At 36.9% G+C, this 72089-nt stretch overlaps 5 protein-coding genes and 1 long non-coding RNA gene across 14 annotated transcripts; 4 read left to right on the top strand and 2 right to left on the bottom strand.

The window, feature by feature from the left end:
• Positions 1-5473: 5473 nt before the first annotated feature.
• Positions 5474-9482, top strand: them6 (thioesterase superfamily member 6). The gene is made up of 3 exons (XM_081373466.1): positions 5474-5616; positions 7204-7708; positions 9231-9482. Coding segments are annotated over exons 1-3 (618 nt in total). The 5' UTR covers positions 5474-5614; the 3' UTR covers positions 9342-9482.
• Positions 9483-10617: 1135 nt separating this feature from the next.
• Positions 10618-14001, top strand: LOC308695349 (protein THEM6). The gene is made up of 3 exons (XM_081373467.1): positions 10618-10638; positions 11086-11590; positions 13059-14001. Exons 2-3 carry the CDS (start codon positions 11090-11092, stop codon positions 13164-13166), a joined length of 609 nt encoding a protein of 202 aa, XP_081229593.1. The 5' UTR covers positions 10618-10638; positions 11086-11089; the 3' UTR covers positions 13167-14001.
• A 1132-nt stretch (positions 14002-15133) lies between these two features.
• Positions 15134-25970, top strand: ftr67 (finTRIM family, member 67). Of its 2 annotated transcripts, none has more exons than XM_081375387.1 (7): positions 15134-15756; positions 15837-15932; positions 19948-20181; positions 22265-22418; positions 22542-22601; positions 23516-23602; positions 23742-25970. In XM_081375387.1, exons 1-7 carry the CDS (start codon positions 15160-15162, stop codon positions 23795-23797), a joined length of 1284 nt encoding a protein of 427 aa, XP_081231513.1. In that variant the 5' UTR covers positions 15134-15159; the 3' UTR covers positions 23798-25970. The 2 variants fall into 2 exon arrangements, with proteins under 2 accessions (XP_081231513.1, XP_081231514.1); XM_081375388.1 differs by having other exon boundaries at positions 22289-22418.
• Positions 25971-28190: 2220 nt separating this feature from the next.
• ftr87 (finTRIM family, member 87) lies at positions 28191-33296 on the top strand (the record flags this gene model as incomplete). The annotated part of the gene is made up of 7 exons (XM_081375386.1): positions 28191-28766; positions 28854-28940; positions 30631-30864; positions 31060-31219; positions 31336-31395; positions 31512-31565; positions 32746-33296. The coding sequence occupies 7 exons, from the start codon at positions 28191-28193 to the stop codon at positions 33294-33296; spliced, it is 1722 nt and encodes a 573-aa protein (XP_081231512.1).
• Positions 33297-33619: 323 nt separating this feature from the next.
• eef1da (eukaryotic translation elongation factor 1 delta a (guanine nucleotide exchange protein)) lies at positions 33620-47584 on the bottom strand. 8 transcript variants are annotated; one of them, XM_081374767.1, is made up of 10 exons: positions 47253-47353; positions 43937-44442; positions 42798-42918; positions 42376-42447; positions 36129-36194; positions 35597-35684; positions 35228-35328; positions 34919-35116; positions 34625-34819; positions 33620-33747 (listed from the first exon to the last, which is right to left on the bottom strand). In XM_081374767.1, the coding sequence occupies exons 2-10, from the start codon at positions 44437-44439 to the stop codon at positions 33709-33711; spliced, it is 1383 nt and encodes a 460-aa protein (XP_081230893.1). In that variant the 5' UTR covers positions 44440-44442; positions 47253-47353; the 3' UTR covers positions 33620-33708. The 8 variants fall into 8 exon arrangements, with proteins under 8 accessions (XP_081230893.1, XP_081230894.1, XP_081230895.1 ...); XM_081374768.1 differs by having other exon boundaries at positions 43937-44446; positions 47253-47314; XM_081374769.1 differs by having other exon boundaries at positions 43937-44486; positions 47253-47302.
• A 22261-nt stretch (positions 47585-69845) lies between these two features.
• LOC308696189 lies at positions 69846-71739 on the bottom strand. The gene is made up of 4 exons (XR_014030794.1): positions 71692-71739; positions 71189-71245; positions 70591-70665; positions 69846-70500 (listed from the first exon to the last, which is right to left on the bottom strand). It is a non-coding gene; the product is annotated as an uncharacterized lncRNA (long non-coding RNA).
• Between the last annotated feature and the right edge of the window lie 350 nt (positions 71740-72089).

Below are 72089 nucleotides of genomic sequence, written 5' to 3' on the forward strand. Positions count from 1 at the left end.
TCAGGCATAAATGGAGCGGCGCGCTGACGAGGGGCCTGCTGGCGCCCCGGCAGGTACCATTCATCGAGGCGGCTTCTGGCGGGCTCAGCTGGAGAAAGCCAATCGAGTCCCAACTCGTCAACAGCGCGAGACATGACACGGAGAAGTTCGGCGTCAATGCTCGCTCGAGTATCAGAAAACTCTAGCTGAGAGGGGGGGGCGGGGTCCGCGGAGCCCGACCAATCCTCGCTCTCAGATGCCGCCATAGAAAGTGCGTCATCGACGTCATCCGGAGATGCGCCGAAAGAGACGAGTCCAGCCGCTTCAGACGAGGGGCGCTGCTCGCTCCGAGAGAACAAGACAGGCGAAGAAGGCGTGGGCGAGGCACGAGGAGAAAGGCCCGGCGTGCACTCGCTAAACTCACCGCGCTCAGGACGCCTCTGATCGCGCCGCTTCTTCCTACGGGGCTCGTGGGGCGCCGAAGACGGAAGGTGGGCGGAATCGGTCACCGTCGAAGACAGCCTTGAACGGAGAACGGAGACAGGCATCCCGTCGCAGAATTGGCAGCCGCCTTTCATGAGCGCTGCCTCGGCGTGCTCAGGGCCGAGGCAGGCCGCACACAGGGTGTGTCCGTCGGATGCATGCAGGGAGACCCCGCAGCTCTCACAGATGGAGAGAGGCATTATGCCGCGCTGTGAAAACAGCGGTTTGCTCTTTTAGATAAATATGCAATGAAAAGGATATAATTTTTCGTCGGATGCCACAGGGAAACGCTCAGCTGGCGAGATGCCGGGATGCGAAGCTGTTCCGCTGGACGGCTTTTCCACGACGAGGGCTTCTTACGACCGGAGAAAATCAGCGACGAGGTGAGTCGAGCTGAAGGAGATTAAATCTGTCAAATGGCGGATTCTATCTGTATTTATATGTTATGGTCACGTGTAGTTTCGCGCGCTTGACAGTGACAGAGCGCCAAGCGCCCTGATTGGCTCGCGCGCTTCTGTCTATCCGCCATTGGTTCGTGCAGTTGCCCACAGCACAGCCTATCAGCTCACTCACGTGGGTCTGATGCTCTCGCCTGTGCTGTAGCAAATGCGTTTTAAAATAAAGGCTTCAATATTCTCGAGAAAAGGAGTTTTCCCATAGCGTTTGCAACGCAGTACGAGAGAACGTTCTCGTAAGGGAACGAACAAGTCACTATAATTTACAGTGAAAAAAATGTAAATTGACATTCCCACAATTCCCTGCGTGACACTTCACATTTGATGATTTTTTTTTAAATAACTGTTTCTTCATAGTTTTCTTAGTTTTTTTTAATAATCAGTTATGTACATTAGGGTTTTATGTTACATTTAATGTTGTTAAATTAATGTTTATTGCATTTTTAAAATGTCATGTGTGTTACCATGATGGTGACACTGCACAGCTTCTATATATTAGTATTTACTTTCTCGTGAAAGGACTTTTTTGGTTGATCATGTGACTCTCATTACTTCTGTGATAGATCATGTGACTCTCATTACTGCTGTGATTGGTGGTTGTCAGTGTATTACAATGGTACAAAACAGATATTAATACTTCAATAGATCGGTAAATTAACATTATACCAGATAATGAAATACGGTTTATTACTGTAAATTTTAAGTTAAGTCTGTTAAACCTAAAATGTTGCTACTGTATTTTTTACGGTAAATTTCTGGCAACCACAGATGCCAGTTTTTTTACCATAAATTTAATGGAATAGTTTTTACAGTGCACGCAAACACTCACAGCCCATCAACACCGTCGTCTGTAAATACTCCTCAATGCTTTTCAGCAGCTACCCCTCAATATGCTCATTACGATTTCAGAAACACATTGCAGCACAATCGATACATTTCCATTAACGTGATGGACGACTGTTTTTCAAATGCTCTCCTGTCTCAACAGAATCACAGGATGCCGTTTATGAGACAGAAGTGTCATGACTAATGTTCGCTCCTCAGACAACGTCTGTCTTCCTGGAATTTCAGCCCATTTAACTTCAACCGATTATTCACATTCAGACACACTGCAGAGCTATTATTTTCACGTTAAAGCTTTGATGAATTCATGTAGTAATGCCTTATGCGGAAGGAGAATAAGGGAAAATGGCTACAGTAATTTTCCGTTTCTTTCAGACGTTCCGAAGGCCTGTTCATCCCTCTCCGTCACTGACAATGCCAGACTCAATCTCTTATAATTCATCATTCATATTGACTTACAGGACTTCACAGAGGACACAAACTGCAGCCAAAGCAGGAATGAATCCAGCAGATATGAATACCTGAATTCATAAAATGACAAGGAACCTTAAAAACATGCAAATTTATGCATCCCACATGCTCATTCATTTAAAAAAAATGAAAACACATTAGCAGCCTGGATGTGATTTAGTTTTTAAATAAGTCATTCATAACATGAATTGTGTGAGAATTTTCTCAAAACAAATGCAAATCTGCTCATGCTACGATTTCTTTAGTCAGTGCATCCAAATTTGAGCTTCTGAGAGTCATAGCCTACTTAATGTAATGTAAGGAGTAAAACAGTACGGTTGTATTAGTTACAGCATAGGCATACTGCTACTACTCACACACACACTGTATGCAAATGTTCTGTAAGAATGGAAAACCTACAACATTTGCCAAAATGTGGCCTACATTATAAACAGCATCCCACAATGCAACGCGCTTGACAAGAATGTTGATGATGGAACCACAATAAATACCACAATCTCTTTGATTCATTATCTGAAAAGGCGTTTATACACAATATTAGAATAACAATAGACTTAATTATTTCTGAGACTGAAAATATCTACTCTTATAAATACATTGAAAAAGTAACTGAATTATTATAAGCAATAACAATTCAGATCATTTCTACCATTATTTTTTTTATAAATAAATCTATTACAGATTTAAAGAAAAGAAAAGAAAATACATAATACAGTTAAATTAAATTATTATTATTTTAATTAATGCTTGAATAACAATAACATAAGAATGTTGCCAATGGAATACACACACACACACACACACACACACACACACACACACACACACACACACACACACACACACACACACACACACACACACACACACACACACACTCTCACACACACACACACACACACACACACACACACACACACACACACACACACACACACACACACACACACACACACACACACACACACACACACACACACACACACACACAATAAATAAATTCTTTCTACATGATTAACACATGACCAAACACATCTTACAACAAATTGAAAATAATTACAATTTAGCCTAATATCAAATAAGTAAATAAAATAAAAATCTAAAAGTTATACAAACAACATAACCAAAACGTTGCAAAACAACATGACAGGGACACAGACACTACAACTGTATTAATACATACAGACACTGATACAAAGCTTCTAAATACATGGATTTTCTTTAAATATTTCTTCATAATATTTAAGAAATCTTAGGGGGTTTAAGGAGATTTAAGAAGTGAGTTTAATTCGGTTTCAAAGTGGGTATAAGGATGGAATACCATTTGCAAACTTCTGCTTATGAATGAAGAATTTGGCATCTAAACTAAATATATATATATATATATATATATATATATATATATATATATATATATATATATATATATATATATATATATATATATATATATATATATATATATATATATTCTCCAGGGGTCTATTTTTATTATTATCATTGTGTCTTTTAAACTGAGACAGAGTGTAACATTGGCAGAATCAAATATGTGAGAACCAAAATTGTTTTGATATAGGGCAACCAAAAAACACATGTGCAAATGTCTCCTCTGGTTCTGTCCAAATATTTAAATAGAATTATTAGGCCTAAAATTGATAGGGTGTATTTTATGTACAATTTTGAAATGTATTACCTTTTCCTTATTGGAAATACAATATGTCCCAGGCAGAGCCGGATTAACGCAAAGGCAAACTAGGCACGTGCCTAGGGCCCGATTGGCGGGATGGGGCCCAGACAGAGGGACAAAAAAAAAAAAAAAAAAAGTACAAATGTCCTATCTACAATTTATTTCAATATTTATTAATTCACTATAAATAGTGACGATGTTTATCTTAACCATAGACTGTTACATTACTGCAGTTAAACCAATTAATGTGTGCCGGCTTCTGAAAGTATGTGTAACGAACGCATCCATCAGATGCTGCGAGGCTAAAGCCTAATAAGCACACAAAGAAGCACAGCTCATAATGCAGGTGTGAGAGTTGTCGTCATCTATTTTGGAGTGATTGCAATGTATTCTAAATATAAACTTGTACTGTAGATCAGCGTCATTTCTGGAAAAATCATTCACCGCTTTATTACGAGTTTAAAAGAGCGCGAGCGTCATTAACGTGCCCAGACGCGACGCTTTGAATTTGCGCGTACAATGAATAACATCGCGTCGGGAGCTGACTAGTAAAAAAGCTACAAAATTAAAAGACAAGACGTCTGTATTCTAAGTTAAAAAGCCAACACACTACAACATTTTGAAATGTTTCAAATAGTCTAAAGGATCTCATATATATGGGTCTATCTTCTAAATTCTGCTGATGATTAGATTCCTGACATTACGCCAATAATTTCACTTTATATATTTTTTTTCTGCTCAGTAGCGATCGTGTCTTTCTCTTCCACTTGATTTGTGTATAGCATATTTAAGGTAGCAATGCAATATAAAAGCACTTATGCTCATCTACTGAAGTGGGATTCTGGAACTGTGAATAAATTGAATAAAACAGCAAAATAACAACAACAACAATAACATCTTCATTAAACAAAAAAGAGATTACCGTAGATAAAGTTTGATTAATATGTACAGTACCGGTAAAAGTCTGGACCCATTACTATTTTTAATGTTTTTGAAAGAAGTTTATTATTATGCTCTACAAGCCTGCATTTATTTGATCAAAAATACAGAAAAAAATATATATGTGTTAAATATATAAAAAGTGATAGTGAAGACTTTTTTAAAACAACTCTTTAATAATCAAAAATCCTGAAAAAAAGTATCACAGGTTATAAAATAAATATTAAGCACCATTTCTAACATTTGATAATAAATCAGAATGATCACGTGGCACTAAATTCAGCTTTGCATCACAGAAATATAAAGTATAGTAAAATAGAAAACCATTATTTTAAATTTTAATAATATTTCACTTTATTATTTTTCTGTTTTTTTGATCAAATAAATCCAGGCTTGATGAGCATAAGAGACTTCTTTCAAAAACATTAAAAATAGTAATGTGTCCAAACTTATGTACTGTGTAAGTAAAAATATACTGCTTTTAAAATTAAATGTTGTATAAATAAAAAGGTTAGGAATCATATTTGTTTCAAGTGTTTTTTTATTGGGGGTGGGGGGCCTCCAACATGAATTTTGCCTAGGGCCTCCTAATGTCTAGAACCGGCTCTGGTCCCAGGTAAAAGCCAGGCACTTTTCCAATCTTCTGCCAAACTCCTTCCGAACAGTTTCACGTTACGTCATATTTAGGGGGCGTGGCATCGTGCGTTCAGTGGAGACGTACAGAACGTAAAGCAGCAGCTGTGGGAACAGCGTGGACATGTAAGTGCTGTGTTTGACACTTTCACTACTGTTAATTTATTTCCAACGAGTAGTTTTATCGTTGTAAATCTGTAATCGATTTCGCAAAGGTTTACGCAGTGCACAAAGTTAACAGTTTCTGTTCAAATGACAACTCTGATCCTTCAACGTTGTAAATAATGTGAACGTGCTGCATAGTAAAGCTAGTCCATACAATAAAATAGTTAACCCTAGTTAATGCATGAAATACAATGAGCAATATGTGTTACGGTATTCATTAACCTTTGTTAACGTTAGTTATAAAAATAGAGGTGTTCTTTGTTAATTCATGTTAGCTCAGGTCTATGTTAACAGATACAACTTTTGATCTTAACTAAGACATTACCTAAGATTAATAATCACTTTAGAGCTAGGTTTTATTGTTAGTTCATGTTATCTAAATGTAATGGCTTATTGTAAAATGTTACCACAAAAGAACAAGTATTCTGGCAAGTAAATAGTTGTAGTTTTCTCTCAAACAAAACACCTATGTTAAAGTGTTAGGGTTAGATTTAAATTAAAGTGGCAATTTGGATTTTAATCAGTTTCTCTCACCAATGCATTAATCAAAAACATTACTCAATATATATATATATATATATATATATATATATATATATATATATATATATATATATATATATATTATTTTTTACGACAAATACATTGTCTGGTGTCTGATACTGGAAATACGTTTAAAAAATTCTCGTTAAAACGTGTTCACAAACCAGCCTAACTAGTTCATCTTGAATGAAGCTTGTAGCAAAAACCTAAAAATCTCAGAATCTTAAAGGGATAGTTCACAGAAAAATGAAAATTCTGTCATCGTTCTGTTGCCTTGTCTTTTAGCTTGCTTATTTGGGGACATTTAATATTCAACAATATTATCTGCCTTAGGGTGGACGATGACGCAATTTTCTTATAGAAACAAACTTTGTTGTATTAATGTCTTGTTATCACTGTGAAGCTGCTTTGATACAATCTGTATTGTAAAAATCGCTGTATAAATAAAGGTGACTTGACTTGACATTTACTCACTCTCAGGTTGTTCCAAACCTGTATAAATTTATTTTTTCTTTTGAACACAAAAGATGATATTTTGAAGAATGTTGGTATTAACCAGACCGTTGACGGGAGCCATTGACTTCCATTGTGTTTTTGTTTTTCCTACTATGGAAGTCAGTGGCTACCGTCAACTGGTTACCAACATTCTTCAAGTTAGAAATATCATCTTTTGAAAGATACTCGTACAGGTTTGGAACAACTTGAGGGTGAGTAAATGATGACAGAATTTAAATTTTTGGCTGCACTATCCCTTTAAGATGAGTGCAAACAGTCTTTCATGCAGCATAGAAAGAAATGTACTGACATCTCAGTGAGATGCTGACAAATAACATGCAACTTTTTAATAACAAAATAGAATTGTAACAATAAAATAGAATATTTTTAATGCTAAAATGAATTAAAATTGTTGTTTAAAATAGATTAAATCACTGATATGGCATGTCAGTTGCCCATGCATTTGTCTCTTGTGTATTCTGGTCTCAATTTGACTTCTGTCTATGGCAGGGAGGACACACTGCTGTGGATTCTGGGTGTGTTGCTACTCCTGTTCTGCAGTGTGGATGTGTGGTATTATATACGGGCAGTGGTTGTGGTGGTCAGGGCCTGGTTCCTCTCTCCTGTATTTGACATCACAGGAGAGCAGACCGCTGGCGGACGAGTCCTTCTCCATGACGTTGACCTTTGCCATATGAACAACGCCCGCTACCTACGTGAGTGTGACTTTGCCCGTTTGTCTTTATACACCCGAAATGGGGTGTTCAAGGCATTGAGAGCTCTAGGGGCCACCATGGTTGTTGGGGCGAGTACCATCCGCTACAGACGCCCGCTGTGTGTCGGTGAGGCGTTTGAGCTGCGCAGTCGAATCATCACCTGGGACGACAAGTCATTTTACCTGGAGCAGCGCTTTGTGTCTTGTAAAGATGGGATGGTCTCAGCTGTTATGTTCTGCAAACAGAATGTCCTGCGCAGCAGCCCGGACAAGATCCTGCAGTACCTGTGCAAAAGAAAGGTGAGCAGCTTTAATAGATTAATTAAACATTTTAACCCTCTGTTGGTCATCGGTGAATGTGATTTCACCAAGTACATCATGTTCTTGGATCAACATTTCAATCATCCAATCAGGACAGGTTTACTGTTTATGTCAAGTTTAGACTAATAACCAGGTTTTGGTGCTTCTACATCAGTGTTGTTGTCCACCTATCATTTCCCTCTGATGTTAGCGATAAGTTATGGGTAGGGATAGGGTTCGCAGAGGCGGACTTAACCATCAGGCAAAGGTAGGCGGCCCCCAAAAACCAAAGGCCCCCTGACATGCTTTTTATATACGAGATGCGTGTTCATCCACTTTGACCGTGCTTCTTGTGTATCCTGCTTGTAGCAAATGAAAATATCATGCATCTGAATCTAAATACTGAGCAACATTGCGTATTATATTTTTATTGAAAAAATGACACACTCGTTTGTGTGAAGGACCCAAGTAGAGGATGCATGCGCAGTTTCTTTGCACAACTCTTGACATTTGTCCTTCATTTTTGGTTGAAATAATCCTTAAGTGTGTAAATGTATAATTTCCTTTTCATTTTTTTTTTTCAGTTTCATTTAAATTTGTAGTTAAAAAATAAATAAATGTGTTTTAAAGATTAGAATTACAATGAAAATGACCCCAAAGCACCACCTAGTGTCCAACCTACTTTAATACTGGTTTTACCTGTTTTAACATGAATACTTTTCACTGGGGTGAATATTATAGGGCCCCATTCCTATATTTTTTTTTCTGGGTCCCCCAAATCACTATATCTGCCCCTGAGGGTTAGAACTACATTTTTGGACAGGAATGTTGTTCCTTAGACAGGAACATGTCTTTCTTGGGAAAATCACGGTGAATGGTGGTCTTCTGTCATTTTAGACTAAATGATTTCATGCTTTATATATTTTTTTACTTCACTGGGATCATTTAAAACTTTTTGACTTTTGTGGCACTTGCTACTGTATATAAACACACAAAAAAATTGATTAGAAAACGTAAATGGTCTTAAAAAATACGGAGCAATTTTTGAGGTACAATCTACAAATCAGCCTTGATGAAATAGTCTTTGTTAATGTCTAAATATATGCAAAACTTAATAGAAATAAGTAATTATGTCTGCAAATACTCTTATAAGCAACTAATGAATACACAGCCTTATATATACTGTACATTGTATTAATTGAATATATGAACTGTTTTTATATAGAAATAAATGGTGCATTATTAGAGGTGAATATTATCTAGTACCATAAAACCACCCCAAAAAAAACCCTAAATATTAAGTAATAAATATTATTGAAAAATAAAGTACAAAAAACAAAAAAAGTACATTAATTTTATTAAAAAAGATACGCTTCTATCTGGTTTGAGTGTGACTCACCCCTAATTGAGGAATACCAGACTGAGAGTTAAAGGAAGTGTTTACTTCATGTTGTTCCAATCGAATATGAATTCCTGCATTTTGAAAACATTGCAGCCTGACATTTATAATCTGACTTTCTAGGTTGAAGTGCCAGAATTTCCTGAAGACCTGCAGCACTGGATCAATTTCATCTCAGCCAGCAGTAAAGCCCTCAGGGGAGAAAGTCAGCTCGATAATAAAAAGAAGGAATGATGGCTCACTGCCTTAAATGAACTCTTACTCAATGGTTTACAAAAATGAAAGATGTTCTTATGCACATACATTAAAGTCTCAGGTGTTTGGATACTCCTATGCAAAATAAAAATGTGAGTTCTGCTCTACTCTAAAAGCCTCATTTGTGCCACATTTTGTCTCATGCAAGCCGGAAGATTGTGAATATCTAAAAATAAGTTCTTAAAAACAATGGATGAATAATATTTTCTGGTGTATTTCACGGTTTATGAACGCCACCAACTGGACTGGAGTGGAAACAAAATAATATTTAAGGTGAGACTACTGACAAAAACCCAGTTTTTTTTTTCCGTGCATCTGTTAATTTTGAGGTTTTGGGCTTTTTAGCATTTAAAAAAATAAAAATAATTTTTTTTAAGATTAGTGGAAAGAAAACATCGAAAATACACTATTAAGTGTATATTTTATAACACTTTTATCTATTTGCGTCTGTAGTTTTCAATTACAGTTTCAATAATAGCTGTTTTTTTTACTTACATACACCAAACTTTAGTTTTATTCCTATCTATATCCCGAAGGTTTTTACATAGGGGGTTGTTCATATATAATTTGCCTGATTTTATACATTTTATTCCTAAAAACAAAATGGTGAAAATTACAATAAAAATTTAAAAAATAATTTTAAAATTAAAAAAATAAAAAATTCTGTCGATAGACGGTATTTTCTGATCTATGGAGTGATAAAAAGAGAAATCCAAAATCCCCTTTGTAAAAACCTTTAACTCTAACACTAATATGATGAATTTTGAACCGGACTTCATCCAATGTTTAGATTTTTGTTCTAGAAATGTATGCAAATTATTGCATATTTAATTAGATAATGCCTCATTTGCCTATTTAAACAACTTTTTAGAAATCGTGTAATATAAAACATGTTTGCAATTCTTAATGTATTCAATCAACTAGGGAAGTGCGGTGATAAGTATTTTTTTTTACCTGGGATGTCTATCCTTAAAAATAATTAAAATGTAATAAATAAAAACAACTATAATTTCATGAATATGTTATAATCCTAATACACATTTACACGTCTTAATACACATGTCAGAGTGAAACTATTTAAATTATCTCAAAATTTCTGTAACCACCATTCAAAATATTTTTGTTTTGTCTTGGAAACCTGTTTTATAGTGGGATATAGAAATCTGGCGTCATGTAGTGCGGCCTACTGCGTAGTCACGTGATCCCATTAAGCCAATCAGAGCGCAGTATCTGTCATTGCGGAAGTGCGTGTAGCCGGTTTTTGGGTGTCCATCGCGTGAGTATCAAGAATATCATCTTTTATCATCAAGATTATGCGTATAAACATTGATAAATGCACCGAATTAATCAATTTATATGTATTTAAACGCAAACCAGTAGACCTGGGATAGGTTTCGTTGCACTATTGTCAATGTTCTGTATGTGCGTTTTGATATTTAATCTAAATGTAGCTTTTTCATTCATTTCCGAAATGAATGAGTGAATGTTACATATATTCTAACAGCAACTCTTACATTAACATTTAAAAAATGACCTAATAATGTCTTGCGTCGTATTTTGTAGCATCTGAAGCCTGTCAGCATCGCTTTTTTCTGTACTATCAGAGTAGCTAAATGTAAAAAAAAAAAAAAAAAAAAAACCAATTAACCCAGTTCTGTATCTCCATCTGGCGTTCGTGAATTCTTCATGATGTGAATAATTAATACTCTTCACTGTGTAACAGAATCATGCTGCTGTGGATTCTGTCCGGGTCTCTGGTTCTGTTCGGCAGTTTTGACGTGTGGTACTTCCTGAGAGGCTCGTGGATGGCGATCAAGTGCTGGTTCCAGGGTCCGGTTCGAGATGTTCTGGCCGAGCAGGTCGTTCACGGACGGGTTCTGCCCCACGACCTGGACTTCATGTGTCACATGAATAACGCCCGCTATCTGCGCGAGTGCGACTTCGCCCGCTTTGCGCACTGCACCCGGAACGGGCTCTTCGGGGCCGCGCGCGCGCTCAACGCCACCATGGTGGTCGGGGCCACAACCATCCGCTACAGACGCTCGCTGGCCCTCGGCGAGGCGTTCGAGCTGCGCACCCGCATCGTGTCGTGGGACGAGAAGTCCTTCTACATAGAGCAGAGATTCGTGTCTAAGACAGACGGGTTCATCTCTGCTGTCATGCTGTGCCGACAGAACGTGATTCGCGGAAATCCACAGAATATCTTGGATTTCCTTTGCAAGAGGGGGGTATGCATTTTTCTAACATTTTTTTGTGCATTAAAGCAGTTGTTTTTTATCTTTTAAAAGACACTGGACCCGTCCTCGTGTTAGTGACCCCATCCTTCCATTTAAAAAGCATTTATATGTTTTGATGTATAAAGACCCAATTTATAGCCTACCTAGAATAACATTATTGTTACACTTTATTTGGTAGCACTTTAGTTTAGGGTCGAATTCTCACTATTAACTAGTTGCTTATTAGCATAGGATATTGGCTGTTTATTAGTACTTATAACGCACATATTAATGCCTTATTCTGCATGACCAAATTCTGCATCCCTTAATTCTACCCAAAACTTAAACTTTACTATCTTACTAACTATTAATAAGCAGTAATTAGGAGTTTATTGAGGCAAAAGTCATAGTTAATAGTTTGTTAATAGTGAGAATTGGACCCTAATCTAAAGTTGTACTTAAATAGCCTACTGAGTAATATTATTAAACTACATGTACTTACTATAGAATTAAGGTTTGGTTTAGGGTTAGTTACTTGTAATAATGCATAATATATGCAAAACTTACTCGTATAGTAAGTAGTAACGTGCAACAACGTCACCTTAAAATAAAGTGTTACCTAAATGCTCATAAATATTGTTACAAAAATTACGTTACCTTTACGTTACAATATAAAACCCCATGCTAGAAAAAAATTTAATAAAAAAAATAAAATAATTATATATATATATATATATATATATATATATATATATATATATATATATATATATATATATATATATATATACTTATAAAATATTTAGCTTCCATTTTGCTACATTACATATTTTAAGTATTATATTTTTTAAGTTTCTATTATGTTTTTCTGGTAACACTTTACAGTAAGGTTCATTAGTTAACTACCTTATTTAACATGAACTAAGAATGAACAATACTTCTTCAGCATTTATTAATCTTAGTTAAAATGAATTTTAAACATTTACTAATACCTTATTAAAATCAAATGTTGTATTTGTTAACATTTGTTAATGCACTGTGAACTAACATAAACAAACAATGAACAGCTGTATTTTTATTAACTAATATTAACAAAGATTAATAATACTGTAACAAAAGTATTGCTTATTGTAAAGTGTTACCGTTTTTCCTTATCCCTATAGTACTGTACTGTTGTTTGTTTATTTAAAATGAATTTTTTTTTTTTTACTTTATTATGATTTGTAAAAAATAATAATCATATTTTTGTTTATTTAGTTTCTATAAAATTTATATTATTTTATTTTAATAAAATGTTTTATTTCTCAAAACTTTTTCACGGATCCCCTCGCACTCCCTTGCGGCCCCCTGGGGGTCCCGGTCCCAGTTTGAAATTAGATCATGCCATATCGTTGGACATATACAGTACCATGGTAATACCATGGTAATTGTCTTTGAAGTATGTTCCTGTTTGACTAACCTGTATGTCTCTAATTTGAAGGTGGACTGCCCTGACATTTCAGAGGATCTTCAGCACTGGATTAGATTCATCTCTGCCAGCAGTCAGGCCCTCAGAGCAGAGAGTGGACTAGACGAGAAGACCAAATGATCATATCTAAAACTCTTACCGTAAGCCTTCCTTGTGCATGTAAGTTTCCCGTGATGCTAACCTTGAATCATGTAGCTTATCTCTAAATGTCAGTTTTAAAATTACAAAAGGGTTTTCTGGTCCAGAACCTGTGTTGGAAGCTTCAGTGTTTACTCTTATCATACCAGCCCTTTGTAGAGTTTATTTTAGTTCAGAAGTATTGCACTCTCATTATTGTATTTACAAAATCCACTCCAGAAGCTGCAAGGAATGAAACTGACAAAACGCAGAGCATGTTTCTCTGTTGACAAAGAGAACGCATGAACGAATGTTGAAAAAACTTGAATGCTTGGAGCTTTTGAACGCTCCCATGACCAAATACGCACATGAACGTAACGAAAATCACTTTAAAAGGATTTGCACTGAATATTTTAATAGTCGAAATGGTAAATGAGATCTGAGCGTGTTGTTTTATCATATCACCTCATGGATTTGTTGTGCCGGTCAGATGTGTTAATATAGTTTACCTATTTAAAACTGAAATGGTTTATTATTATTATTTGTGAAAAGGGAACATGTATTTATTCCAGGAAAAAAATCTGAGATTTGCATTATTTATTTTAGAAGAGTCTTTATGTAAAGTTATTTAACCACCTGTATTTAAACCTGAAGACTTGCATTATGAAATAAAGTACTGCATCATAAATATTGTTTGTATATGTTTCTAAGTTATTAGAAGCATTTGCTTATAAACACTGTTCATGTCTCTGTATCAAGTGAAAGCAGCACTGCTGCCATCTAGTGTCGTGTTACACTCTCAAAGTGGAAAGTTGAATTAAAAATGTACATGAATTTCAGAATGTCTCAGCATTTGTGTTTTTCACCTATTTTGAATGAATGGCAGCAGCACTGGAGCTAACATGAATAAAACCTGATGATCATGTTCTCCAGCATGATGTTCCAGAGAGCATCTTATGCTTAAGTGTAAGCTAGAAAATCTGGCAAATTATGTATAAGGCAAATTATGTTTTTCTAATCAGTGTTTCTTATTTAGACTGTGAGAGAACTCTGAACAATCGGAAATATTTTGTATTAGTTTTACGATGTAATGTTTCTTTGTTACGATATGATGTTTCTTTGTTTTACTTCAGCATTTTTAATAATTTAGTTTATTTCCAAATTTAAATTAGATTGTTTTCTTTGTGGACCTTGCAGTGTATATTAAATAAAAATATAAGATATTAAAGTTTAATATATGATCCTAAAAGCAAGCTTTTAAAAATTTTTTTTTAAATGTTTTTATACCTTTTTATTTATTTATTTTACATTCTGTTCCTCTTTTATATAATAGAATAATTATATTTAATTGAATTAATTTACATTTTAAATTAATTTTTGGTGGTAATTACATTTTTTACCTTTTTCTCTTTTATTTATATATATAAGAGAAAAAGAAGGTAAAATAAATAGAAAGGTGTAAAACATTTTATACATTTTATTTATATTTATTTATATAATCATATTTTATATATATATATATATATATATAATTTTTAGTTTGTATTGTTATAAATAAATTTATATCTGAATATAAAATATATATTATTAAATATAATTAAGATATATAAATTAAATAAATGTATTTAATTATTGTTTTAACTATATATATATTTATATTTATATAAATATTTTATATTCAGATGTAAATGTGTGTGTGTATGTGTGTGTATATATATATATATATATATATATATATATATATATATACACCCACATATATATATGTATATATATATATATATATATATATTTTTTTTTTTTTTGTAAGATTCACCTTCTAATTCGTAACAGAGCTGAACTCTGTGTTTTCTGACATGCTCAGTTGTTGTGAGAGCAGCTGTTCCGCCCCTCCCCCTCCTGCCAGACTCTGGTCACATGACTCACTTCCTGCATAAACAAAGCTTGCCTGGGCTTCATTCTGCTACTGGGGCTGGACGGCAAGAATCCTTTCAAAATGGCGCAAGCTGGGGTTTTCCTGGAGCATGACCAGTTCAACTGTTCTATATGCCTGGATGTCTTAAAGGACCCTGTGACTATTCCATGTGGACACAGCTATTGTAAAGGCTGCATTAAAGGCTACTGGGACCAGGACGACTATCTGGGGATTTATGGCTGTCCTCAATGCAGGCAGAGCTTCGCTCCCAGACCTGTGCTGGGCAGGAACACAATGCTGGCTGATGTGGTGGAGAAACTGAAGAAGACAGGACTGCATGCTGGGCCGACCCCGTCCGATCCCACCCAAGCTGTACCTGGAGATGTTGAGTGTGATGTGTGTTCTGGGAAGAAAAACAAAGCCTTTAAATCCTGCCTGGTCTGTCTGGCGTCTTACTGCGAGACTCACCTTCAACCTCACTTCGAGTCTCCTGCCTTCCAGAAACACAAGCTGGTTTCTCCTTCAAAGAAGATACAAGAACAGCTCTGCTCTCGGCACGATAAACTACTAGAGGTGTTTTGCCGCACAGATCAGCAATGTATTTGTTACCTTTGTTTGACGGATGAACACAAAGGACATGACACTGTTCTAGCTACAGCAGAGATGAATGAGAAAAAGGTAAAATTGTAGAGCATTTCAAGAGTGTGATTTTTACGAGTCAGAACAAACTATTATGTAACCTGTGTTTTTCTTCCCAGAATGCTCTGGCGGAGATGCAGATGATTTCCCAGCAGAGGATTCAGGAGAGAGAGAAGGAGCTGGCAGACCTGAGACAGGCAACACAGACGCTCACTGTGAGTGCTTTATGTTTTCCCACCACAAACTTCACTGAAGGAGCTCAATCCGTGGAAACCGCTAGCTTTTTAATTATAGTTTATTCATTGGGGGCAAAAACACAGCTGTCTAGTTTATTTTATAAAATAAATGTTCATTGTGAGAGGAAAGTCTAATGTATTTTATAGTTTTATGTACACTACCGTTTGGGATCAGTGAGATTCTTTTTTTTTAAGAAATGAATACAGCAAGGATGCATTAAATTTATCAAAAATGACAATGTTACAAAAGATTTCTAGTTCAAATAAATGCTGTTCTTTTGAACTTCCTATTCATCAAGGAATCCTGGAAAAAAAAATCCCAATTTCAACAAAAATATAAAGCAGCACAACTCTCAACAGCACAAGTTTTCAATATTGATAATAATCAGAAATGTTTTTTGAGCAGCAAATCAGCATATTAGAGTGATTTCTGTAGGATCATGTGACACTGAAGACTGGAGTAATAATGCTGAAAATACACCAGTTATATTTAAAATATATACAAATGTTCATAATATAAAGTTATTTTAAATTGTAACAATATTTGCTGAATTTTTGGTAAGACATATATTACTGCTCAAGTACAGAAACCTATATCGAGGCAAAATCAAACAAAATGATTATTACTTTTCACAAAAAGTGGACACAATTTGTTTTATACTTTATTCTTTTAAAGCTCTTACCAATAATTTAAATCACAATAATGTAATGAAAGAACAAATGAAAATAAGATGAAAATATTTATCTTGAGCTTTGTCATGGAAACTAGCACATATGAACCTTAATCAATTAAAAAGGAATTTATGCTGTGGCCACATTGGACAAGCGGTTTGGAAAATGGATGGATGGATGTTTCAGTTGCAGGCGCCATCTTCTGGTCAGATGCGGGAATTCACTCAGCACTCCACTCTCACAGTGCATTATGGGTATTCTCTAGCTGTTGAGAGTATATTGGTTGTACTCGTTATTGCGGTGCATTATGGGATTGAATGAGTGTACTCAATAATGTCCACTATGGTGTCAGAGACCACTGCAAATTGCTGTCCCCTCACATAGTGCCCTATTTAAAGGTATGGGGGCGATTTCAGACACAGCCCTAAACTAGACTAAACTAAAAGATTCAGATCCAGAGGAAACCCCTTTAAGCCGCAGATCCAGACCAAGACCCATTGGTCCATGAACCAGGCAGTCCATGATGTATTTCAATATTCATTTAAAACACTCAAATTGTTTTCAACTTGTTTTTATGTTTTTTTTCAAAAAAATATCAATACACTCTGTTACATCTTTGACTAAAACACAGGCCTCAGTTATATGGTCTCAAATCCAAGGCCGGATAAAGATGAATAAAGATTTCTGAATGAGTTTTAGCTCTTAAAGGGATAGTTCACTCAAAAATGAAAATTAGCCCATGATTTACTCACCCTCAAGTCATTCTAGGTGTATATGATATGACATTATTCTTTCAGACAAATACAATCTGAGTTATATAAAAAAATGTTCTGGCTCTTCCAAGCTTTATAATGGCAGTGAATGGCTGTATATTTTTTGAAGTCCATAAAAGTGCATCTATTCATGATAAAAGTGCATCTATCCATGATAAAAGTGCATCTAGTCATGATAAAAGTGCATCTATTCATGGTAAAAGTGCATCTATCCATGATAAAAGTGCATCTATCCATGATAAGTGCATCTATCCATGATAAGTGCATCTATCCATGATAAGTGCATCTATCCATGATAAAAGTGCATCTATCCATGATAAAAGTGTATCTATTCATGATAAAAGTGCATCTATCCATGATAAAAGTGCATCTATTCTTGATGAAAGTGCATCTATCCATGATAAAAGTGCATCTATTCATGATAAAAGTGCATCTATTCTTGATAAAAGTGCATCTATCCATGATAAAAGTGCATCTATTCATGATAAAAGTGCATCTATCCATGATAAAAGTGCATCTATCCATGATAAAAGTGCATCTATCCATGATAAGTGCATCTATCCATGATAAAAGTGCATCTATCCATGATAAAAGTGTATCTATTCATGATAAAAGTGCATCTATCCATGATAAAAGTGCATCTATTCTTGATGAAAGTGCATCTATCCATGATAAAAGTGCATCTATTCATGATAAAAGTGCATCTATTCTTGATAAAAGTGCATCTATTCTTGATAAAAGTGCATGTATTCTTGATAAAAGTGCATCTATTCATGATAAAAGTGCATCTATTCATGATTAAAGTGCATCTATCCATGATAAAAGTGCATCTATTCATGATAAAAGTGCATCTATTCTTGATAAAAGTGCATCTATCCATGATAAAAGTGCATCTATCCATGATAAAAGTGCATCTATTCATGATTAAAGTGCATCTATTCTTGATAAAAGTGCATCTATTCATGATAAAAGTGCATCTATCCATGATAAAAGTGCATCTATTCTTGATAAAAGTGCATCTATTCATGATAAAAGTGCATCTATTCATGATAAAAGTGCATCTATTCATGATTAAAGTGCATCTATCCATGATAAAAGTGCATCTATTCATGATAAAAGTGCATCTATTCTTGATAAAAGTGCATCTATCCATGATAAAAGTGCATCTATCCATGATAAAAGTGCATCTATTCTTGATAAAAGTGCATATATTCATGATTAAAGTGCATCTATTCATGATTAAAGTGCATCTATTCTTGATAAAAGTGCATCTATTCTTGATAAAAGTGCATCTATTCTTGATAAAAGTGCATATATTCATGATAAAAGTGCATCTATCCATGATAAAAGTGCATCTATTCTTGATAAAAGTGCATATATTCATGATAAAAGTGCATCTATTCATGATTAAAGTGCATCTATTCTTGATAAAAGTGCATCTATTCTTGATAAAAGTGTATATATTCATGATAAAAGTGCATCTATTCATGATTAAAGTGCATCTATTCTTGATAAAAGTGCATCTATTCATGATTAAAGTGCATCTATTCTTGATAAAAGTGCATCTATTCATGATAAAAGTGCATCTATTCATGATTAAAGTGCATATATTCATGATAAAAGTGCATCTATTCATGATTAAAGTGCATCTATTCTTGATAAAAGTGCATCTATCCATGATAAAAGTGCATCTATTCTTGATAAAAGTGCATCTATTCTTGATAAAAGTCCATCTATCCATGATAAAAGTGCATCTATCCATGATTAAAGTGCATCTATCCATGATAAAAGTGCTCCACACAGTTCCGGGGGGTTAATCAAGGCCGATGTGCTGCGATGCGAACACTAAAGCTAAGCGTTAGTGTAAGAAAAATATTAATATTTAACGCGTTACAAAGTAAAATTCTAGCATTCGGCCAAACAAACATACGCAGGTGTATTTACGCCTAAAGCGCAACTTACGATGTCAGAAGTAGCGTAGTACGTCATGTAGCGTAAATATCAGCAGTACGTCTCATTACTCGCATAAGTTGTGCTTTAGACTTGAGTGAAATCCATATGTTCATTTGGCCAGAAGCTAGTTATTTTACTTTATAAAGTTTTAAATATGGATATTATACACAAACGCATCGCTTCACTTCAGAAGGCCTTTATTAACCCGCCACTGTCGTGTGGAGCACTTTAATCATGGATGGATGCACTTTGATGGACTTCAAAACAGAAACAGCCATTCACTGCCATTATAAAGCTTGGAAGAGCCAGGACATTTTTTAATATAACTCCGATTGTATTCGTCTGAAAGAAGAATGTCATATACACTAAGGATGACTTGAGGGTGAGTAAATCATGGACTAATTTTAATTTTTGGGTGAACTATCCCTTTAAGTTTCAGTGAATGTTCTGTTTGGAAGGAGTTCTGAAAGTTACAGTATGTCTACATAGTACATCAAACTCTCACTTCAAAAAGAGCAATAAAAATCCTGTTTCCACGGCGTGACCCCTTTAAAGTCGAAGTCATGCGTTCTGATTTCGCTTTTGTCTCCCCTCAGCTCTCCGCACAGTCAGCCCTTGAGGAGAGCGAGCGTATCTTCACAGAGCTGGTGTGCTCTATAGAGCGACGGCGTGCTGAAGTGAAGGAGCTGATCCGGGGTCAGGAGAGGGCGGCAGTGAGCCAGGCTGAAGCACTTCTTCAACAACTGGAGCAGGAGATAACAGAGCTGAAGAAAAGACACAGTGAATTAGGAGAGCTCTCGCAAACAGAGGACCATATCGCCTTCCTTCAGGTAGTGCTGCTGGTTATTCACAAATTGCTTTCTTATCCAAAAGTTAAGTGCCTTATCCAAGCACACAATGGTGGTTAGTTCATGTAGCACATTTTCAAACCTAATCAGTGTCTTTAACCACTAAGCAACACTCACTTACTCCATAGTGAAGTTTTATTGTTTGGATTTGATTTTTCAGGTACAGAGTTTTCACGTTCGTATGAATAGTTCACCAAAAGATGAAAATTATTTCTTCACCTTCATGTTGTTTCAAACTTGTGTGAGTTGATGCAACAAAAGAAGATATTTGGCAGAATATCTGAGCTGCTTTTTCCTTATAATGAAAGCATATAGCAGCCGGAAGTTTTTTAAAGTCAAAAAGGCACCATAAAAGTAGGCTGTGCGACTCATTTTGTGTTCAATAAAAATCTGTAGCTCCTAAATCTATATTGTATGGGAGCCTGTTTCCGCCTCAGAATAAAAACATAATAAAGGTAATTGTGACTTTTTTATTTTCAGATTTCAGACTTTTTTTCTCTCACAGTTTTCTCAATTTTGATTTAACATTTTGCAATTCAGACTTTTTTTTTTTTTAGAGGAAGAAAAAAAAATCTGAATTGCAAGATGTTTACTCAGAGTTGGGTTTTTATTTCTCACAAAAAACTGTTAAGATGTTACCCTTGCATTTGCGATGTATAAACTCATATATGTGTAGTATTTGTGTTGTGATATATAAACTCATAATTCTGAATTGTGAGATTTTTATTCAGAATTGCAAGATATAAACTCGGAATTGTGAAAAATAAAGTCAGAATTGTAAGATGAAAAGTCGCAATTAGCTTTTTTAAAAAACTTTTATTATTCTGTGGCAAGAACAAGCTTCCATACTTTTGCACTTCCGAATACTGTGTTTTTTTAAGGATTAAAGTTGGCATGAAACAGAAGTTGCAATTAGTCTTTTCTTCCTTTTTGTGACCCAGGGCCAGATTGACCTTGTATTATGACATAGGCAAAAAAACAAAAAAATACATTTTTACCAAATAAAAAGTCCCAAAATGTACACAATATAAAAGAAAAATCACATAATATAAATAAGTTGTCACAGAATAAGAACATGTGAATAACTTATTCAGACTACCAGTTCTTTATTTACCCTTGCAATGCAAACGGCACTTCATTCACTTTAGAGGGGGGTGGAGTTATGAGGTTTGACTGACAGTTAGAGGAGATTGTACAAAACATTGTATGGGTCAAAATTATAGATTTTTCTTTTATGCCAAAAATCATTAGGATATTAAGTAAAGATCATGTTCCATGAAGATATTTTGTAAATTTCCCACCTTAAATATATAAAACATTTATTTTTGTGAATGGATGCAGCACTATCGGCAATAGAAATGGACAACTTTAAAGGCGATTTTCTCAATATTTCGATTTTTCTGTACCCTCAGATTCCAGATTTTCAAATAGTTGTATCTCGACCAAATATTGTCCTATCCTAGCAAACCATACATCAATGGAAAGATTATGTATTCAGCTTTCAGATGATGTATAAATCTCAATACAAAAAAAAAAAATGACACATAAGACTGGTTTTGTGGTCCAGGGTCACATATATGAAAAACACAAAAAAAAAAAAAAAAAAAAAAGGTGTGCACGGATGTGTAATTTAAAATAAGCACTGCAACATACTGTAAAAATAATAATAATAATAATAATTGGCCATTTTGATTTCATGATGACATTAAAAATGTGTTACTTTTGGGTGAAATGTGAGCATAAAGAATTGTCCTTTGGACTGTTTGGTATTCCTGGTTTTCACTGAGTTTCACATGGTGAACCTTTATTGAAAACTTCAAAGGACTCAAAGAGAGACACAGAATTGAGATTGCATCAGTCTGTGCTTTAATCTGTCATTGTGTGCTGAGATGAAAACTGGCCTTTGTGAACTGAAACCAGTATCAGAAATTGGATTTGGGTTGCATACAGTTTTTGATTCACTCAAGCTTAAAGTCAAACCGCTGCCTATGGCTAACATAGGTGCAATCATTTTTGTTTTCTTTTTTTCATTGTTCTTATTCAGAACTGCAAGTCTCTTATTCAGAACTGCAAGTCTCTGTGTGCTCAGCCTGTTCCTGTTGACTTGCCAAACATTACCTGTGACCCAAACTTTGGAACAGTGATGGCGGTGGTGACAGAGTTTCAGGCTCTCCTCGAGGACGTCTGTCAGGGGGGATTTGTCAATATCTCAGAGAAAGGTAAACAGCCTTGCATTGTGTTTTAAATGCCACATTTCAAGCCATTTAGAACTAAATCAATATTCCATTGCATTGTGAAATTACCCGTAATGCTCAATCTAACACTCCTGTTCCGGTTTGCAGTGAATGATGTTACTATTATTCAGAGCACTAAACCAAAGACAGATTCAGAGTCAAATGAAGGTAAGAGTCCATACAATTAAAAAAACCTTAAATTCTGCTTATAGAATCTGTTCTAAAACCTAGTAAGCTCCTTCGACGCCTGCTGTCTACACACTTAGTGTGAAGAATATTTGTCCACTATGAAGAAGGTTTTCATGGATGTTAAGGGTTCCTGAAACATCAATGCCAATAAAGAGCATTTATTTTTATATAAAGAACTCGCTATTGATTCCAACAGAATCTGGCATTAGCTTGTTGTTAAACTACTAATGCATATTTTGTATATTTTAATTAGATTTTACTATTGTTATCTGTACTTTTTAGATTTCAATTAAATAAAAATAGAACAGTAAAAACAGTAATATTGTAAAATATAATTTATTCCTGTGATGCAAAGCTGAATTTTCAGCATCATTACTCCAGTCTTCAGTGTCACATGATCCTTCAGAAACCATTCTAATATGCTGATTTGCAGCTCAAGAAACATTTCTTAAAATTATCAATGTTGACATTTTTTTTGGACATGTTGAAACATTTTTTTGGGAAACTGTGATGCATATTTAAGGATATTTTGATAAATAAATAAAAAGTTCAGAAGAACAAAATTTGAAAAATATAATTTTTTGTTACATTGTAACTGTCATTTTTTATCCGTTTAATGCATCTTTGCTTTAAAAAAGTATCATTGTTTCTTTAAAAAAAAAAAAAAAACTTTATTGATGCCATCCTTGGTAGTGTAGTAGATTATGACTTAAAATGCTGTCTAGGTAGGCAGCTCACTAGGTTTTGGAACAGAGCTTAATAATTAAAAACTTAAGAGGATGTTTCATTTTAATATAATAAAATATTGTTAATACCTCATTAATTTCATGTGTCAACTCAACTACATGTGAAAAAGCTTACAGTGCTAACAGGATCATTTTTTTATTTCACAGCTTCAGCACCGTTGTTTGCCCAGCCTGTCCAGATCCCCTTTACCGTCAGCGTCCCGACAATTGGTGTGTTTCCATTCTCGTCATTTGGTGAGTATCAGGAAAAGATTGCATTTATAGTGTTGACCTCAGACATGAAGAGATTAAGCTGTGACCATGGTATCATCTTTGACCTCTTAGTTTCTGTGTAGGTTAATCATTGTCTTCTCATCTTCTCTTTCCTCTTCAGGATCGAGAACACAAGGTCCTCGTCAGAGACTGCAGCCACGTCGGAGACGAAGGTAGCCTGAAGTGCGGCCTGAGAAACGCCTGAGTATAATTCATTGAAGAGGCCAAAGTCGGTTTGTCTTAGTGGTTTGGAATATGTACATTTTAATGTTAAAAAAATGTAAAGCTATATTAACCACAAACTCTTATTACTAAATAAGACGGAAATGTAAATGCAGATGCGTTTCAGTGTCTGCTGTCCAAGTCTCAATGGTATAAACTTTAAACTTACAGAATGTTTAACTGTATATCTTATAATTACAGATGTGCTTGGAGTGAAAGTTAGAATATTGTGTGTTCCAAACTTTTATAGAGGCCATATTATGCTCTTTTGCGAAGTCTTGATTTTGACGTTTTCATAAGCTTGAATATATAAAAAAATTAATTTTCACAAATTAGATTTTGTTGCTGCTCCTCTCTTCCCAGTCTGTCAGTAACGCTCTGTTTAGTTCCTGTCTCTATGAAGCCCCTCCTTCTGAAATGCACTCTGTGCTCTGATTGGTCGGCTTGACAAGTGTGTTGTTGTGATTGGTCGAGCGTTTCGAGCGTGTTTCGGAAATGTCCCGCCCCTTACCAAAACCGAGTTTTAAAGGAGACATATCATGCTTTTAAATTTTTCCTTTTTACATATAAATCATACATTTGTGGTCAATATAAAGCGGAACTGCAATGCTTGGGTCTGAATTCCTCATTATTATAGCTCCACAGGCCCCTTTTTTGCCCCTTTTCTGATGTGCTTCTGAGAGCAACTCGTTTTGGTGCGGTCTCTTTAAATAATATTGAGACACTTCATACCCCGCCCCCTCTCCAGGATGCAGAGGTTCAACTCCACCCCGTTCGGCCATTTTTGTAGTCTGATAGCAGAGATACGATTATCTGGTGGCACAGAAACGTTTTATTCACACGTTATTAACAAAATGTCAACAACGGAAGACTTGTCCAGTCAGCCTTACATGTTCGAGCCAGAGTCGGAGCCGGAGCGAAGACGACGAACCTGTAGAACAACGTCTTCATAATGTATCGCAATGGTGTGTTATTTACACATGAAACTTTGGTCTTCCGATCTTTTACCACCGTGTCGGTTTATTTTGATTAATATGTGCGAGGGAGAGAGAGCAAGACAGCGTCTAGTTTGGAGACGGTGATGTCTTGTTTACACATTCGCCTGGCTCTGAAGAGAGAGAGAGAGAGAGCGCGCGCGCGACCAGGTCTCTCTCTCTCTGCTCGTTCTTTCAGTTAAACATGCGTCCTGACACAAGCGCGGCAGTTCATCTACATTAGACGGTGTAATCAAGTGTGTGGGTTACTACATCCAACAACCAAACATTTTAACTTACCCTCTCGTAACTTCGGCATCCTTTATCTTGGACTACAAAATTGCAGCGAGAAATAATAATGGCGGATGGCTCGAAGTGTTGGGCCGGAAGTCAATGCCCTTAGTTGGCAGTTCCGCTGCAAATACTGTGACGTGATAGTTAAAAAAATGTCATAGATAACAGAAAAATCGGAACAGGTTGAAAAATATGACCAAAACAGAATATAAAGATATCAACGAAGCACCTGAAGAGAATAATTTCATCTTTTCTGTACTTCTAAACACTCCAAATATACAACAAAATGCATTTAAGGGCTAAAAAAGTGCATTTAGCATGATATGTCCCCTTTAACACACTAATAACTAACTCGATGAGTTATTCTGTGTATGTCTTGGGTGGGAATTATTTAAATGAGAAATATAGTGACATGTTTGTGTCCTGGAGGCGTTTCAATGAGTTCAGAAACAGTGACACTGATATAGAGAATAACGCCCACTGGAGGGACATTATAGATCGAAGAAAATGAACATGTAAAAAAGCATAATAGGTCCACTTTAAACTAATTACCTGTTGACTAAGCTATGATTATAGTATTTTCTTATGTATTAATCATACACATTATTTAGAGTGCTATATTGGTGTAATTTATCAGTGTTTATCAACTGATGCCGTCTATATTCATAGAAGTGTTATTTTAGCTTCATATGTCTGAACTGTATTTGTGTGTATTAAACATTTGTTTAATTGCAAGTATTTTTAAAATTATGGTTAAAAAAATCATTAAAAATAAAGTTTATTACAAGTAGTTTGATGGCTCTGGGATTTTACTGTGGAACCAATTGAATTTCACAAAATTAATGCATGGAAGCGTTCTATGATGCAATGCGCTTGACTTGAGCTTTCATTTCCTGTGACGACTGAACCAGAGACAGCCACCGTTTTTAATCTCTCTCTCTCTCTCTCTCTCTCTCTCTCTCTCTCTCTCTCTCTCTCTCTCTCTCTCTCTCTCTCTCTCTCTCTCTCTCTCTCTCTCTCTCTCTCTCTCTCTCTCTCTCTCTCTCTCTCTCTCTCTCTCTCTCTCTCTCTCTCTCTCTCTCATTTGATCACTAAAAAAAAGAATTGAGGAAACAATTATCTGAACATCTGGATCTGAACAGATTTGCAAACAGTGTTGCAAAATCTGCATTAAAGGGAAGATAAATCTGCTCGTGAAAAATAAACTGTGCCTGTAATTATGAAGGTGGATTTTATAATCTGGGTCTGTCACATGAGCTTTACATTTGCTTCTTTGTAAATAAACTTGTTTTACATGTAAAACATAGTCATCTCTATTGATGATACGTGTAATTAACACATTATCTTAAATATCTTTTAAACATAATACTTATTTTTAAATGCTTAAAATTAATTTTGGGGACAAATATAAAATTGTGAAGATGGCCTTTATGCATATATTTCTTTTTCTTTTTTTTAACATTAAAATTGTTATTGTCTCTCCAAAAAGTAGTTTCCTTTTACAACTAATGTAAAGATGGAAAATGAAGTTAATTTGTTAAATTAATTTTCTCTAACACCTTATGCAAATCAGTTGTGTATAGCTTGAAGGCATTCATTTAATGCTTAAGTAGAACAGTCCAGGTTAGCAAAGAGAAATGGCAGTATATTTTCAAATATTTCATGTTGCAAAAGAGTTATGATGAAAAGGTTTATTAATATTAGTATATTTATCACCATCCTCAGAAGTTAGAGCACCTCATATAGAGACAAAATATAGTGTCCAAAAGCGTTGTCCAGCAAGAAATTTGTTTTTAATGACCGTACAAGTTCATTTAAACCATCAAAATATGAGGAAAATATTGGAGAGGAGAACAAAACACTAAACTTGTTTAGGGTTCTGACAAAATTATTTTGGCATTGCAAAAAAAAAAAAAAAAAAAAAGAAAAAAAAATGCATAGAAAAACAAAAAGCTCACAGGAAAAGCATACATTGACTACAACATAATACGTTATTAATATTTAATTGGTTCTCTCTTATTTTTGCATGTGTTCATTATTTCTTTGTATGTCAGCCTGGCAAAAAAATATGCCGGCACAATTTGGCAAGTTTCAGTGCAATATCAAATAAAACAATTGACTCCAAGCACAACTGCGCATTATGCTTACAAAATTAACACATTTGTAATAATATTTAAATAAAGGATGATGTCAATTTTCCTAGGCTGGACATCACTTTTCACCACCAATGTACCTCATCATGAGTTGCCGTGCAGTTTGACCTTGTAGTCTCAATCACGAAAAAAAAAAAAAAAACACTCTTAATGAATCATTGAAAAAAACTCACAAACTCAGTTACCATTTTGAATCAATCTAATGAGTTCTTTACTGTATGAACTCATTGAATCCATCAGAGCCGCTACTGAATCAACATATGACTCATTTACTGAACTGTAATTTCCATGTAATATGCATCATTATCTAATAAAGAAATAAGGAAGCAAAAGAAAGCAAAATATATTCTCTTTTTGTCTGCAGATTATGTCTCACACTCATGTTTTTATTCATGTTTCCAATAATAATACTAAAACTATGCCAAATGTGAACTAAAAAAGAACAAATGCACATATTATATTCTAAAATGTTTTTAGTTGGTCTTCGCATGAAAATGTTTGGGAACCCCTGTTCAATGAAACGAGATTGAAGAATATATGTTTAGAAATTGATGGATACTTTCTCAAAAATGTGTTTTATGACAACCACTATTTAAATAATAAGAAACAATACTTATATCAGTAGAAAGCAGGGACTTTTTTTCAGCAGATCACAAAATATAATGTATGTATGCTGCATGTAAAGCAAGTTTACCCACCTGGAACTTCAATTTGCATAAAAGCAAAGAAGTGACCCTTTGCTGTTCTTGTGTGTGATTGGCGGCTTCAGGCTGTTTCGGACTGAAACCTGATAAGCTTCTACTGTACCTGCATTATGTTCACGCCCAGTTTATACACAAACAATCATTGTTTCGTCCTCTCTGTCCTTGGCGACCAGTTTACTGCCTTTCATTTCACTCTCCTCTGACTGTACACATGTAGGGGAAAATGGCAGGAACAAATATCTCTGTCGATAAGGACCAGTTCTGTTGCTCAGTGTGCTTGGAAGTGCTGTGGGAGCCGGTCACCATTCCCTGCGGACATAGTTACTGTATGGAGTGTATTAAAGGTTACTGGAGGAAATGCGAGTTAAAAGAGGAATGCAGCTGCCCTCAGTGTCGACGCACCTTTAGCCCCAGACCTGCGCTGTCGAAAAACACCATGCTGGCTGATGTAGTGGAAAAACTGAGGAGAACCGGCGTTCAAGATCCTGGTGCGAAGGCAGAGGATGTGGACTGTGACGTTTGCACCGGGAAGAAACACCGAGCTGTTAAGTTCTGTGTGAAATGTCAGACGTTATACTGCGAAATTCACTTGAAGATTCACAATGAAAGGAATCGCAGTAGAATGCATCCACTTATTGAAGTTACGAAACAAGCGCAGAAAAGAATCTGTTCACGGCACAATAAATTGCGGGACGTTTACTGTCGCACAGACCAACAATGCATTTGTAGTTTGTGCTTAAAAGACGGGCATAAGGGGCACAGCGTGGTGTCGGTGATGGAGGAGAGGACAGAAAAACAGGTAACAAAACTGTAAAGAAAATCTTTGAATTGCACAAAACAGAGTTTGAAGATGGCATAAATGTTCACGTGCATGGGTTTCAAACAGAAACATCTCGAGGAAGCGTGGAAGAAGTCAAAGCAGAGGTGCAAGGAACGAGAAAAGGAACTCAGAGACATTGTGAAATACGTCAAGGTAGGTCTACTGCTGAAAATTTCAGATAATGACAGATTGCTTATTTTTGTGTGGAACACATCTGTGCTTTTGCTTTATTAACCCTTCGTCCTGTTCGAGGAAATAAAAAATAAACTACTTCAGAGGAATGGAACAAAACTTGTCAGTCTGCCAAATGCATAAATGTAAAATGTAAATGAATACCATATGAATGAGAAATATGTTTGTGGGATTCAAACTTACAAATCAGCCACAATGCAGGGGGGAAAAAATCCAGCAATGAATGTGTTAAACTCTCTAAAACATCTAGGCCTGGTTTCACAGACAGAGCTTAGATTAAGCCAGGATTAGGTCTTAGTTAAATTAGGACATTTAAGAAGCTTTTATAAACGTGCCTTAGAAAAGAACATTACTGGTGTGCATCTTGAGACAAAACAATGACACTGACATATTTTAAGATATATCAGTGCAAGTTGCTTTCAATTAAAATGGCTCAAACATTTTAGGCTAAAGCCTTGTCGGTGAAACTGGACACTAGAGAGCAAAAAAGACCGTCTCTCACACACACACACACACACACACACACACACACACTTATGAACTGCATATATATATCAAAATGCAGTATCAATAACTATGTCTGAAAACACTAACTAGGGATTACACAACCCTATTATGTATAGGGTCATACACAAGAGTGTTTCTTGTCTTCAATAAGTAGACCGCCCACCAAAAAGTGTCCCAATAGATAATCAGTTTTGTATGAATATTATATATGAATTTTACAATCGCTAGGACACATTTCTTAATACTAGGGTCACTTTTTCAAAACTCTTCCCACAGTGAGCAAAAAGCAGTCTATGTACACTAAACTGTGGATCATTTATCATTGCTTTGGAACAAAATGCATTCAGTGACTACTTCTTTCAAATGGTATGAATTCATTTCTTAGACACAAACATCACCAAAATTACAGGCCAATTTGCACAATTACAGTACATACTGTACTCTATTTTCTTTCTTTTTTTTACGGTTAAGCTTAAGTTCAAAACCTAAAATCAGACATCAATTTGCTACATTTCTACAGTAATACCATATCAAAATGTGTTACAAATCTAGATGTTAGATGTAGCTGAACACCTACACAGGTGTTTCATTACCATCAACAAAAGGGGAAACTTAATTTTGTACTGTAATGTAAACATGGACCATGTAATAGCCATGTAGTGTGTCATTCTTGTTTTGTGAAAAAATTTCACAAAACAAAACATTGTGTAATGCTATTTGTTAGTAGTGTTTTTTTATGTTATTGTTTTATAAATAATATAAAGTCTATTTGTTGGGCGACAACCTTTGCCAGTTGTGTTGAAGAATGAGTTGATGTGTGAAGTGTTTTGGAGGTTTAGTGCATTATGAATATGAAATGAAAGCTGAAAGTTAGTTTGAACTTTGTGAAGAAAATTGACCTATGTATTGAGAAATGTATGATTGTATTTAGAGATAAATATGGTTTAGTAGCTTACCATGAAATGCTCTCAAAACACAAAATATGAATGAAAAAATTACTAAGGAAGAAAAATATAGCACATTCATTTTGTTTTAAAAAGATACGTTTATGGTGTTCGTTCTGTTAGACCAGCGAACAGTGCGAGTGTGACCTGTACGTGAACATGGCCAAAGGGTTAAACAACCCTTTCTGTCATTGCAATAGCGTTCTGCACAAGCGTTTGAGGAGGACAGTGAGAAGATCTTCATCAGACTGCTGCGCGTCGTTGAAAAGAAGCATTCGGAGGTGAAAGAGCAGATCAGAGGCGAGGAGAGAACAGCTCTCAGCCAGACGGAGAAGCTTCTAGAACGACTGAGTCAACAGATAGTTGAACAAAGAAGAGGAGAGGCCGAGCTGGAGGCGCTCTCAAACACTGAGGATCATATCCATTTCCTACAGGTGAAATCTGAAATATGAACTCAATTTGTTTGTTTGTGCTGGAGGTTACGATACTCCCCACGAAACAATATGTGAACAGCTGAAGAAAAGAAGTTGCTTTTATTCTTTTTGGGGAATTTGGGCCATGCAGCGAATAAAAATGTGTTTGCTTGTACATTAACGCACTAACTTTACCTGTCTGACTCACCTGTGCAGAGCTATAAGATGCTCTGTGCTCCACCTGACACTGGAGGTCGGCCCAGCATTGATGTCCATCCGTACTTCCCTTTGCTGATATTGAGAAAAGCTCTCACAGAGCTGAGAGATAAAGTCAGCGAGGTCTGCGACAGAGAGTCTACAAAGATCTCAGAATTAGGTGAGTATATAAACAGATCCACAAGATCTAGTCCTCCAGAGCCGACGCCTGCTTTGAATTCTATAATCTGCGGATGCACAAATGGCTGTTGACAGCGAACACTGTTATATTTACAGTTGATGAGAACGATCAGTCAGCTGAAAACTCCCTGAGTTGTCCGTTGAACACTGAAACAGGTACGGACACTCACATCCCTCCCAGCAAGTGAGTCATCAAACCACATCAACTCACCCATGTTTACCGGTGTAAGTTAAATACATCTGACATAATTCAACTCTCTGACCTTTTCCAGCCCATAGACATTTACAACAGACTGAGCCGAGGACCAGAGGAGATTTCTTACAATGTGAGTTCTGATTTAGCACACATTGGTTATCATGTACAAGGAAATGTACATCCAGCTGGTTGTTATCGCAAAATAAACCCTGACAGGGTGTTCAGAACCCCCGACACAAAGCTGAATGAACATTATCCCGCTTATTATACGCATACTTTGCACATAAGTAATTTTGAGTTGAAATATTTGATTAGCTCATACAATATTCTGTCTGAATACCGGATTTTTATTGGCAGGAAGGTGCGCATTAAAACAGTTTATTCCACAGGTAGTTCCAGTCAGTTTAATCACCATTCTATATTAATGCGCTGCTTTAATTGAACACACACACTTTATATTAGGCATCTTTAACTTATTTACTTACTTGCATCAAAAAATAGTTAGGGTTAGGGTTAGGGTTACTAAAATGGAAGATTTTGAACAACTCACTGCATGAGTTGCTATGCATTTTGATAGTCAAAAATAGTCAATCTCCGAATGCAACGTAACAGGGAGGAGAGTAAAGATGGAAAGCTCCTAAAGCTTAGTTCCATATAAATTCACGGATAATTTGTTGTTTTGTCGTTAGTGAAAATCAATATTGACCTTGTATTTGAAAAAGGATGCTCATATAAGCAATACTAAAATTCAGAGTCAGTTCATTCGCATTCGGAGATCGACTATTTTCGACTGTCAAAATGCCGGCGGACACAGAGACAGTGAGTTGTTCAAAATCTTTCTTTTTAGTTAACTCTGTGAACACAAACAATGTTCTCAATGCTGGAGTTCATGTGTAGAGCCCCTGGTGATACTTCGAGCAAAGTTTCATGTTGTGTCGAGCCTTCTTAGTGTTTTAAAAATAGTGATTTTTGATGCTATCATAGTCGTGCCCCAAGCACTCCCATTCAAAAGGCAATTTGACCGAAAACGAAAATACGGTCAAACTTAAAAGTGGCGTTTCTATTCTAATTATGCTTTTAGATGAAAGTTCGCCTCGGGTAGATTAACAAAAAGACCCTAGGTTGCATTTTGGTGAGAGTTACCCTTTAAGGTACAAATCTTGCATAGTGTGCCTTTAATAAATACATTATCGGGGAATTACTGATCGCAGAATGTTGCAACTGACCAATCACAATAAGACTTCAGCGAGCCATGTAATAATGTAAATTATTAGACGAGACTTATTAGCCAAGTATCTTTCCTCTTTCAGACTGCTGTGATTTGACGTTAGACCCAAACACCGCCAACTTTTTCCTCCGTCTTTCTGGAGATCACACAGAGGTCACGACGGTCCACGAGCCTCAGCCGTACCCGGGTCACCCAGAGCGCTTCAGCGGCTGGGCTCAGGTCCTGTGCACTGAAGCTCTGTCTGGATGCGGATACTGGGAGGTGGAGTGGGGAGGTGCTGGAGGAGTTTCTATTGGAGTTTCCTACAAATCAATTCCCAGGACTGGAGGGAATATGGACCGAAAACTGGGATGCAACTCAAAATCGTGGAGTTTAGATTTCTCAGATTCTCTTTGTTTGTTCCGTCACAGTAAGTTTAGTGTAGAAATACACACTCCAACACCACACAGAGTCGGCGTGTATCTCGATCGCGGCGCTGGAACACTCGCGTTTTATAGTGTCTCTCTGGCAGATGATACCATGGTTTTGCTGCATCGAGAGCAGACTATGTTTGCCCAGCCTCTCTACCCTGGTTTCTGGGTTGGACTGGGATCCACTTTGAAACTCTGTCGAATTTTCAGCTTCTCAGCTTAGCAATTCATTCTGTGCTCTCATTTTGTTTAATAGAGAGTTCACCCAGAAATCAAAAGCATGTCATTGTTCACCTCCCTTCGTGTTGTTTGTTTTCTTCCAGATGCTTGTTATTGTAAAACCGCCCATGCAACCATTATGAAAAGGTGCACTCTGACCAAAATCTTTCTTTGTTACATTTTCCCTTTTCATTTCATTTTTGGGTGAACTACATGTAACCCTTTAAATAAAGAATAATAGTTCAAATATGAAGCATGAATAAAATGGAAACTTGTAAAACCGGGACAGGAATAAAGAGAATTCTAATAAAGAGTCAATACAGTGAGTTTGTTCACGTGGCTGAACAGTTTATTGGAAACCGTGTGATATAAAAGCAGCATAACCCAGTGTGAGGTGGTTCTTCGTGGCGAGAGGCTCAGATCTTGTTGAAGGCAGCAATATCGACACTCTGGACCTACAACATAATGAGGAATGAATGTAGTTTTGGTCAATAGAACTTGATTTTTTAAAACATTTTATAAATCTTATCAAAGAGTAAAAAAAATGTCACAAACATTTCCGTTCATATTTAACCCAAACATTAAGTAATTTACTGTTTTATTTTAAAATGTATATTGTAGATAATTGAAGACCAATATGGTTTTTGTCATTGTCATAAATATGTACTGATACACACAGCACATATACACACACACACACACACATATATATATATACACACATACATACATATATAGACATACACACATATACACATTTTTCCTTAACTTTTCCTGAATTATTTTATTAAAATTACTTTAACGCAATATACACACATTTGTAAATTGTTTATACATAATTATAAAATCAGTATTTCGCTGCAATTCACAAAAAAAATATATTTTGCTTTTAAATATATGTAATGCATATTAAGCTTATTAAGATATATATATATATATATATAAATGCATAAATTAGGGCTATTAGTCTCATATGGTTCTTGTCAACGTGATGTGTTTTTTTCATTATACTTTTTTAAATAATTTATATTAAAATTATATAATTATCTTATTTAGTTATTTTCATGACATCAAGTTAATGTTTTCCTCCATTTTATAAAAATGACTGTAATGCAATTAATAAATAAATCAGTATTGTTCTACAGCATAGAAAACAATTACTATAATAAAGTAAATAAAATGTATAAATGCTAAAGTACAATGTCTGGACACATTACAGTAATGGAAATTGGATGAGAAAATGTGAATAAAAATAAATAAATAATTAATTGAAAATGAAAGTGACCAGAATTTTTTTTAATCATGATTCAACCAAAAACACTGTGCACTTACGTAGTCCTCATATTTGGTGATCTCCTCTTCCAGAATGTCTGTCCCTACTTTATCGTCTTCTACCACACAGTTGATCTGCAGCTTTTTGATGCCGTATCCGACAGGAACCAGCTTCGAAGCTCCCCACAGGAGCCCGTCCATCTGTATGGAGCGCACACACTCTTCCAGCTTGGACATATCAGTCTCATCGTCCCACTGATCAATGAAAGAAACATGATATATTCAAAACTAGAGCTCAGCAGGAAGAAATTATACTTGATAGGTTAAAGATAGTGTGCGCTGAAGGTCTCGTACAGGTTTGACGTCCAGCAGGATGGATGATTTGGCGATGAGGGCTGGTTTTTTGGCTTTTCTCTGGGAGTACTCCTTCACCCTCTCTGCTTTGATACGCTCTGCCTCCTCATCTTCCTCATCACTGCCAAACAGGTCGATGTCGTCATCATCGTCAGCACCGTTATGTTTCTCAACCTTGGGCGTCTGGACAGGAGCAGCCTTCAGATAAAACAATATACATGCTATGTAAAGAATTATGGTTGTATTTTCTTAATGCACAAAGGCGGCCTCTTTATTATTGACTTCAAGATGGCAGTATCTCACAACTACCTTGGTGACGGTAACAGACTTTGAAGCCGGCGATTGGCCTTTCTCCAGCGTGGCCATTCTGGACTCCAGTTTGGACAGCGTGGCTCTTAGATCATCCACCACTGATAAACCAAACGCACCATTAATCTCACACTGATCACAATATGCTCAAGCTGTGTCAATCTGTTCCAAACCCTAGTGTGTTGCATCACTGTCCACAAAGGCATTTTATGTTGGTCTTGGTGGGTAGGAAAGCCTGTGGGAATTGTGCATTTATGGACATTCCCACATTGCATCGCTAACAATCACGGTGTCTACGGTGTCAACTAGAAAATTGCTTTCTAGGTAGGAAACTTGCTAGGTTTTGGAACAGCCATTTCTCATATGTACCTTTGTGCAGATTCTTGTTGTCCAGTTCTAGACTCTTGAAACGAGAGAGCAGCTCACTCTGATCCTCAGACTTACTGGCATTCTGACTCTGCAAATCAGATGGAGGAGAACTGAACATTAGTGAATTACATCTCATAAAGAGCTGACTGTTTAAATCACACCATGCAGGGCTGCGACTGCAGACATGCCCAACAAAAGGTTTGTCAAACAATTAAAAACCACAGGAAAACACGTGAATGCATTTATAGCAGGATCTGATGTTTGAAACATTGAAATAAACAAAAATTTCCCACTTGATTTGCATGCAATTTACTTTGGTGAAGGCTATAACTTTAAACCAATGCATGAAAACAGTCATGCATGACATCTGTGCCCTTGATGTGTAAAAACCTCCCATAAAAACACTAGTCACACAGTAAACAGGCTGTTTCAGATGAGTCAAGCAGAAATGTGTGTATGATCCACGCTGCTCCAGGCTCCATTCACATGCTTTTCACACAGATGAGCAACTGAACCGCCCCAGAGCACTTACAGTCTTCCTCTCCCGTGGTTTTTGAGCGCGCGTGTGCCCTTTACTAGCCTGTAGAGAAGTCTTCACCTGAGAAATTCACATTTAACCACCACAACCAGAAAACAAATCAGAAGAGAGACACAGATAAAACACTGTAACAAAAGCTGAGAAACTTTTTCCTCTCACAATTCTGACTCTTTTCTCAGAATTGCGGGATTTAAACTTGGAATTGCGAGCTATAAAGTCAGAATTACAAGATATAATTACTTTAAGCAATTCTGACTTTTTCCTCGCAATTCTGATTTCTTTTCTCAGAATTGTTAGATATAAACTAGTTTAGTTTAGAGTCTAATTCTGAGATAATTTTCTCTGAATTGTGAATTTATATCTCAATCAGGCATGTGATTGGCTAAGGACAAAAAAGCAGGAAAATATACTAAGACCCGCCCCCCCCATCCCCCCGCCCCGCCGATCAAACTGGTGGCGGATCTATATGGATAGTAAAGCAGGACCCATAACAACTTATTTGAACAAAAAAATATATTTTGATTTATTTTACAGCTAGTTGTGCAACATGCAACTTTTTTTGTACAGTATGACAAATGACAACTTATTTGGTGGATGTGTCGCAGTGGAAATCAAAGCCAAGTGTCTAATCCACGCCATCAACAGTGCGCCATCAACAATTTAAAATAATTTAAAATAATTGGATTTCCATTTTTAGACTATACTTTAAATTATAATTTTTTTTTCTGTGATGCAAAGCTGAATTTTCAGGATCATTACTCCAGTCCTTTAGAAATCATTCTAATATGATGATTCATTATCAAAGTTGGAAACAGTTCTGCTGCTTAATATTTTTTAATAACCTGTGATACTTTTAGGATACTTTGAATAAAAAGTTATAAAATTAAAATAAAAAAGAATAATCATTTTTTTTTTAAAAATAGAAATATTTTGTAACAACAATATACACTACTGGTCAGTGATTTGGGTTCAGATTTTTTTTTTTTTTTTTTTTAAATAAATCAATACTTTTATTCAGCAAGGATGTGTTAAATTGATAAAAAGTGATAGTAAAGAAGATTTATATTAGAAAATATTTGGATAAATGAATAAATGCAGTTCTTTTTAACCTTTTTATTCATCAAATATATTAGGCAGCAGAACTGTTTCCAACACTCATAATAAATCAGAATATTAGAATGATTTCTAAAGGATCATGTGATAGACCGGATGTCACATGCTGAAGACTGGAGTAATGATCCTGAAAATTCAGCTTTGCTTCACAGAAATAAATTATAATTTAAAGTATAATAAATTGAAAACCAATTATTTTAAATTGTAATAATATATCACAATATAAAAAAAAAAAAAATCTGTATTTTTGATCAAATAAATGCAGGCTTGATGAGCAGAAGAAACTTCTTTCAAAAACAAATAGTAATGTTTCCAAACTTTTGGCCTGTACTGTATTCACCCCAAAACTGCACAACTGTAGAGTAAAACATTAATAAAAAAGTGATAATAAAAAATGTGTCTTAAAACTGACATGATAGTTACAAAAATCACACAGTCCGGAGAACTCAGAACAACTGCTAACATTAAGTAAATAACTGCCATGAAATTATATAGACTATGCAATTAGATAAACTGTCCATTCACTACATCACTTTACCTCTGTCTTTATCCCCTTTTATCCTCTTCTCTTCTTTTTGGCACTGTATCTATCGCAGACTATAATGCTCATTTATAATGTGTCATGTAAATTCGGCCATCCGTCACAATCGGGAAACTTTCACCGTGTCTAGAACTGGCGCGAGCTGCCAGGCCCGTTTCTACGAGCTGTGTGTTAAGCGCCCTCAAACAAAAGCAATGCTGTCTACATTGGATGCGGCGTCGCGCACACTACACAACAAATTACCATAGACAGTAAAAGAAATGGACACAGCGACCCCATTGGGACTCAATTGAGACAAGTGAAGCCCATTTTTAGCGATTTCTTAGCACTTCCTTTCCTGACGCGCAGACTCAAATCGAGCAAAGCGTTACACGGACCACGTGAGCAACCCGTCTGTCTTCTAGTAGCTGTGCCAAGAGAAATCTGAATCATTCCCTTCCGAATCTTGCAGAGACGGAGAGTGTAAGTAGGAATTGTCCATGAGCATGGAGCAGGATCAACTTTTGCTAGGTATTCTCATTAATTATATTGTCATTTTGCCTCTACGTCCCCCCGATTGCCCGCGAGCTTCTCCTCCCGTCCATACGGTAATCTCTCTAATGTGCGACAAAGAGTCGCTTGGTTATGACGCAATCGTTAGCCTACTTTTACAAAAACTGCTTCTACGGGGCCATAACATAAGCTACAAGGTAATGGAGCATTTTATACATTGTCGTGTTTCTTTAGAAATAAAAAAGGTACAAATGGAGTCTTCAAACGCCTCAGATGTAAAGTTATTCGCTGTCAAAGTGACGCCAAAATGAATGGAAGTCAATGGGATTGCTAACGCAAGTGAAGTTCCGCTCAAGATGGCGGCACCCGGCCGACTTCAACTTCCGGTCGACTTCCTTCCCGCTTGCAAATTACCAACAACTGATCGCGCGCGCGCTCTGTTTCTGACGCACTTCAAGCACTCGCTGGGCGCGGAAAGATTGCATCTCTCTGCCATCTGTAACCATGTTGACGTGCCGCCCGGTGTGGCCGCGATTCGCGGCGATTGTGGTTCCGTCCCGGGTTACCATGGTGACGGCTGTGAGATTACCCCCCGGCCCCCATTTTTTTTTTTTTTTTTTTTTTACAGATCTGCATGATTCACGTAGGTCACATTTTCAGGTCGGAAAATCCGGAATTCCGGATTAATCCGGAAAAATCACATCCCTGCTCAATATTCTGACTTTATAACAAGCAATTCTGAGGACAAAAAAGTCTGAATTGTGAGATAAATTGCAATAACTTTGGAAACAAGCTTTCATAGAGAAGAGATGCATGCATTAATTGTTTTCATTGCCATTCAGTTTTTGCTTTGCTTTAAAGGGGTCATGGCATGATTTTTTTTATTATAAAATGTTCCTTATGGTTATATTAAGTTTTTTTTTTTGCACAAAAAGCGGCTCCTTTAAGGCTTGTCAGTAAACACACACTTTGGCTAACGTCATTGCATAAGAAACGGTATCAGCGCCCACTATTCCACATGAGTAAGTGTTTTGAATACATTATCCATATAAAACCGTCATTTAGTCAAACATTATGAAACCATTTACATACGGTTTGTAATCAACCTGCTGTCAGATCAAAACAAAATGCTCCGAACAAACACATAATCCTCTGATACGATCCAAGATGCCATTTCTGGCCAAAATGCAACCTAGGGTCTTTTTGTTAATCTACCTGAGGCAAACTTTCGTTTAAAAAGATAATTAGAATAGAAACGCCACTTTTAAGTTTGACCGTATTTTCGTTTTTGGTCAAATTGCCTTTTGAATGGGAGTGCTTGGGATACTTCTATGATAGCACCAAAATCACTATTTTTAAAACACTAAGAAGGCTCGACACAACATGAAACTTTGCTCGAAGTATCACCAGGGGCTCTACACATGAACTCCAGCATTGAGAACATTGTACACAGAGTTTACTAAAAAGAAAGGTTTTGAACAACTCACTGAAGCTGTTGTTGTTTCCAGCCGCTGGCATTTTGACAGTCAAAAATAGTCGATCTCTGAATTCAACGTAACAGGGAGGAGAGTAAAGATGGAAAGCTCCTAAAGCTTAGTTCCATATAAATTCACGGATAATTTGTTGTTTTGTCGTTAGTGAAAATGAAAATCAATATTGACCTTGCATTTGAAAAAGGATCCTCATAAAAAACAATACTAAAATTCAGTCAGTTAATTCACATTCGGAGATCGATTATTTTCAAAGTTTCATGTTGTGTCGAGCCTTCTTAGTGTTTTAAAAATAGCGATTTTGATACTATCATAGTTGTGCCCCAAGGCAAGCACTCCCATTCAAAAGGCAATCTGACCGAAAACTAAAATACGGTCAAACTTAAAAGTGGCGTTTCCATTCTAATTATGCTTTTAAATGAAAGTTTGCCTTGGGTAGATTAACAAAAAGACCCTAGGTTGTATTTTGGCGAGAGTTAACCTTTAAAATAAACCATCCACTTGTTCCTGATGCTGGTATCCTTCTGAAGTCTCTACAGAAATTAGCAAATAAACTGTTCAAACCGGACGCGTCAAAACGAACGTACTTTCACTCGTTCATTAGTCCTGTTGTCAGCAGAGACTGAACGCACATCTGTATACTGTATCCACTAGACAGCATCAGTGATTATAATGGGTTCTATTTGCTTTTGAACCAACGTTAAGCAACTGAACGCCAGTGGGCGGGGCCTGTGATGAGATGATGTATACCTATTAATCAATGCCGGTATATGCAAATGTATTTGCCTGCATGATGTCACAAATCCCACACTATCCAAACAAGCCAATTTTGGAGCTTGATTAAATAAGTACTTTGTTTATAACGAGGAGGATGTTTTAAGCTATGAACCTTGCATGATATTTTAATGGTACCTCATGTCAAAAGTAAGGCCAATTTGATTTCTCATGTCATGAACCCTTTAAAGAGGTAAATAGGTTGCTTAAACAAATATATTTGTGCAACTGTGCATAGCTCTTTAAAAAAAATTACAGTTGTGCACATATCTTTGCAGTTTTTCAAGAAGAAAATAAAAAAACATGCAAGCATATGTTTGCAGTGTAGGCTACTTGTGAGGTCTGCGCGCTTGAATCTGAGTCAGACCAAGAACATGCCATAAAAGCATAAACCACAAACACACACTAACATCTTCAGGCAGCTGCAAAGCAACCTGCTTCCTTTTATTATAATATGAATGATGACAAATGAACAAGACTGAGAACGACAGAGCACAGCACATGCATTGCAAAATGAACAGGCACACAAACACAAATAAAGATGTCATGTAGTGAACGGAAGGAGATCAAGCTAGACCCACTTGCATGACAGAACAGTTTGCTATAGATAAGTGTTTTTAGATGCACACAGTTGGATTATATAAAATCTTTGATGTGTCAATCTTAGTTGATGTCTAGAACGCATATGCTTTGATGATACGGGAGGTGTAAAGTAACTGCTGACAGAGGAATCAAATGCTGCAGAATCAGCGAGAAGAGACCGTGGGAGATTCTGTCTGTTTTGGGAAAATTATGAAGCCTTTTAGGTATCGAAGCAATTCAGTTTAGAATCCGTGCACATGATTTCATAAATTTACCCCAAAATTAACTGGATAAAAACTTTGTTTTCATTGGGCAAATGCGACAATGCCAACTTCTGTGCCCAAAAGTATTTTGTCCCAGACTAAAATGCATGTTTGAGCTGTTTTAACAAAGCAAATTGCACTGATATACCTTAAAATATGTCAGTGCCATTGTTTTGTCTCAAGATGCACACCAGTAATGTTTTTTCATTCTAAGGCATGTTTATAAAAGCTACTTAAATATCCTAACTGAACTAAGGCCTAATCCTGGTTTATCTAAGCCCTGTCTATGAAACCAGGCCATAATGTGATCAATTTTGAACTCAAAAGTTAATCTTTTAGGACAGAACAAAACCCACATTACTTTGTTGATTCACCTTTCTCACATTTTCTGTTTACTTGAGCAGCCCAAAATAGGCTGCATATATATATATATATATATATATATATATATATATATATATATATATATATATATATATATATATATATATATATATATATATAAAATTTCAGTTCGTTTAAAAACAAAACTTAAAAAAAATGGCACTACAAGTCATTTTACAGGTCATAAATTGTGTACACGAGTTAGTAATCTGCATGTAGTTTACTAATCCTTATCTGCATCTGATTTTGTTCTCCCTGCCAAAGGCACAGAGGGGGCTCCGTACACATGCTAAAATAGCACAGGGATATTTTGGGAGGACGAGTGTTTGTACTGTAGCTCCAATCTTGTGGGTGATCAGCAGCTGAATGAAAAACTTTCCTGTTCATTTCACCTCCAACTTGGTTAAAGTTTCATGACGTAGATTTAAATCAGCCCTTCAAAGTGGTCCCATGCAGGACGACAGTAACAGACCGTCAGTAATCACTCTAGTTAAATGCGGTACACAAGAAGATTACAGTACAAATTCAGTATGCTCCAAAAAATGATTAATACCAAGAGTTGAGATTATGATGAGTTCTTTCATTTTGGGGGCAGTACTCACTCCGGCTAGGGATTGCTGGATATTCTGTCGGGCTTTAGCAATGTCCTGCAGGATGGCACTAGAATCTCTCTCCTGGAAGGGTACACAGCGGGGTAAAAAGGCCCATGTCAAACAAACCAGCAAGAGGCAGAGAGTGAGCATGCAAGCAAGCAAGCAAACAAACAAACATACACAGGTGAAGTACATAATGAAGCGCTGTCAGTGCAGTGAAAAGAAAAAGCAGAAACCTGGATAGTTGGACATACAGCAGCTGAGTAAACATGTATTCATGCCTCACCATTAGGATTCTGTCACCCTCATTCATTCATCAACTACAGCCTTAAACCGGCTTGTATGACAACCCAAATGAGGAAGTTTTAGACCCTCAAACTGTGCTGTTGAAACTGCTTCGCTACAGCATCCTGATCTCTAGTGGTCAGTACCTGAGATGTCTGAGGTACGCCGTTCCTGGCCTCGTAGAAGCATCTCTCGGCCTCGTCGTATCTGGACTTGTCGAACCAGATGTTCTCCTGGGCGAGTCCCTGAAGTCCACTCATTGTGATGCTAAGAACACGAAAAAAGTAGACGTGGAAGTTAGAATTATAGTTTGTGTCAAAGAGCAAACATACAACTTAAGAAAGAGAAAGAAAAAAGTCAGAATTCAAAATGCAAGTCTTCAATGCATTTTTAAAGTAATTCACTCATGAGTAATTGTGCATCACAAATGCATTAAAACATAAGCAAATATAAATCAAGCGGAACAAGCCGAGCACCACGTGCCACATTTCCTCTCCTGTATTTACACATATTATGACAGCTTACAAATTCTCTAGAATTCGGATCTTAAATTACACAATTAATCCTTAGAGTTTTTTCTTGCATTCAAGCTAAATTCTTGGCAGCAAATAGAACCGAATAATTAAAAAAAAATTTTTTCTCAATTTTAAAATTCAATTTTAATTGGTATTGTTCTATAATAAAAAAAAATCTCCAAAAGTTGGAGGAGAAAAACAAAACTTGTTCAGCAAGATTAAATTTTCAGTGACCATGAAGGACTAGCTAACTGCTGGTTTAAATAAGGCAGCCATGACTGACAATAACTAGCTAAATACAGCAATTTTACTTAGCCTATATTGTTGCTCACTGAGAACAAGGAACATAACAATAAACAAACAAGCAATGAAAAGATTGTTCTGTAAACACCCACTTTATACCTGGCTAACTTTATGATGACGAAAAAACTACATCGTCCAGGTCTTGCATTCACGTTGATTTTGTAGAATGGTTATTTGGATTGATTGTCCAAGTCCCCTGAACCACTAAAACTCCTTTCATTTATTTTTTGCTGACACTGGCTTCAGACAACAGGACAGACTTTGCGTGCTAAAGCCCTCGGATTAGTTTCACACTGATCAACTTTCACCCAGCAGCCAATGGTGACACAAACCAGGTTGAGGCTTTTGAAAAGAGAAGAATTCTCTCAAACACACTCAAAACACACCGTTCAATAAGTCAAAAGACAAATTTCAGAGTTTCTTAAAAAAAAAAAGTAAATTGTCCCATGCCCCTAAACTAGCCATACTTGTCCCTTTTATGAGGGGCGCGCTCGGTCTCGGAGAAGACCCTCTTCCTGTTACTTTTTGTGAAATGCCGATCCCTCTGGGGTTCAGACGACGAGCGCTGGTGGGTCGAACCCCGCTGCTGTGGATGAGACGCATTGGAACGGGTGTACGTTTGGTTCTCCTTCTCTTGGGATTGTTGTGCCCCGTTTCGTTTAGCCCTGAAGACCAGGGTGCGGGGGATTCGGTCTTTGGAAGACGAAACTGGAGGGGTCCCGCTCCCAGCGCTCAACGAGGTCTGATAGGCATCGTTGGCCTGCTCATATAGGCTGCTGTTGAACCAAACCTTCTCTCCTCTAGTGCCCTGAGAGGTCAGATCATGATGGAAACGACCTTCTTCAGAACCTTGATTTTCAGACCTGGAAGAACGAGTGCGGTTTCTCTTTCCGTCATTTGAATTGGGCAGATTCCTTGTCTGTTCATGTCTAGTATCTTCTTTGGCTCGAGACCCCGACTGGTTCTCCATCCTCTAGCTCAATTACAGCATATAAGGAAAAACAAATAAGGTACATGCTAAAGAATTAGTTTGAGCTGATGTTAGACAGTAAACGAGGGCAGAGATGGAAACAACCAAGCGCATCCAGAAGCCTTGCAGAGCAGCCGGTTTACACCAGCAGAAGTCCGTTCATGAGGGAAACACTTTCATAGAGATTCATCAAGGGAACTAATACATTACTGGACGTTTCGCATTCAGACAGTGTGATTTTATTCAAATTTCGTATGAGATTGTGCAGTCTGGCTAAAGTTGATAGAATTAGATAAATTGTTGTTGTCCCTTTGATAAATAAATGTAAAATAATTTCACCTTTTTTTTTAAAAGCCATGCAAGTTAAGATGAACAAAAAAAAATCTACAAAACAAACAGAAAAAAAAGTTTGCTTTTGCCCATATCCAACAAGTTGCACAAAATTACAGCCAAATGCCTCAATATATTCTGGCTTACTTTCAACTTGATATCAAGTATTACATATGTGGCATACTGTTACGGTGACCAGGAGGGGACATGTTCGGTTCACTTAGTTTTGTCGTGGCCACAACATATAAACTCGTGGGAACGTCATAATATGTTGTTGCCACAAGATATTAATTTGTGGGAACGTCATATTAAATCGTGGGAAGTTTGGAACGTGATAAATCGGGGCCACGGGATTATTTTGTTGAGGTAACGACATCATGGCGTGGCCACGCGATGTAAAGTCGTGGCCTCTTGATCATATCCAAATAGCACGGAGATGTCTATTTGATGTGCATTTACATCTGGAAGACATATTTTTTAGAGTGTTTGCTCATCTGCAATATGTCTATAGGACGTTTCCTGTCAGATGTCAAATAGACGTTTATAAAATGTCTTTAAGATGTAATGATTTAAACTGTATGTTAAACTGACATTTTAAAGATGTCTATCAGATGTTAGTAAACAGCAGATGCTTTCCAGATGAAGTGATCTTTAACAGACATCTTGCAGACGTAGCCTACGTGTGCTATCTGGGTATGTTGAGGGAACGATATTTTTCTTGTGGCCACGACTTCATATTTTGAGAGAACGACATCGGTCAACACTGTAACCATATACAGCAGTCGGAGATGGAGATGACTGGTGAAATAACATTTTACTTTGAATTAGGAATGTCATATAAAGATATAGTGCGGTCTCCGGCATTAAGACATGGGTACGTAAGTGAAAAACACCTGAAGCGCATTCTTAAGTTGAATGGGCTTTTTTGTCGGAAATTTGCTGGCTTGAATGAAATACTTGGGTCACAAATAAAGTCCCGTTAAAGGCAATGAACAAAAACAAATTATGAGAAACTTAAATTAACAAATAATAAAATAAATTATGCCTGAGGTAAAAGGAGGAGCCCTTGTCGCGTGTGAAGATTCGGTTCCCACGTTATAAAACTCGTAGCCACGAGAAACGGATGTCGTTCCCTCAACATATGGTCTCGTGCCCACGAAATATTATGACGTTCCCATGAGTTTATATGTTGTGGCAGAAACAGAAACATGCACACAATCCCAACACCTTTTACTAGAAATTAACCTCAACTGTGATGTGAAGCAAAAGTGCAAAGAACTCTAATAACAATTAAATTAAAAGGTATAAATATTTACAGTATTTAGCCAGTTTTGCCAAAGTCCCTACCATATAGCCTAATGGTGAAAATTTGGTCATGCCAAATTTCAAACTAAAACTAAATCCAACTTCCAAAACTACAAACACACCATGCATTTCTATTACAACAAATTATGTAGCCAATAACAAGGTTTTATGCTAAGTTAGTGTACTTTATTACACAGTTCACCAAATGTCACCACAGAGCATGTTTGCTATGACATATGGAGTTAATTTAACATTTTATTGTTTGTCATCTCCAATCAAGAAGTGTTATTTGTATCACTTTACAATAAGGTCCCATTAATTAATGCAATAATTAAAAATAAGCAATACATTATTTATTAATCGTTGTTAACGTTTGTTAATAAAAACACAACTGTTCATTGTTAGTTCATGTTAACTCCAGTACAAGTTGATTTTAATAATGTATTGGTAGGCTAAATGTTGAAATTCACCTTAATAAATGCTTTAATAGTATTTTTAAGATTTCATTATTAGTTCATGTAGTTTAGGTTAACGAATGGAACCTTAAAATGTATCCGGTATTTTAAAATAAAAGATTTAATTGTATCAGATGCATAAATTGTTATGAAATTTGCATTAGTCTTTGAGATGAAAAGAATGAGAAAGAGATGTTGAAAAGAAAGATGAAGAAACTCATTGCAAGTTACCATGTGACATATAGACGTCCGTTTTATTTATACTCAATAAAAAGGGGAGTCACTGAGGCTGACTTTGGCTTGAAGGACACGAAAAGCAAATAAACCAGAGTAACAACAACACGTCTAACCCAGATTTAAACCAGCAGAGACCTGTAGGTCAGGATTAGATGACACACACAGATCCGTTACAGATGCTTCATATGACCCACCCTGTTTATGAACATATGAAACACAAACTTCAACGTCATGTGTGCTGTCTGTCATTATCAACTCCAGATGCTTCACGCAAGCTTTATAAACTCATGAGTTAAGATACTGTATATGATGTGTATGGAGTGGGATCAAGTTCAAGGAGTTTTAAACTCTGCAGCGGATTAAACTCATGGGTTTCATTCGCAGCCACGTGGCGCGACACGCACAGCGGAACACTTCAGCAACAACACGATACAAGTGAAACATATTTACCACTATGTTGTTAGTGGAAACTAAAGTTTTACTTACTTTAGAAGAGTTTGATAAGTGACAAGCGGTTCGAGTTGAACTTCTCCGCCGGACTCCCTATTACAGAAAGAGACCGAGGAAGTCGGGTAACACGAACTTATAGCTGATAGAGGGGTTTCTTGGTAAATGTCATTGTTTATATTAAACGAAGCAATGCAGGTTATACGATTTTAGCATTGTAATATACGTGTTTATTAGTAAAGAGTTGATTCTAATCTATACAATATGTACAAATATGTAAATATTCATTAAAGTGACAGTGTTATATGAATTTCGCCCCCCAGAGCAGAGATGGTACATCCAGTTACGTTGCACCGAAACATTCCGTCCTCGTGCCCCGAACTAACAGCTGCACATAATAACTCAATAAAATTTGTATTTATTTTTTAATTCTCTTGACTCAAACGGCAAACTTCTGTGTGAATCTCCTATTCAAATTAAAGATATTTCTGAGTCTATCGATAAGCTGAAACTAAATAAATATCCTGGAAATTATGGTCTGACCACTGAGTCTTATAATAAATTATCAAATGTTCTTTCTATAACCTGTTAAATAGGCTAATGATTACAGAATATTAGCCATGATTTTTGCTAAAAGAAATAAATGTGTTCTAGATAATATAGGCTACCTAATTGATGACTATCAGTCAGGTTTCAGAAAGACTTCAAGACATAGGCCCTATTAGACTTGTTCTTGATATTTTAGATTACTTGGAGCAATTAGGCTTAAGAAATCATTTAGTTGGTGATACAAGCATGAAAATTGCCATGAGCCTAATTGCTCCACTAAAGTGGTGGCCATCTTGAAAAATGTCCGCCATCTTGAAATTTCAAGTAGCTGTGGTGGCTTATTGTCTAGTGACCATCAGAGACTACTCATGCCAATTTTCATGTTTGTATCACCAAAATAAACCACTATATCACTTAACTGCTCCACTAAGGAGTCGGCCATCTTGAAAAATGAAAAATCTTGAAATTTCAAGTGGCTCAGACAATTTTTTTGTCAAGTGACCCATGGAGACTGCTCATGCCAATTTTCATGTTTGTATCACCAAAATAAACCACTATATCACTTAACTGCTCCTCTAAGGAGTCGGCCATCTTGAAAAATTAAAATCTTGAAATTTCAAGTGGCTCAGACAATTTTCTTGTCAAGTGACCCATGGAGACTGCTCATGCCAATTTTCACGCTTGTATCATAAACTGAATGATAATATCACTTAGCCGCTCCACTACTGTCCAATATATATCGCCTTATCTTATTCTGCTTCCTATGCAATTAGCCATCCACTTTCAAAATAGTAATTTGGATGGTATCTCTGTTGCAAACCCATAAACATTAATAAGTCAATTGGCTGACGACACATCTCTGTTTTTTGAAAAATAAAGATCAAGTTTCTTTAGCCTTAAATATAATTCATATTTAGTGGTTTAGTTCTTAATATCCACAAATGTCAACTTTTATTTAATACACATTCCACTGATGTTAAATGTGACATTCCAATCAAGTCTGAAGTTAAATAGGCTACTTGGATATAATTATATGTAAAGATAAAAAAAAAAAAAAAAAATATATATATATATATATATATATATATATATATATATATATATATATATATATATATATATATATATATATATATTTAATCTTTACATTAAAAACTTAACTTTGAACCTCTTATCTTTACTGTTCGACGTAAATGAAAAGATGATTATCTCGGGTTATATCCCACAATGGCTCTGGATGTTTCTGTGGAGATTTGTAGAGCGCAGGATAAAATTATTTGTTTGAAAGTTTTGAGTTAATGGATATTTCCACTCGTAATAATTATTTCAAGGTTAAATGGATAAAGTCTTTTTTAAACAATTCCAAGTCTTTCGGGAATATTATCACGTCATATTTTCAGTTCAGTTGGAGGTTTACATTTTTTTGTTGCACTGCAACTATGACATCTTAACTGTTTCTAGTTTTCATAAACAGGCTTTAATATGCTGGTCCCTAACATTTTCTCCACATAGCTATTTTATCTGAAAGAACCAAAATATTAGACATAAAAATAAATCTCTTACTTTTAATAATTGGTTTGATAAAAATATACTTTTAGTGAGTCAACTTTTAGATGATATGGTGTCTAGCTCTCTTATTTACACTTTATGCCAGAATTTTTCTTGCCACATTTTATATTCACAAATGTAAATTTTCAAAGAAAACTCCTTTTTTTTATTTTCAAGAAAGAGTTTGATGTGTATCTAAACTCCTCGAGGAACTCTAAAAACATACTGCATAAGACTCTGTTACTGTGTAAAACATTTAAGCTAGTTTAATATTCTTTTAGTTTTTGTTTTGTAACCCTCATTATTGTTTATTAGTTTATTACTTGTTTTTGTTATTGTTGCATAATAAAAAACCGCTGCACATCAAAGCTTTAAAGTAAAAACTTTCTATTAACATTTTTACGCCTTACTTTTTATTTGGTTATAATACTATTCTCTCTTTTCTGTCACTTTTCTGTATTTTCCAACAAAGGAAAGAAATATGTTTTTTTGATCAATAAAATCCTAAGGCTACAATTTTTTCAAGTGTTCTGTAGAGCATTTTGCCAACAGGTAATTGCATGGAAATAAAGAAACATCTGCTGTAATATGATGATGACAAGACACTGTATTAGATTTATTGTTACGACAATACTTTATGCATTTAAAGCAATGTTAAAACACATGGACGTCTTTTCTCGGCCATCCTCGGCCATCCTCGGCCATCCTGGTCTACAAAGAGAGCTCAAAGAAGGGAAAATGATAAACTACAAAGTGTTCTTATCTCCATATCTGATCGGATTGATCTGGTCAAAGCGCCTTTTTGGAGTGGATTAAACTGTGTGATGTTCCTACAACATTACTTAAACACTACTGTTTTTCAGAATATGCATTAAATCAAGTCTAAACCGTATGTACAACCCCAGTTTTGAGCACAGTAAACATCTAGTACGAGTGGGATTCAAACCCATGTGGCCTTTTGTCCATTTACGCCTTAACCATTCGGCCACCCTCTCAAACAGCATCTGATATGGTTGTCTTTCAAACACAGAAAAATGGAAAGGAAAACAATTAATGATAAAGTGTCCTTAACTAGAATCACCACATTAGCTGACCAATCAAGACAAAGTAAAGTGGCTTTTTGGAGTGGAGTAAAGCACTTGTTGTTCCTTTGACAAGCCACTTTTATTCACAACCTGGATTGAATCATGTCTGAGAATAACCTATCGCAAACTCTAGTTCTGAACAGGTCTTCCACTAAAGCTACTACCAGGAGTGGGGTTCGAACCCACAAGGACATTTGTCCATTTATGCCTTAACCATTCGGCCACCCTCTCAAACATCATCTGATATGGTTGTCTTTCAAACACAGAAAAATGGAAAGGAAAACAAATAATGATAAAGTGTCCTTAACTTCCTAGTTACCACATTAGCTGAACAATCCAGACAAAGTAAAGTGGCTTTTTGGAGTGGAGTAAAGCACTTGTTGTTCCTTTGACAAGCCACTTTTATTCACAATCTGGATTAAATCATGTCTGAGAATAACCTTTTGCAAACTCTAGTTTTGAACAGCCTAAAGTGTCTACCAGGAGTGGGGTTTGAACCCACGAGGACATTTGTCCATTGGATCTTAAGTCCAACGCCTTAACCACTCGGCCATCCTGGTCTACAAAGAGTGTTCAAACATAGATCAATGGAAGGGAAAAGAATATGGATTAAATCAAGTCTAAACCGTACGTACAACCCCAGTTTTGAGCACAGTAAACATCTAGTACGAGCGGGATTCAAACCTATGTGGCCTTTTGTCCATTTACGCCTTAACCATTCGGCCACCCTCTCAAACAGCATCTGATATGGTTGTCTTTCAAACACAGAAAAATGGAAAGGAAAACAATTAATGATAAAGTGTCCTTAACTAGAATCACCACATTAGCTGACCAATCCAGACAAAGTAAAGTGGCTTTTTGGAGTGGAGTTAAGCACTTGTTGTTCCTTTGACAAGCCACTTTTATTCACAATCTGGATTAAATCATGTCTGAGAATAACTTATCGCAAACTCTAGTTCTGAACAGGTCTTCTACTAAAGCTACTACCAGGAGTGTGGTTGGAACCCACGAGGACATTTGTCAAACATAGATCGATTGAAGGTAAAATAATTAACTATAAAGTGTTTTTTAACTAGGATCTGAGATCTCCATATCTGATCGGATTGATCTGGTCAAAGTGGCTTTTTGGAGTGGGTTAAACTGTGTGATGTTCCCACAACATTACATATGCATTAAACACTGTTCTTTAGAAAATAGATTAAATCAAGTCTAAACCATACGTACAACCCAAGTTTTGAGCACAGTAAACATCTAGTAGGAGTGGGATTCAAACCCATGTGACCTTTTGTCCATTTACGCCTTAACCACTCGGCCACCCTGGTCTCAAACTTAATCTGATATGGTTGTCTTTCAAACACAGAAAAATGGAAAGGAAAAAAATTAATCATAATGTGTTTTTAACAAGAATCACCACATTAGCTGACCAATCCAGACAAAGTAAAGTGGCTTTTTGGAGTGGAGTAAAGCATTTGGTGTTCCTTTGACAAGCCACTTTTATTCACAACCTGGATTGAATCATGTCTGAGAATAAACTATCGCAAACTCTAGTTCTGAACAGGTCTCCTACTAAAGCTACTACCAGGAGTGGGGTTCGAACCCACAAGGACATTTGTCCATTTATGCCTTAACCATTCGGCCACCCTCTCAAACATCATCTGATATGGTTGTCTTTCAAACACAGAAAAATGGAAAGGAAAACAATTAATGATAAAGTGTCCTTAACTTCCTAGTTACCACATTAGCTGAACAATCCAGACAAAGTAAAGTGGCTTTTTGGAGTGGAGTAAAGCATTTGGTGTTCCTTTGACAAGCCACTTTTATTCACAATCTGGATTAAATCATGTCTGAGAATAACCTTTCGCAAACTCTAGTTTTGAACAGCCTAAAGAGTCTACCAGGAGTGGGGTTTGAACCCACGAGGACATTTGTCCATTGGATCTTAAGTCCAACGCCTTAACCACTCGGCCATCCTGGTCTACAAAGAGAGTTCAAACATAGATCAATGGAAGGGAAAATGATAAACTATAAAGTGTTCTTATCTCCATATCTGATCGGATTGATCTGGTCAAAGCGCCTTTTTGGAGTGGATTAAACTGTGTGATGTTCCTACAACATTACATGTTGTTAGCCTCATAGCATAATTGCCTAAGTCATTTTTTCTTTGTTCTTGTATTCCAAAGAAATTGAAATATGACTTGGGCAATTATGCTATGAGGCTAAATGCATTAAAGGGGTCATATAATGCCATTTTTGTACAAGCTAATATGATTCTTTAGGGTCTAAATTAAAAGTTTGTAATATACTTTAATTAAAAATTCTCATTAGTATTGTAAGAAAACACTAATTTTACCTGGTCAAAAACAGCTCTGTTTTCAGCACGCCGTTTCAGTGCATGTGTCTTTAAATGATAATGAGCTTTGCTCACCCCGCCCCTCTGTTCTGTGGGTACACCGTATTAGACATTCTCTGACCGTATCTAACACAATAACCACGTGTTATTCGTTATAAACGTGGGATTATGAATTATATTGAGAACGTCGTACATAGAAAACATGCCGTAATGTACCCTGAGTGTAAACCTTAGACGCATTCATCGTGAAGCCTGCAGCAAGGTTTGCAAATTTCGCAAAGATTAATATAAATACTAATATAAAGGTTAATAAAACATTACACTCACATCTTCTGGATCCAGCAGCCATATCACCCTGTAGCCCAAGACTGGTTGCCCACTGAAGCTAAGCAGGGCTGAGCCTGGTTAGTACCTGGATGGGAGACCTCCTGAGAAAAACCAGGTTGCTGCTGGAAGAGGTGTTAGTGAGGCCAGCAGGGGGTGCTCACCCTGTGGTCTGTGTGGGTCCTAACGCCCCAGTGTAGTGATGGGGACACTATACTGTCAAAGAGCACCGTCTTTCGGATGAGACGTAAAACCGAGGTCCTGACTCTCTGTGGTCATTAAAAATCCCATGGCATTTCTCGTAAAGAGTAGGGGTGTAACCCCGGTGTCCTGGCCACATTCCACACATTGGCCCTTACCAATCATGGCCTCCTAATAATCCCCTTACATTGAATTGGCTCTATCACTCTCTCTCCTCTCTCCACCTATAGCTGGTGTGTGGTGAGCGCACTGGCGCCGTTGTTCTGTGGCTGCCGTCGCATCATCCAAGTGGATGCTGCACACTGGTGGTGGTTGAGGAGAGACCCCTGATATGATTGTAAAGCGCTTTGGGTGTACAGTAGTACATATGAAAGCGCTATATAAATGCCTCATTCTATTCTATTCTTCTATTCTACTCACATCTTCTGGAGGTTCAGCAGGAACACGTTGGTACCGATCCGTTTTTCTCGTGTGTAAAGCTGTCTGGTGTGAAATGATTCGCGCAAACATGAAAGCACAGACGATCGTGGGGAATCCCAGTGAGGGAATCCCCGCGTCAATCCTTTGGGCATATCCCTTCAAAAACAAAACTCAGCCACTGCTTCTTCAACGGCTCGGATTTCGAAACAGTAAAATGACTGCTGTGTTCCTTATTACATCTAAGAACAGAACACCACAATCGCTTAGACGCCATTCTCCTCCAGCATATCAACAATGGCGGACTACTATGACGACGGCTGTCACAGCTCGCTCAGGGCGGGTCTTGTGTTGAAACACGGCTGTCAATCACAATAGCGGGAGGGGCGTACGATCTTATGACGTCACAATATCGAACGGCTTGATTTCAGAGAGGGTCAAACATATAAGGAGATTAAAACAAAACCACTGGATGGATTTTTATCATGATAGGATGGTTGTGTACAGGCACTGCCAACAGACATTTCAGTGCAATCAACTTGTAAAAGTGCATGTACCATTATATGACCCCTTTAAACACTGTTTTTCAGAATATGGATTAAATCAAGTCTAAACAGTATGTACAACCCCAGTTTTGAGCACAGTAAACTTCTAGTACGAGTGGGATTCAAACCCATGTGGCCTTTTGTCCATTTACGCCTTAACCATTCGGCCACCCTCTCAAACAGCATCTCATATGGTTGTCTTTCAAACACAGAAAAATGGAAAGGAAAACAATTAATGATAAAGTGTCCTTAACTAGAATCACCACATTAGCTGACCAATCAAGACAAAGTAAAGTGGCTTTTTGGAGTGGAGTAAAGCATTTGGTGTTCCTTTGACAAGCCACTTTTATTCACAACCTGGATTGAATCATGTCTGAGAATAACCTATCGCAAACTCTAGTTCTGAACAGGTCTTCTACTAAAGCTACTACCAGGAGTGTGGTTGGAACCCATGAGGACATTTGTCAAACATAGATCGATTGAAGGTAAAATAATTAACTTTAAAGTGTTTTTAACTAGGATCTGAGATCTCCATATCTGATCGGATTGATCTGGTCAAAGTGGCTTTTTGGAGTGGGTTAAACTGTGTGATGTTCCCACAACATTACATATGCATTAAACACTACTGTTCTTTAGAATATAGATTAAATCAAGTCTAAACCATACGTACAACCCAAGTTTTGAGCACAGTAAACATCTAGTAGGAGTGGGATTCAAACCCATGTGACCTTTTGTCCATTTACGCCTTAACCATTCGGCCACCCTCTCAAACAGCATCTGATATGGTTGTCTTTCAAACACAGAAAAATGGAAAGGAAAACAATTAATGATAAAGTGTCCTTAACTAGAATCACCACATTAGCTGTCCAATCCAGACAAAGTAAAGTGGCTTTTTGGAGTGGAGTAAAGCATTTGGTGTTCCTTTGACAAGCCACTTTTATTCACAACCTGGATTGAATCATGTCTGAGAATAACCTATCGCAAACTCTAGTTCTGAACAGGTCTCCTACTAAAGCTACTACCAGGAGTGGGGTTCGAACCCACAAGGACATTTGTCCATTTATGCCTTAACCATTCGGCCACCCTCTCAAACATCATCTGATATGGTTGTCTTTCAAACACAGAAAAATGGAAAGGAAAACAAATAATGATAAAGTGTCCTTAACTTCCTAGTTACCACATTAGCTGAACAATCCAGACAAAGTAAAGTGGCTTTTTGGAGTGGAGTAAAGCACTTGTTGTTCCTTTGATAAGCCACTTTTATTCACAATCTGGATTAAATCATGTCTGAGAATAACCTTTTGCAAACTCTAGTTTTGAACAGCCTAAAGTGTCTACCAGGAGTGGGGTTTGAACCCACGAGGACATTTGTCCATTGGATCTTAAGTCCAACGCCTTAACCACTCGGCCATCCTGGTCTACAAAGAGTGTTCAAACATAGATCAATGGAAAGGAAAAGAATATGGATTAAATCAAGTCTAAACCGTACGTACAACCCCAGTTTTGAGCACAGTAAACATCTAGTACGAGTGGGATTCAAACCCATGTGGCCTTTTGTCCATTTACGCCTTAACCATTCGGCCACCCTCTCAAACAGCATCTAATATGGTTGTCTTTCAAACACAGAAAAATGGAAAGGAAAACAATTAATGATAAAGTGTCCTTAACTTCCTAGTTACCACATTAGCTGAACAATCCAGACAAAGTAAAGTGGCTTTTTGGAGTGGAGTAAAGCACTTGTTGTTCCTTTGACAAGCCACTTTTATTCACAATCTGGATTAAATCATGTCTGAGAATAACCTATCGCAAACTCTAGTTCTGAACAGGTCTTCTACTAAAGCTACTACCAGGAGTGTGGTTGGAACCCACGAGGACATTTGTCAAACATAGATCGATTGAAGGTAAAATAATTAACTATAAAGTGTTTTTAACTAGGATCTGAGATCTCCATATCTGGGGTGCGTTTCCCGAAAGCATCGTTGGCCAACTATGGTCGCAAGTTCATCGCAATGTCCATTGAACTCTATTGGTAACGACGGAACTTGCGACCATAGTTGGCCAACGATGCTTTCGGGAAACGCACCCCTGATCGGATTGATCTGGTCGAAGTGGCTTTTTGGAGTGGGTTAAACTGTGTGATGTTCCCACAACATTACATATGCATTAAACACTGTTCTTTAGAATATAGATTAAATCAAGTCTAAACCATACGTACAACCCACGTTTTGAGCACAGTAAACATCTAGTAGGAGTGGGATTCAAACCCATGTGACCTTTTGTCCATTTACGCCTTAACCACTCGGCCACCCTGGTCTCAAACTTAATCTGATATGGTTGTCTTTCAAACACAGAAAAATGGAAAGGAAAAAAATGAATCATAATGTGTTTTTAACTTCCTAGTTACCAAATTAGCTGAACAATCCAGACAAAGTAAAGTGGCTTTTTGGAGTGGAGTAAAGCACTTGTTGTTCCTTTGACAAGCCACTTTTATTCACAATATGGATTAAATCATGTCTGAGAATAACCTTTTGCACACTCTAGTTTTGAACAGCCTAAAGTGTCTACCAGGAGTGGGGTTTGAACCCACGAGGACATTTGTCCATTGGATCTTAAGTCCAACGCCTTAACCACTCGGCCATCCTGGTCTACAAAGAGTGTTCAAACATAGATCAATGGAAGGGAAAAGAATATGGATTAAATCAAGTCTAAACCGTATGTACAACCCCAGTTTTGAGCACGGTAAACATCTAGTACGAGTGGGATTCAAACCCATGTGGCCTTTTGTCCATTTACGCCTTAACCATTCGGCCACCCTCTCAAACAGCATCTGATATGGTTGTCTTTCAAACACAGAAAAATGGAAAGGAAAACAATTAATGATAAAGTGTCCTTAACTAGAATCACCACATTAGCTGACCAATCCATACAAAGTAAAGTGGCTTTTTGGAGTGGAGTAAAGCATTTGGTGTTCCTTTGACAAGCCACTTTTATTCACAACCTGGATTGAATCATGTCTGAGAATAACCTATCGCAAACTCTAGTTCTGAACAGGTCTTCTACTAAAGCTACTACCAGGAGTGTGGTTGGAACCCACGAGGACATTTGTCAAACATAGATCGATTGAAGGTAAAATAATTAACTTTAAAGTGTTTTTAACTAGGATCTGAGATCTCCATATCTGATCGGATTGATCTGGTCAAAGTGGCTTTTTGGAGTGGGTTAAACTGTGTGAAGTTCCCACAACATATGCATTAAACACTACTGTTCTTTAGAATATAGATTAAATCAAGTCTAAACCATACGTACAACCCAAGTTTTGAGCACAGTAAACATCTAGTAGGAGTGGGATTCAAACCCATGTGACCTTTTGTCCATTTACGCCTTAACCATTCGGCCACCCTCTCAAACAGCATCTGATATGGTTGTCTTTCAAACACAGAAAAATGAAAAGGAAAACAATTAATGATAAAGTGTCCTTAACTAGAATCACCACATTAGCTGTCCAATCCAGACAAAGTAAAGTGGCTTTTTGGAGTGGAGTAAAGCATTTGGTGTTCCTTTGACAAGCCACTTTTATTCACAACCTGGATTGAATCATGTCTGAGAATAACCTATCGCAAACTCTAGTTCTGAACAGGTCTCCTACTAAAGCTACTACCAGGAGTGGGGTTCGAACCCACAAGGACATTTGTCCATTTATGCCTTAACCATTCAGCCACCCTCTCAAACATCATCTGATATGGTTGTCTTTCAAACACAGAAAAATGGAAAGGAAAACAAATAATGATAAAGTGTCCTTAACTTCCTAGTTACCACATTAGCTGAACAATCCAGACAAAGTAAAGTGGCTTTTTTGAGTGGAGTAAAGCACTTCTTGTTCCTTTGATAAGCCACTTTTATTCACAATCTGGATTAAATCATGTCTGAGAATAACCTTTTGCAAACTCTAGTTTTGAACAGCCTAAAGTGTCTACCAGGAGTGGGGTTTGAACCCACAAGGACATTTGTCCATTGGATCTTAAGTCCAACGCCTTAACCACTCGGCCATCCTGGTCTACAAAGAGTGTTCAAACATAGATCAATGGAAAGGAAAAGAATATGGATTAAATCAAGTCTAAACCGTACGTACAACCCCAGTTTTGAGCACAGTAAACATCTAGTACGAGTGGGATTCAAACCCATGTGGCCTTTTGTCCATTTACGCCTTAACCATTCGGCCACCCTCTCAAACAGCATCTAATATGGTTGTCTTTCAAACACAGAAAAATGGAAAGGAAAACAATTAATGATAAAGTGTCCTTAACTTCCTAGTTACCACATTAGCTGAACAATCCAGACAAAGTAAAGTGGCTTTTTGGAGTGGAGTAAAGCACTTGTTGTTCCTTTGACAAGCCACTTTTATTCACAATCTGGATTAAATCATGTCTGAGAATAACCTATCGCAAACTCTAGTTCTGAACAGGTCTTCTACTAAAGCTACTACCAGGAGTGTGGTTGGAACCCACGAGGACATTTGTCAAACATAGATCGATTGAAGGTAAAATAATTAACTATAAAGTGTTTTTAACTAGGATCTGAGATCTCCATATCTGGGGTGCGTTTCCCGAAAGCATCGTTGGCCAACTATGGTCGCAAGTTCATCGCAATGTCCATTGAACTCTATTGGTAACGACGGAACTTGCGACCATAGTTGGCCAACGATGCTTTCGGGAAACGCACCCCTGATCGGATTGATCTGGTCAAAGTGGCTTTTTGGAGTGGGTTAAACTGTGTGATGTTCCCACAACATTACATATGCATTAAACACTGTTCTTTAGAATATAGATTAAATCAAGTCTAAACCATACGTACAACCCAAGTTTTGAGCACAGTAAACATCTAGTAGGAGTGGGATTCAAACCCATGTGACCTTTTGTCCATTTACGCCTTAACCACTCGGCCACCCTGGTCTCAAACTTAATCTGATATGGTTGTCTTTCAAACACAGAAAAATGGAAAGGAAAAAAATGAATCATAATGTGTTTTTAACTTCCTAGTTACCAAATTAGCTGAACAATCCAGACAAAGTAAAGTGGCTTTTTGGAGTGGAGTAAAGCACTTGTTGTTCCTTTGACAAGCCACTTTTATTCACAATCTGGATTAAATCATGTCTGAGAATAACCTTTTGCACACTCTAGTTTTGAACAGCCTAAAGTGTCTACCAGGAGTGGGGTTTAAACCCACGAGGACATTTGTCCATTGGATCTTAAGTCCAACGCCTTAACCACTCGGCCATCCTGGTCTACAAAGAGTGTTCAAACATAGATCAATGGAAGGGAAAAGAATATGGATTAAATCAAGTCTAAACCGTATGTAAAACCCCAGTTTTGAGCACGGTAAACATCTAGTACGAGTGGGATTCAAACCCATGTGGCCTTTTGTCCATTTACGTCTTAACCATTCGGCCACCCTCTCAAACAGCATCTGATATGGTTGTCTTTCAAACACAGAAAAATGGAAAGGAAAACAATTAATGATAAAGTGTCATTAACTTCCTAGTTACCAAATTAGCTGAACAATCCAGACAAAGTAAAGTGGCTTTTTGGAGTGGAGTAAAGCATTTGGTGTTCCTTTGACAAGCCACTTTTATTCCCAACCTGGATTGAATCATGTCTGAGAATAACCTTTTGCAAACTCTAGTTTTGAACAGCCTAAAGTGTCTAAAGTGGGGTTTGAACCCACGAGGACATTTGTCCATTGGATCTTAAGTCCAACGCCTTAACCACTCGGCCATCCTGGTCTACAAAGAGTGTTCAAACATAGATCAATGGAAGGGAAAAGAATATGGATTAAATCAAGTCTAAACCGTACGTACAACCCCAGTTTTGAGCACAGTAAACATCTAGTACGAGTGGGATTCAAACCTATGTGGCCTTTTGTCCATTTACGCCTTAACCATTCGGCCACCCTCTCAAACAGCATCTGATATGGTTGTCTTTCAAACACAGAAAAATGGAAAGGAAAACAATTAATGATAAAGTGTCCTTAACTAGAATCACCACATTAGCTGACCAATCAAGACAAAGTAAAGTGGCTTTTTGGAGTGGAGTAAAGCATTTGGTGTTCCTTTGACAAGCCACTTTTATTCACAACCTGGATTGAATCATGTCTGAGAATAACCTATCGCAAACTCTAGTTCTGAACAGGTCTTCTACTAAAGCTACTACCAGGAGTGTGGTTGGAACCCACGAGGACATTTGTCAAACATAGATCGATTGAAGGTAAAATAATTAACTTTAAAGTGTTTTTAACTAGGATCTGAGATCTCCATATCTGATCGGATTGATCTGGTCAAAGTGGCTTTTTGGAGTGGGTTAAACTGTGTGATGTTCCCACAACATTACATATGCATTAAACACTACTGTTCTTTAGAATATAGATTAAATCAAGTCTAAACCATACGTACAACCCAAGTTTTGAGCACAGTAAACATCTAGTAGGAGTGGGATTCAAACCCATGTGACCTTTTGTCCATTTACGCCTTAACCATTCGGCCACCCTCTCAAACAGCATCTGATATGGTTGTCTTTCAAACACAGAAAAATGGAAAGGAAAACAATTAATGATAAAGTGTCCTTAACTAGAATCACCACATTAGCTGTCCAATCCAGACAAAGTAAAGTGGCTTTTTGGAGTGGAGTAAAGCATTTGGTGTTCCTTTGACAAGCCACTTTTATTCACAACCTGGATTGAATCATGTCTGAGAATAACCTTTTGCAAACTCTAGTTTTGAACAGCCTAAAGTGTCTACCAGGAGTGGGGTTCCGACCCACAAGGACATTTGTCCATTTATGCCTTAACCATTCGGCCACCCTCTCAAACAGCATCTGATATGGTTGTCTTTCAAACACAGAAAAATGGAAAGGAAAACAATTAATGATAAAGTGTCATTAACTTCCTAGTTACCAAATTAGCTGAACAATCCAGACAAAGTAAAGTGGCTTTTTGGAGTGGAGTAAAGCACTTGTTGTTCCTTTGACAAGCCACTTTTATTCACAATCTGGATTAAATCATGTCTGAGAATAACCTTTTGCACACTTTAGTTTTGAACAGCCTAAAGTGTCTACCAGGAGTGGGGTTTGAACCCACGAGGACATTTGTCCATTGGATCTTAAGTCCAACGCCTTAACCACTTGGCCATCCTGGTCTACAAAGAGTGTTCAAACATAGATCAATGGAAGGGAAAAGAATATGGATTAAATCAAGTCTAAACCGTACGTACAACCCCAGTTTTGAGCACAGTAAACATCTAGTACGAGTGGGATTCAAACCTATGTGGCCTTTTGTCCATTTACGCCTTAACCATTCGGCCACCCTCTCAAACAGCATCTGATATGGTTGTCTTTCAAACACAGAAAAATGGAAAGGAAAACAATTAATGATAAAGTGTCCTTAACTAGAATCACCACATTAGCTGACCAATCAAGACAAAGTAAAATGGCTTTTTGGAGTTGAGTAAAGCATTTGGTGTTCCTTTGACAAGCCACTTTTATTCACAACCTGGATTGAATCATGTCTGAGAATAACCTATCGCAAACTCTAGTTCTGAACAGGTCTTCTACTAAAGCTACTACCAGGAGTGTGGTTGGAACCCACGAGGACATTTGTCAAACATAGATCGATTGAAGGTAAAATAATTAACTTTAAAGTGTTTTTAACTAGGATCTGAGATCTCCATATCTGATCGGATTGATCTGGTCAAAGTGGCTTTTTGGAGTGGGTTAAACTGTGTGATGTTCCCACAACATTACATATGCATTAAACACTACTGTTCTTTAGAATATAGATTAAATCAAGTCTAAACCATACGTACAACCCAAGTTTTGAGCACAGTAAACATCTAGTAGGAGTGGGATTCAAACCCATGTGACCTTTTGTCCATTTACGCCTTAAACATTCGGCCACCCTCTCAAACAGCATCTGATATGGTTGTCTTTCAAACACAGAAAAATGGAAAGGAAAACAATTAATGATAAAGTGTCCTTAACTAGAATCACCACATTAGCTGTCCAATCCAGACAAAGTAAAGTGGCTTTTTGGAGTGGAGTAAAGCATTTGGTGTTCCTTTGACAGCCACTTTTATTCACAACCTGGATTGAATCATGTCTGAGAATAACCTTTTGCAAACTCTAGTTTTGAACAGCCTAAAGTGTCTACCAGGAGTGGGGTTCCGACCCACGAGGACATTTGTCCATTGGATCTTAAGTCCAACGCCTTAACCACTCGGCCATCCTGGTCTACAAAGAGTGTTCAAACATAGATCAATGGAAGGGAAAAGAATATGGATTAAATCAAGTCTAAACCGTATGTACAACCCCAGTTTTGAGCACGGTAAACATCTAGTACGAGTGGGATTCAAACCCATGTGGCCTTTTGTCCATTTACGCCTTAACCATTCGGCCACCCTCTCAAACAGCATCTGATATGGTTGTCTTTCAAACACAGAAAAATGGAAAGGAAAACAATTAATGATAAAGTGTCATTAACTTCCTAGTTACCACATTAGCTGAACAATCCAGACAAAGTAAAGTGGCTTTTTGGAGTGGAGTAAAGCATTTGGTGTTCCTTTGACAAGCCACTTTTATTCACAATCTGGATTAAATCATGTCTGAGAATAACCTTTCGCAAACTCTAGTTTTGAACAGCCTAAAGAGTCTACCAGGAGTGGGGTTTGAACCCACGAGGACATTTGTCAAGTCAAGTCAAGTCAACTTTATTTATATAGCGCTTTTCACAATACAGATGGTATCAAAGCAGCTTCACAGTATTAAATAAAATAGTACATCAGTGTTTGTTTCTGGTGTAAAACATCCACGTTTGGTAATGCAGATCAATAGCACTGGTGAATCGATTAATCAATTTAAGCATCCCCAACTGAGCAAGCCAAAGGCAACAGTGGCAAGGAACCGAAAAACTCCATTAGGTGACCTAATGGAGAAAAAAAAAACCTTGGGAGAACCCAGGCTCAGTCGGGGGCCAGTTCTCCTCTGGCGTTTATGAAGTAGAGACCGGATTTAACTGTAAGATTAAAATATTATATGAATGCCTGGCTGAAGAGATGCGTCTTTAATCTAGTTTTAAACTGGGAGAGCGAATCTGAGCAACGAACAGTATCAGGAAGGCTATTCCAGAGTTTTGGTGCTAAATGTGAAAATGCTCTCCCTCCTTTGGTGGATCTGGATATCCTAGGTATGACCAGAAGCCTCGAATTTAGTGATCTTAAAGAGCGCGATGGATTATAGGGCGATAGAAGATCCGTTAAATAAACTGGAGCTAAGCCGTTTAGGGCTTTATAAGTCAGTAGCAATACCTTGTAATTAATACGGAACTTTATAGGTAACCAATGTAGTGATGATAAAATTGGTGTTATATGGTCAAACTTTCTTGATCTAGTAAGAACTCTAGCGGCGGCATTTTGGACTAACTGTAGCTTGTTTATTGAGGATGCAGGACAACCAGCTAATAAAGCATTACAGTAATCTAGTCTCGAGGTCATGAATGCATGAACTAGCTTTTCTGCATCAGAAACAGATAGCATGTTACGTAATTTAGCAATATTTCTAAGGTGAAAAAATGCTGTTTTTGTAACATATGAAATATGATTTTCAAAAGACAAGTTACAATCTAATATAACACCCAGGTCTTTTACTGTAGAGGATAAAGTAACAGGACACCCTACTATGTTAAAGTTGTATTGTAAGAGGTTTTGTGGGCGGTTTTTTGAACCGATGAGTATTACCTCTGTCTTATCTGGATTTAATAAAAGAAAATTGTGCGTCATCCAATCTTTTATATCTTTAACACACTCTGTCAATTTGGATAATTTAGCGTTTTCATCCGGCCGTGATGAAATATATAGTTGAGTGTCATCAGCATAACAATGGAAACTAATTCCATGTTTCCTTATAATATTTCCAAGTGGCAGCATATATATTGAGAATAATAGAGGGCCTAACACAGATCCTTGCGGCACTCCATAGTTTACTGGAGTTATGATCGATTTTTCTCCGTTTAAATAGACAAAATGGTAGCGGTCAGATAGGTATGATCTGAACCAGCTTAATGCTTGTCCTTGAACACCGGTATAGTTTTGTAGCCGATCTAAGAGTATTGTGTGATCTATAGTATCGAACGCAGCACTAAGATCAAGTAAAACTAGTATTGAGATACAGCCTTGGTCAGAAGCTAAGAGTAAATCATTTGTGATTTTAACGAGCGCAGTTTCAGTGCTATGATGCGGCCTGAACCCAGACTGAAACTTTTCATAGGTGTCATTTTCTTGCAAGAAAGAGCCCAGTTGGGCAGACACAACTTTTTCTAATATTTTGGACATAAAAGGAAGATTTGAAATGGGTCTATAATTTGCTAGGTTATTTGGGTCTAATTGTGGTTTCTTAATGAGAGGTTTTATAACTGCCAATTTAAATGTTCTTGGAACATGACCTAAAGATAAAGACGAGTTAATAATATTGAGGAGAGGCTCTTCCACTATAGGTAACACTTCTTTCAATAGTTTAGTTGGTATGGGATCTAATAAACATGTTGTTGTTTTAGAGGAAATGATAAATTTATTTAACTCTTTTTGTTCTATAGTTGTAAAGCACTGTAATTGTTCTTGCGGGGTGATAATCGAGGCTGAATTATAAGGCGTGATTGAAGATTGAACGTTTACAATTGTGGATCTGATGTTTTCTATTTTCTCAGTGAAAAAATTCATGAAATCATTACTACTAAACTGTAACGGAATATTTTGTCCAGGTGACGCTTGTTTATTTGTTAGTCTAGCCACGGTGTTAAATAAGAACCTAGGATTGTTTTGGTTATTTTCTATTAGTTTGCGGAGATGCTCAGCCCTGGCCGCTTTTAGGGCCTTTTTATAGCGTGACGTACTGTCTTTCCAAGCGATTCTAAAAACCTCTAAATTAGTTTGTTTCCATTTACGCTCTAAATTACGGGTTTCTCTCTTTAGAACACGAGTAGTATTGTTGTACCATGGTGCTTTAATTTTCTCTCTGACCTTTTTTAGTCTCATAGGTGCAACAATATCCCATTTTCCAGAGAGAACGGTGCTCATAGTGCTGGTTAGTTCGTCTAGTTCATCTGTTTGTTTAGGTTCAGGCAGCAGCTGAGACAGATCCGATAAGCAATTTGAAAAATTATCTATGGTGGATGGAAGGATTGTTCTGCCTAATCGATAACGCGGCGCAGCATGATATATTACAGGAGTACGTAATATGCAAGTTACCATGTAATGGTCAGTTACATCATCACTTTGCGGAATGATATCTATATCGGTTGGATCGGTTCCATGTGATATAATTAAATCGAGTGTATGATTAAAACGATGAGTTGGTCCGGTAACGTTTTGCTTAACCCCAAAGGAGTTTAATAAGTCTATAAACGCAGCCCCTAACGTATCATTTTGATTATCTACGTGTATGTTAAAATCTCCAACAATTAATATTTTATCGACATTGACCAATAGATCTGAGAGAAAATTTGCAAATTCTTTTAGGAAATCAGCGTAAGGCCCTGGTGGTCTATATACGGTAGCCAAGGCTAAAGATAATAGGGATGTTTTTCTATCATCTAAGAGCGTAACATTTAGTACAAGTACTTCAAATGAAATAAACTTATAACCCGTTTTCTGAGTAACATTGAGAATATCTCTATAGATAGTTGCAATACCGCCGCCACGACCAATCAGACGGGGCTCGTGCTTATAGGAGTATCCTGATGGAGTAGACTCATTTAGACCGAAATAATCATTTGGTTTAAGCCAGGTTTCAGTAAGGCAAAGTACATCTATGCTATTATCTGTGACTATTTCATTTACAATAACTGCCTTAGGTGTGAGTGATCTAATGTTTAAAAGACCTAGCTTTAGAAATTGTTTTTGTTTACTAATAGCAACATTTTCTGTTTTAATAACAATTAGATTTTTCCTAGATCCTGCAGTAGATTTATTATTTGATCGCACTAAACGAGGAATAGACACAGTTTCTATGCAATGTTCTACACTAGTATTTATATCAGTTAATTTGGTTAATTTGGTGCAGCAGAGACTATGATTTGGACTTTTGGTTACTAGTCAAAAGGTATTTAACATTTTGGAGATGTTATCTGACAGTAGATCCGATCCGAATCTGTTTGGGTGTAAGCCATCAGCACGGTATAGCCTAGGACGCTCCCAAAACAGATTCCAATTATTTACAAAGAGCAGTTTCTGCTCATTGCACCATGACGTTAACCATACATTTAGCGCGAATAATCTACTAAACTTGTCATGTCCTAGACGGTACGTGGGAAGCGGTCCTGACACAATGATCGTTATATCAGGCGATGTGCTGCGTACCGTATCGATCATATTCCTGAAGTCTTTCTTCAGAACTTCCGTCTGGCGCAGCCTGATGTCGTTCTCTCCCGCGTGCAATACCAAAGTTCCGACGCGCTCGTTATCGTTCAGAATCTCGGGAACGCGAGCAGCGATTTCAGAAACACGAGCACCAGGAAAGCAGTGACTGTGCACCTTATTTTTACCTGATGTAGCATGGACGTGCCGAACAATGGAATCACCGATGATCACAGCATCGCGTTCTGTTTCGCGAAGAGGGGAGAAGCGGTTTTGTGTGGATAACTCGAAAACCGGGAGGGTCGGAGAGGGTCTTGGTCTAGACCTGACTCGCGTCTTCCGCTGCGGAAATATCCAGGCTTCGTGGTGGCGTGTCGGAGCCGGAGTGAACGAGACCATGGCTGATCGCGACCTTGGCGCTCGGGACCGATGCCGAGTAACGCACGGAGTAGACGGGGTCGGAGTCAGCGGGTTAGTAACATAAATCTCTGATTTGTGAGCATCAGCGCGTGATGTTTCAAGAGCCAAACGCCGGTCTCTCAGCTCGGCCTGTCTCACTAAAAGGTCGTGGATCTGTTTCTCAACAGCTTCCAGCTCAGACTGTACCGCGTGCAGCTCAAATGTGTCCTCACCTGCACCAAAAGGTAGACTACTTGCATCTGATATATTCGCCATTTTAACAGATGGACAGTAAGTTAGCAACGACACTACCAGTGATGCTATCAATTAATACTAATTTCTGACAAGCGTCTTAGATATAATCCGTCTTTTAAGTGGTACGGGTGTAGAGTAGACGCACGATAGGTGAAAAATGTTTGTAAGTGAGTGTTGAGAAGACGCGTTCAGCCGTGATCCCCGGGAGTAACCTATAAGTGTATCCAGCGTAGAATCACTAACAGGCTTGAGACACGTCTGCTCAACAGTCCGCGTTGTAACTATGAGGTTTGAGCAGTAGTGCTTCTCAGTGAGGAAAAGTAGAAAATGTTTGTTGTAAGTAAGTTTAAAGAGTAAAATCAAGAATTATAAATCAAATCGATAGAGCTCCAAAGACAACAACGCGTTCAGACGCGACGCATGCGCATTCGACAACATTCGACATTTGTCCATTGGATCTTAAGTCCAACGCCTTAACCACTCGGCCATCCTGGTCTACAAAGAGAGTTCAAACATAGATCAATGGAAGGGAAAATGATAAACTATAAAGTGTTCTTATCTCCATATCTGATCGGATTGATCTGGTCAAAGCGCCTTTTTGGAGTGGATTAAACTGTGTGATGTTCCTACAACATTACATGTTGTTAGCCTCATAGCATAATTGCCTAAGTCATTTTTTCTTTGTTCTTGTATTCCAAAGAAATTGAAATATGACTTGGGCAATTATGCTATGAGGCTAAATGCATTAAACACTGTTTTTCAGAATATGGATTAAATCAAGTCTAAACAGTATGTACAACCCCAGTTTTGAGCACAGTAAACTTCTAGTACGAGTGGGATTCAAACCCATGTGGCCTTTTGTCCATTTACGCCTTAACCATTCGGCCACCCTCTCAAACAGCATCTGATATGGTTGTCTTTCAAACACAGAAAAATGGAAAGGAAAACAATTAATGATAAAGTGTCCTTAACTAGAATCACCACAATAGCTGACCAATCAAGACAAAGTAAAGTGGCTTTTTGGAGTGGAGTAAAGCATTTGGTGTTCCTTTGACAAGCCACTTTTATTCACAACCTGGATTGAATCATGTCTGAGAATAACCTATCGCAAACTCTAGTTCTGAACAGGTCTTCTACTAAAGCTACTACCAGGAGTGTGCTTGGAACCCACGAGGACATTTGTCAAACATAGATCGATTGAAGGTAAAATAATTAACTTTAAAGTGTTTTTAACTAGGATCTGAGATCTCCATATCTGATCGGGTTGATCTGGTCAAAGTGGCTTTTTGGAGTGGGTTAATCTGTGTGATGTTCCCACAACATTACATATGCATTAAACACTACTGTTCTTTAGAATATAGATTAAATCAAGTCTAAACCATACGTAAAACCCAAGTTTTGAGCACAGTAAACATCTAGTAGGAGTGGGATTCAAACCCATGTGACCTTTTGTCCATTTACGCCTTAACCATTCGGCCACCCTCTCAAACAGCATCTGATATGGTTGTCTTTCAAACACAGAAAAATGGAAAGGAAAACAATTAATGATAAAGTGTCCTTAACTAGAATCACCACATTAGCTGTCCAATCCAGACAAAGTAAAGTGGCTTTTTGGAGTGGAGTAAAGCATTTGGTGTTCCTTTGACAAGCCACTTTTATTCACAACCTGGATTGAATCATGTCTGAGAATAACCTATCGCAAACTCTAGTTCTGAACAGGTCTCCTACTAAAGCTACTACCAGGAGTGGGGTTCGCACCCACAAGGACATTTGTCCATTTATGCCTTAACCATTCGGCCACCCTCTCAAACATCATCTGATATGGTTGTCTTTCAAACACAGAAAAATGGAAAGGAAAACAAATAATGATAAAGTGTCCTTAACTTCCTAGTTACTACATTAGCTGAACAATCCAGACAAAGTAAAGTGGCTTTTTGGAGTGGAGTAAAGCACTTGTTGTTCCTTTGATAAGCCACTTTTATTCACAATCTGGATTAAATCATGTCTGAGAATAACCTTTTGCAAACTCTACACTGTAAAAATAAAAGGTGCCTGGAGGAACCTTTTGGGGTTCTTCACTTTGCCACACCGGCGGAACCATCTGTAGATCCTCTAGGCACCCTTTAAAAAGGGCCGGTTCTCTGAGGAACCACACAGGTTTCCTGAGGAACTCTTATATAAGGCACTGTGTGGAACCACTTTGGGTGCCTCCAGGAACCAAATTTCATTTTTTTTTATATTTAATTTCATGGTGTTACTATGGTTACCTTTGACTTCTATTATAATAAACAAATTGAACCAAATACAAAATAAGAATTGTTTATTACATATTTGATATTCATTTTTATACATACACTTCCATGCACATGGGAAAAAAAGATAACTATAGATTAATATCAATGAATACACAAAAAATTGTATAATACATAAGCAACATGAATAATCAACCATGTATATACAATAGATAAACAAGAAAAGACATATCAACAAAATGCATGGAAACACATATGTTCCACAAAATAAATCAATGTAAAAAAATTACATTTTGACTAATTAAAAATGTCCATCTTTACTTAACTTTAAAAAGATTTGTGTTTCAGTCCGATGGTCCAAGTCCAAAACTCTATCAGATGCCAAAAACAAACAACAAACAGTGCTAATATGCAAGTGCTCATTGTGCTGTAATATTCCTGAAAATTATGATCCTAACCTTTATCTCTATACCGAAATCTCAGATGGTTAGTTATTCAGCTATTTTGAATCATAAAATGTGAAGTCTGGGATGCCATTAGACTGGAGACTGTAATGTTCACTATAGCTTTTGAAAAGCTTAAATGTGTGACTTGAATCAACAGTGTTCATAAATGGTTGTTGAGTATTCTCATGAAACAAGATAGAGGAAGTAGAGGCTTCGACCCGGAAACAGTATTAAGGTGCAGTAAAATTATCTGTTGTTCTGTGAATGTTCACTGGTGAATTCCAGTCATTTCAATAAGAATCCACACGATCAGCAATTTCGTTTGTGGTCAAAAATGTCACTATGGGACCAAGTTGGTGTGAGGTAGCCTACTTAAAGAGTTAGAAAAGTGAAAAGGTACAGCAGATTCGTTTTCCGTCTGGTTTCCCTCTTTTCTGGTGGATGGTCCAGGCACTTCAGTGATTTTCAGGTCTACAGGAGGATTTTTATTCTTGTTCAAACTTGTATTTCAGCTTACCGAGATCCCTGCAAAGTACAAAATTTACTGTTAGTAATGTTATTAAAGTGATAGTTGTGAAATTTAAATAATTTCCTCAGCTTTGTGATGTTCCAAACCTGTTTGACTTTCTGTCTGTGGAACCCAAAAGCAGATCTCAGGCATAATGCAACCCCAGTCACCATTCAGTTTCACTGCATGAAACACAAGCAGAAAAAATTGTGTAAATCATTCATGAAACCATTCTTATGTACACTTGTCTAGTTCAATTCAATGCAACAATTTATGTAAAAATGGTTAAGCTCCAAAAATGTCCCAGAAAAGATCCTAAAAATAATCAACGAGTTCACAACTCATGTTTTATGGGTTGTGTTGTAAGTCTTCTGAAGCCATATAATATCCTAGCTTTTTCCTTTTTTTTTTTTTTTTTTTTTTGTCGAAAAATACTAAACTTGAAGTTATAATTCAGAGTTAAAATGTCTTATATTCAAATGCAAATGATAAAGATATAAGACAAAATGCATAGCATTATTTGTGAACCAAACCTGTGATATTATTTTTCTGAGTAACATGATTGAGATTTGAGAGCATGAGGGAAGATTTTCAGAGAATAACTGATTAAAAAACACAAGTAGCTGCTACACAGTCAAACAATACAATTTCACACAGAGAAAGTTCATAGTAATAAAGTACTTGCATGTGGTGCAGGTAACTTACTGTAATTCAATGTTGCCACTGATATGTTCAGATCATTTTAGAAATGTAATGGTTGTTCTGGGGAAACAAAAGAACAAAGCTGATTATTCACAACATAATATTTATTGACCAGTAAATGGCTTTAAAATGGTATTTGAGAGAATGAGGGCACCTGTAGCAGTAAATTTAGGCTATAAAAATAGACCAAACTATATTAACCTGCTTTTGTTATTCATAACAAACGCCAATGACGAAATAAATTAGTTAGGCTATATCAGCAATTTGAAGACACAGTTGTACAGAATATGTTGAATTGAATGACTAAATCAATCATTTCCATTTGTTCATTAGATCAACGTAGTTAGCATCGCGGCTAAAACCTTCATACCAGATACTGTGCAATAAACAAATGGTAAACACTGTAAAAACGTAGTAATGTATAATACATTTAGTTTATATATGTGTGTGTTTGAATATATAGTAAGTAGACTCTGTATTTATATTTATTTGGCGAGTTTACAAACCTTGTAACGGAGAGCCGAACAAATGGCGGAAGCTTTGATGAGAGGAGCCGTTACTTCAAACCCGATGACGTCGATCAGCTGAGCTTTGTTGCGCGCGAGCAGCGCGAGCATCACTGAAGCGACGACAGCAGAGGAATAGCAGCAGTTTCGTGACAGAATAAAACTTCTCTCCTCCTGGTTCTTCTTCATATTATTAATATTATTATTATTTAGTGTTGTTGTTTAAGGTTTAAATTACTTAATAAAATAGGCCTATACTAAATAAATGTAAGCTACCCAAGTGAAAAAGACGTAGGCTACTGTTAAATATATTAAAATGCATTAAAGTATATTTGTATTGTAGGTCTACTAAAAACACTCAAGTACATTTTTAATGCATTTAATAGTACGTCTTTTTC

The sequence above is a fragment of the Scardinius erythrophthalmus genome (genome assembly GCF_964197995.2).
Source record: "Scardinius erythrophthalmus genome assembly, chromosome: 9".
NCBI lineage: Eukaryota > Metazoa > Chordata > Actinopteri > Cypriniformes > Leuciscidae > Scardinius > Scardinius erythrophthalmus.

Bases quoted from the DNA above. Each gene is read 5' to 3' on its own strand.
- eef1da (XM_081374767.1), bottom strand. From the start codon at position 44,439: ATGGAGAACCAGTCGGGGTCTCGAGCCAAAGAAGATACTAGACATGAA. The intron at 35,329-35,596 runs GTACATATGAGA...TTGGTTTATCAG, and splicing joins CAACAAGAATCTGCACAAAG to TGGTGGATGATCTAAGAGCC. The intron at 34,820-34,918 runs GTACGAGACCTT...TTCATTGATCAG, and splicing joins TCCTGCTGGACGTCAAACCT to TGGGACGATGAGACTGATAT.
- ftr67 (XM_081375387.1), top strand. From the start codon at position 15,160: ATGGCGCAAGCTGGGGTTTTCCTGGAGCATGACCAGTTCAACTGTTCT. The intron at 15,757-15,836 runs GTAAAATTGTAG...TTTTCTTCCCAG, and splicing joins CAGAGATGAATGAGAAAAAG to AATGCTCTGGCGGAGATGCA. The intron at 20,182-22,264 runs GTAGTGCTGCTG...TCTCTTATTCAG, and splicing joins ACCATATCGCCTTCCTTCAG to AACTGCAAGTCTCTGTGTGC.
- them6 (XM_081373466.1), top strand. The intron at 7,709-9,230 runs GTGAGCAGCTTT...CTGACTTTCTAG, and splicing joins AGTACCTGTGCAAAAGAAAG to GTTGAAGTGCCAGAATTTCC.
- LOC308695349 (XM_081373467.1), top strand. From the start codon at position 11,090: ATGCTGCTGTGGATTCTGTCCGGGTCTCTGGTTCTGTTCGGCAGTTTT. The intron at 11,591-13,058 runs GTATGCATTTTT...TCTAATTTGAAG, and splicing joins ATTTCCTTTGCAAGAGGGGG to GTGGACTGCCCTGACATTTC.